The 72,089-nt window shown below is 45.2% G+C and overlaps 2 protein-coding genes across 3 annotated transcripts; both read right to left on the reverse strand.

Annotated features, from left to right (window-relative positions):
- Window positions 1-20,224: 20,224 nt before the first annotated feature.
- On the reverse strand, window positions 20,225-20,870 carry LOC125524507. Of its 2 annotated transcripts, none has more exons than XM_048689550.1 (2): window positions 20,778-20,870; window positions 20,225-20,427 (listed from the first exon to the last, which is right to left on the reverse strand). In XM_048689550.1, the coding sequence occupies exons 1-2, from the start codon at window positions 20,850-20,852 to the stop codon at window positions 20,230-20,232; spliced, it is 273 nt and encodes a 90-aa protein (XP_048545507.1). In that variant the 5' UTR covers window positions 20,853-20,870; the 3' UTR covers window positions 20,225-20,229. The 2 variants fall into 2 exon arrangements, with proteins under 2 accessions (XP_048545507.1, XP_048545506.1); XM_048689549.1 differs by having other exon boundaries at window positions 20,520-20,870.
- A 475-nt stretch (window positions 20,871-21,345) lies between these two features.
- On the reverse strand, window positions 21,346-22,646 carry LOC125523479. Its single transcript, XM_048688515.1, has one exon. The coding sequence runs from the start codon at window positions 22,344-22,346 to the stop codon at window positions 21,429-21,431; it is 918 nt and encodes a 305-aa protein (XP_048544472.1). The 5' UTR covers window positions 22,347-22,646; the 3' UTR covers window positions 21,346-21,428.
- Window positions 22,647-72,089: the final 49,443 nt, after the last annotated feature.

The following is a 72,089-nucleotide window of genomic DNA, read 5'->3' on the forward strand; positions in this document are numbered from 1 at the left end:
TGGTCTTGGATTGGAGTGAGCACTGTTGCGCAGAGACTTGGGAGTAGATGGATTGGAGTGGTGGGGCTATACTAGCAAGTAGTTGTACGTACTAGTACAATAGTGGGCTCACATAGCAATTTTGTCTCATGCAAGAGCCTGGCTATATGCGTGCTCCAATGTTCGCAACTGCAATGTTCGGTTTGCGCTTGGCTCTTCGCCTCTTCGAGAAGACGAACAATGATGTTACTACTGCTGCTTCTACAGTGTCGAATCCACTACTGCATGTCCGTCCACCGCGAGCAGGACGGATAGATTGTTGTAGAAGTACTACTAAGCAAAAGCATGTCCTCGTTTGTGAGCAACCGCGCGCATGGGTGAGGGAGAAGGCGTGTAGTAAAATCAAGCTTCTCCTCGTTGTACGAGTTGACACGACACATCATAGCACTGGCCCCACATGCTTGCCTCTAAACTTGGCTGAAAGACCCGCAGTGTACAATATATTTGCTCAACCTCTAACATTTACCCACCACAAATTAAAATATATGTGGCCGTATGCATCGTTCTGATGCAGAGGCCGGGGAGTCCCCCCTTTTCGAAAAAAACAAATTAAAATATATATTCCTGTCTTGACCAGATGAGCGTGCAAACTACAATCACCAGGGTGTCAGGTAGGGCCAGAAGACTATTTTATTTTTTCAAAAAAAACTTTGAGACAGCCACATAGCATGGAGCCGACCCCAACGATTTTAAGCTTACAGGCATGGTACACGCTATCCTAGACTACTCTACACATGAAACTGCCACACGAGCGTCCGGGCTGCGCTTGGCTCTTCGCCTCTTCGGGAAGTCGAACAATGATAGAGTACTACTGCACTGGAGGAGTACTACAGTATGCTTCTGGCCATCTGACACCGATTGAACTGCTGCATGTCCACCGCGTGCGGGAGGGAGAGCGTGTAGCGAAAGCTTCTCCTAGTCTTGCCAGCCACCACGCTCATGGGCGAGGGAGGGACACTCCTGCCTTTGCGTGTATGACAGGTGGGCCCGACAGGTGTGTGGCCAACCTGTCATACAGGCAAAGGCAGGTGCAGTTAAGTCCGCGAGGGAGAGGATAATCAAACTTCTCGTTGATGTACGAGTTGACGCGACACATCAAAGCACTGCACTCGATATATTTCAATAATTTGCGTTTACCGATGCATTAATTACAATGCATGCATGCTGTGACTCTCCTTTTGATACTTGCATGTGTTGATTTAATGCACCTTGAAGTAGTATAAAATATGTGACGGTAAAGCTTTGTAATACCCCGGCCCCAGTCGAGAGATGGTTGTGCACGAGGAGGGCGAGATCATGCAGACCGGATGGAGCTCTCTAAGGTCTCGATGGACCTCACCGTGCTCCAATGCCCCTTGTGCCTCCGCCCCTTGACGCCTCCAGTGTATGAGGTTGGAATACACCTCGTCCGTTCGGCTGATTGAGCAAGGTGCAGGTTTCTTGATTGATGTGTTGTTGGATTGATTTCTGCAGTGCAAGGGAGGGCCATGATAGAGCCAATCGGATGGTTGAGAACACTACAATTCGTACCTACAGATGCGTGTGTGACTCCCAGATGCAGAGGCCGGGGGTCATCATCCTCCTTTTCGAGAAAAAACAGACGCGTGTGTGAGAGGACGAGTGCATGCGTGCACCTCTTCTCTTCCTGTATAACATACTACTAAACTCATAGTACAAGTTTTTGTGGGTGGCACGATGGTGCGTGCGAGAAGTCCCGAGAGATAGGTTTAATGCGTCTGAAAAAAAGACTAGCCTAGAGCTCGCCACACGGCTATTCCTGTGGAACGCCCCATTAACCGTAAGATATGTATACGACGGTGCCAATTATTGCACGTACACAGCAGTACTCCCTCCTTTCCGGTTTATAGGGCTTAATTCAAAAATCTCACCAACCAAGATGGTGAGTGCTGGAATATTTTTTGTAGTTTGCAAAAGCACCTAATTAATGCTCTTGTTTTTCTCAAAAAAATATGTTTATCAATGCATTAATTGCAATGCATGCATGCATAAAGTACATGCATTGGTCAATTTTATCTTAATACTTGCATGCAATGATTTAATGCACCTTGGAATCTGAACATGTGTTGGGGAACAACCAAATTAAGCCTTATAAAATGGAAAAACTAAAAATTTAAATTGCAAATTACTCCACGCTATATTGAATTGCAAACCTGTTCACGCCGATCACAACCTAAACGGTTTCCCACTTAGGAGCGTATTAGTACCACGCTATATTGAATTGCAAACCTATTCACACCGATCACAACCTAAACAGTTTCCCACTTAGGAGCGTATTAGTACTCGGTTATAAATACTAGTATGCCAAGATGACTGCACATTCCTCCTCAACTCCTCATCCACAAAAACAAACAAGTCATTCAGCATCCTTCCCTTGCGTCTGCCATGGCCAGCGTGAGTTCTGGGTCGAGAGATTGCCACCAGGGAGAGGCGAGCATGGAAGCGGAAGCACGAGAGATGTCCCGCCTCGCTGCGAGAGCAGCCGACATGTCCCGCCGCACGGAAGTAGCAACACAGAGGTCCCGCCGCGCCGCTGAAGCAGCATGGAGGTCCCGCCGCACCGTCGATGCAGCAGACTGGTCCGGCGCGCCGCGGAAGCAGCAGAGATGTCCCGCCGCGCCACGAATGCAGCAGAGATGTCCCGCCGCGCCGCGGTGGCCTGGGAAAATTTCTCGCGGGCAGGCGACGACTGTTACAGGCGCATGCATGCGATCGTCCATAGCCAGATGGATCAGATCTCCAGCTGGGCGAGGTTGCAGGACGACATGAAACCCTCTTTTGAATAGGCTACCGGCGTCATCCGGCAACTAAGGGAGGGCAATGAGAGGCTCCGGGCCGAGCGCGACCTGCTGAGGGAGAAGATCGTCCGAAGTGCAGACCAGCAGGAGGAGACCGGTGCCTTGTTGAAGAGGACCGGCGTCATCGTCAAGAAACTTATGGACGAGAATGTGAAAGTGCAACTATCCCTAGGTGGTTTTGGTAATTCATAACAACATATAGCTCATTGAGCTAATGCTATTCCAAGATGATCATTTCAGGAAAGCTCAATGATTGGCATGGCATGGATGGTGAAAGTGGAACCCTCAAAATGCTAAGGACAAAGGATTGGCTCTAGATCATATGCTCAAGACTCTTCATTTTACATTTTAGTGGTCCAAGATCACATTGAGTCCATAGGAAAAGCCAATACTATCAAGGAGGGATGAGGTGTTGCTTAATGAGCCTCTTGCTTCATGTGCTTAATGATATGCTCCAAAATCCTCAGCTACTTTCCCATATCCACATTTGACCTAAACCCAAAGCCAAACTCGGCCCTACCGATTCTTTCAACCCAGCGCCACCGAGTTTCACTTGCCATAGCCATTGCCAAACCCTAAGCAAATCGGTTCTACCGATAGGGATCTCGGTCTCACCGAGATGGGATTGCAATTTCTCTGTTTCCTTTTCGTAACTTTTCGGTCTCACTGAAAGAGCGGATCGGTCCCACCAAGATTGCAATGTAAACTCACTGTTTCCTTTTCGTAACATTTCGGTCTCACCAAGAAGAGCGAATCGGTCCCACCAAGTTTGCCTGACCAACCCTCTGGTTAGCTTATTACCAAATCGGTCTCACCGAGTTTGTGTAATCGGTCTCATCGAGATTACGTTATGCCCTAACCCTAACCATATCGGTCCTACCAAGTTGCATGTCAGTCCCATCGAAAATCTCTAATGGTCACTAGGTTTACTATTTCGGTCCGACCGAATTTGTTGATTCGGTCCCACCGAGATTGGTAAATTGTGTGTAACGGTTGGATTTTGTGTGGAGGCTATATATACCCCTCCACCTCCTCTTCACTCGTGGAGAGAGCCATCAGAACACATCTACACTTCCAACTCATATGTTCTGAGAAAGAACCACCTACTCATGTGTTGAGGCCAAGATATTCCATTCCTACCACATGAATCTTGATCTCTAGCCTTCCCCAAGTTGATTTCCACTCAAATCTTCTTTCCACCAAATCCAAATCCTGTGAGAGAGAATTGAGTGTTGGGGAGACTATCATTTGAAGCACAAGAGCAAGGAGTTCATCATCAACACACCATTTGTTACTTCTTGGAGAGTGGTGTCTCCTAGATTGGCTAGGTGTCACTTGGGAGCCTCCGAAAAGATTGTGGAGTTGAACCAAGGAGTTTGTAAGGGCAAGGAGATCGCCTACTTCATGAAGATCTACCGCTAGTGAGGCAAGTCCTTCGTGGGTGATGGCCATGGTGGGATAGAAAAGGTTGCTTCTTCATGGACCCTTCGTGGGTGGAGCCCTCCGTGGACTCGCGCAACCGTTACCCTTTGTGGGTTGAAGTCTCCATCAACGTGGATGTAGGATAGCACCACCTATCCGAACCACGGGAAAAACATCCGTGTCTCTAATTGCGTTTGAATTCTCCAAACCCTTCCCTTTACATTCTTGCAAGTTGCATGCTTTACTTTCCGCTGCCAATATAATCTTTGCATGCTTGCTTGAATTGTGTGATGATTGCTTGACTTGTCCTAAAATAGCTAAAATCTGCCAAGAACTAAAATTGGGAAAAGGTTAAGTTTTTATTTGGTCAAGTAGTATAATCACCCCCCTCTAGACATACTTTCGATCCTACAAGTGGTATCAGAGCTTTGGCCTCCATTTGCTTTGATTTCCATAGCTTTTGGTGGTCATAGCCTTGGTTTGACAACCTAGGAGAGTATGGCGTCTAGCGAGGGAAATTATCACCGTAGAGGTCCTTACTTTGATGGTACTAATTTTGCTAGTTGGAAGCATAAAATGAAAATGCATATTCTTGGACATAACCCTGCCGTTTGGGCTATTGTGTGTGTTGGTTTGCAAGGTGACTTCTTTGATGGGAGAGAACCAAACCGTGAAGCTACCGCGGATGAGTTGAAGATGTTGCAATACAATGCTCAAGCTTGTGATATTCTCTTCAACGGATTGTGCCCCGAAGAATTCAACAAAATCAGCCGTCTTGAGAATGCAAAGGAAATTTGGGACACTTTGATTGATATGCACGAAGGTACCGACTCCGTCAAGGAATCCAAATTGGATGTGCTTCAAAGTCAACTTGACAAGTTCAAAATGAAGGATGGTGAAGGTGTCACTGAAATGTACTCTAGGCTTGTTCTCATCACAAATGAGATTGCCGGCTTAGGGAGTGAAGAGATGACCGATAGATTCATCATCAAGAAGATTCTAAGAGCCTTGGATGGAAAATATGATACCATGTGCACATTGATCCAAATGATGCCCAATTACAAAGATCTCAAGCCAACGGAGGTAATTGGAAGAATTGTTGCGCATGAGATGTCACTTAAAGATAAAGAGGAAGTTCACAACAAATCAAGTGGTGCCAACAAAGCCTCATGTGAAGCCCCTACATCATCAAGTGAGAAACAAAACTTCAATGAAGAATTGATCTTAATGGTGAAAAACTTCAACAAGTTCTACAAGAGTAGAAGCAAAGATAGAAGCTCCAAGTCAAGGTCCTACAATGACAAAAGATCTTCTAGTCGAGAGCGAAACTGCTACAATTGTGGAAGACCCGGACACTATTCCAATGAGTGTACGGCTCCCTACAAGAGAAGAGAAGACTCTCCAAAAAGAAGAAGCAAAAGAGAAGAATCACCACCAAGAGAGAGAAGGAGTAGAGATGATCGTTATGAACGAAGACACTCACGGAGAAGCAAGGATTCGGAAACGAAGGAAAAATCATCAAGGAGCTACACAAAACGAAGACATCAAGCTCATGTTGGTGAATGGGTATCCGGCTCCGACTCCGACAACCACTTCGAGAGAAGTTATCACTCCGATTCCGAATATACTCAAGATGAAGGTGTTGCCGGTCTAGCACTTGTGTCAACCAACTCCTACGACATATTTGACTCACCAAATGAAGTAATTGGAAGATGCTTCATGGCCAAAGGTCCTAAGGTAACACACCCCGAGTATGTTGATTTTAATAGTGATGAAGATGACTTGTTAGGTGATGATGATTTACTTGTTGACAACTCTAGTGATGAATACTATGATGAAACGTCAATTAATCATGCTAATCAAGATAAAACGAATGACAATGATAAGGAGAAGATTGAGTCTCTAACTAAAGAACTAAACACTCTTAAGTTAGCTCATGAAACTATCTTCGAAGATCATCGAGAACTTTTAAGAGCTCATGAGAAGTTACGCTTTGAAAAGCTCAATCTTGAGCAAGAGCATGAGTTTTTAAAGGCAATCAATGATGATCTCCGCAAGAAAAGTTCTTCTTACATTGCCAAGCATTTACTCTTATCCACTTACATGCCTCAAGTCAAGTCTAGTAACAAGAACAAGAAAGATTCTTCCTCTAGTAGTAACAATGATCATGCTAAATCCAATATTGTTGCTTCTAGTAGTTCTCTTGATTCCACTAATGATTCTCTTAGCCAAGTTACACTTGAGCAAGAAAATAGCTTATTGAAGGGAATTATAGAGAAAGGAGTGTACAAAAGCCTTGCCGGGAGTAAGCAATTCGAGGAAATTGTGCGCAAGCAAGGAAGGCACCGGAAGAATCAAGGTGTTGGTCTTGAACGAAAGTTCAATGCCAATGGAGTTGAGTGGGAAGAAGATCAATACCCCAAGACAAAGTTTGTTCCTCAACAAGAGAAGTATGATCCTACTTCCTTCAAGGGGACACAAGCTCAAGATGATCTTCCACCACAAGACTACAAGCAAAAAGGCAAGGACAAGCTTCAAGAGGAAATTAATGCATTTGAAGAAGCTCCTAAGACCTTAGTCAAGTGGATTCCCAAGACCACTTCAAGTTCCACTTCATCAAGTACGACTACAACTCCAAGGATTCCCATCAAGATGGTGTGGATCCAAAAGAAGAAGAACTAGAGAGTTCTTGAGGGTGACTCCGCCAACATACTTCACTCTTATTATTTTGGCAAGAACAAGTGCAATCAACTTCCACATCTTGCACTAGTTCAAGGAGTCACAAACCCTCTTGTTGGTAAGACAAGGGACAAGGTAACCTAAAAGTTTTCATGGACATCATCTTGTGTGTGCATCACTCTATGTCTATGGATATCCTTGTTTGTTCCTTGTGGGACTAACCCATGTAGGTATTGAAAGTGCAATTCACTCAAATGGATAGCTCCAAGTGATCTACATCAACATTGAGCATCCACATCTTCAACATCTACATGAAGTCATCATCGACAAAACCCAAGGTTAGTTCATCCCTCTTAGGGGGGATATCACATCTAGGGGGAGCTTTACTCTAAGACTTGAGCTAAAGAAACTCTAAAGATGTGAACACAACAATGCTTTATGTAAAAGTGGTAACCCCACTTGAGCTTAAACGATGAGTATGACCTATGATCAAGTGTTCTCACTTTACTCCTAAGTCAATATACTCATATATAGATGACCTAGTCATCGCCAATTGCTTGATAGATGCTAGAATTGGTTGTGCATGCTTTGTCACATATTTCAATTGCCATTTTATTGTGTGAGCATGTTGGTTGCATATTTTACTCATTGAGGACATCCACTTGTTGTTTTGATTGTTTGGTTTTATTTCCTTTTGCCAAGTGGATGGACAAGAATGCCTAAGAACCTCCTCTAGCTATCTATGCTTTTCTCGTCTCAAACTCTATTCATGCTACATCACAAAATTTGATCAAGTCAGATTCGAACCACTCTGTGTGAGGAGCACTCGGAGTCCCTGATTCGTCATATACTTAAACTTCCAAAACCTCTTTGTGATTCTCGGTCTGACCAATATCCTACTTTCGGTCCTACCGAGATCATTAAGTTGATCTGAATTTTCGATCTCGGTGCAACCGATTTGAACCATTCAGTCACACCGAGTTGCAATAACTGTATACAGTTTTGCATCTTGGTGCCACCGAGTTGTTCCACTCGGTCACACCGACAGGGTCGGGCTATATATGGGCACGGGCAAAAATTTGGAAATTTCTCCAAACCCCTTCGCCCGCGCGATAGCTCGCTCTGCCAACGTGGTCTCCGGATCGTCTCCTCGCTGACAGCCGCCTCCAGTCGCTGGTCTCCATCGCCGTCAACGGAATTCAACCCCGCCATTGCCGCCGTAGCGAGTCTCCGCCGAACTAGGGTATGGACTCGATCTTTGTGCTATCCCCAATCTAACTCCTAGCACATTGTGATCTTATTGTTTCTAGCCACGATTGAAACACTCCTATCCAGTCAATGCGTTCGTAGAATAGGATTGATTCGAAAATTTTAGGGTTAGGTTTCCGCCGAAACCATCTTGGACCCACCGAGTTGAAAAAGTCGGTCCCACCGATTTGGCTCATGCCATTGCACAAGTGAGACTCGGTCTGACCGAGAATTACTAATCGGTGTGACCGATTTTGGAACTTTGTGAAACCCTAGCAGTCTCGGTGCCACCGAACTATGACTCGGTCTGACCGAGTTCGCTAGTTTAGGTTCCAAAACTGCTTCGGTATCACCGAGTTTAAAAATCGGTAGATCCGAAATGATTTCTGTGGGAAACTAAAACTAAGATTTTGAATCATTCTTTTGCAAAAATCCCTGCATTTTGTGATGCTCATCCACTCTACCTCATCTATAAACTGTTCACAGGGTCAGCAGTCAGCTTGTTCATCATGTCAGATCAGAGTGATAGCCAAAACCTGTCAGAGCAGCAAATGCACATGAGTGAGGGCACTAGTCCCTCCAGTTCCTCAGATGAAGGCAGCAGGAGCACTCCTAGTAACTTGCCAAAAGCTGCCACCAGACAAAGGAAGAAAAGAACCTCAGAATCAGAGGATGAGGACTATGTGGCAGAAGAAGAAGCCACTTCCAAGAAAGTTGTGCTCAAGAAGGAATATGGCTCAGCTCAAAGCACAAAGCCAGGATTGAAAATTAAAAGGCCAGCAGGAAGGCAGCCTATGCCAAAGGCCAGAGCATCTACTCAAGTCCCTTTGGGATCTGAACCCAAAGAGGTTGCTGCAGAAGGGAAGAAGAGGAAGGAGAGGATCAAAAAGATCACTGCTAGAGTGCTTGGGAGATCCTCAATCATGAGAGATTCTGAAGAGGAAGAGGAAGAAGAGGTTGTTGCACCAGCACCCAAGGCACAAAAGCTAATGGGTGATGCTATAAAGTCAGGGGCTGCAACATCAAAGCCCAAAGAAGCACCCAAAGCAGCCTCCAAGCCCAAGAGTGCACCTAAGAGGAATACCAGGAGCATACCAGCTGCTGAAAAGAACAAGGCCCCAGTGCCTGACACTGCAGAAGAAGAGGAAGGCCAAGTTCTCAGGAAGCTAAAGCCCAAGATCCCAGACCACAATGATGCTCATCCTGTGGCTGAGGACATGAAGATCAGAAGAGACTCAGGGCTGAGAAAGTGGAGAGCAAAAGATCCATATGCTACAAGAAGAAGAACTGCTGTTGACTATAGGTTCCACACTAAGGAACAGCAGGACTTCTATGAGACAGTCTTGTTGGATAAGAAGCCCATTGTTTGTGACATGAGATGGGTAGATTGGCAGTTCATCAAGGACAATGAAGAGCACTATCCTGGAGTGCAAGACAGCTTCAAGGCTTGTGGAGTAGCAGACTTTGTTGGGAAGAAGCTCACAAAGTGGAATGAAGAGCTGATCATGCAGTTCTACTCCACAGCACACTTCTATCCAGATGGAAGGATTGTGTGGATGTCTAAAGGTACGAGGTACCAATCAACAGTTGCTGAGTGGGCACAGCTCATCAATGCCCCAGAGGATCATGAGGATGACTTAGACATATATGCCAAGAAGAAGATGGACCACAACTCTATGTCCAACATGTACAAGGAGATTCCAAACAAGGCACTTGATACTTTCAAGTTTGGGTCTGTACATTATCTTCTGTCAGGGTTGCCAACTATCAATTGGATTTTGAAGCACAGTCTATTGCCCAAGTCAGGTGATCACAAGATGATCAGAGGCCATGCAATCAACTTGCTTCATATCTTTGATGTGCCACAGAAATTCAAAGTCATGAGCCTCAGGGTAGAGACCATCAAGAGAACTGCAGCAGATCAGAAGAGGAGCTGTGGTTATGCCCCTCAGATCCAGGAGCTGATTAACTCCAAGATGGGCACAGGCATATACCTATTGGACAAGGAACATTTGCCTATTCATCCAGATTTTGAAGATAATGAAGTTGTGATGAACAAGGATGATCCATCATTAGTTCATGCTCAAGCACAGAAGGAGAAGGCAAGGAAGGAGAAAGCTGCCAAGATGCCAACTCAAGAGGAGGCACCTGAGTATTTCCTGAAAAACAAGCAAGAGCAGCTTAGTTACTTGATTGCATCCACACTGAGGATTGAGAAAGGACTGGCCACCCTCACTCAGAATCAGGTGAGCTTAGAGAGGATCATAGAACAAAAGTTCTATGACATGGATGTCAAAGTAACAGAGATTCAGTCTGTAGTGGAGCAACTTCAAGATGACATGCAGGAGAGGAGAGGGAAGACTACAACTGATGCATTTGCCAGAGTGCCACGAGCTCAGAGGTCGACTGCAGTGCCAGTTCCTGACACCAGAGCCACCACCTCAGCTCCAGCCATAGCACCAGCCCAACCAGCTCCAGCATCTACTTCAGCTCCAGCTCCAACCACGTCTACAGAAGCCTTCATCCTTGGAGTGATCCAGAATCCACCACCACCAGAAGATCAAGCCTGAGAGTCGATCTAGCACTATGCATTTTCTAGGAACTTTTTGGTAACTTGTTGCCAAAGGGGGAGAAAAATGTATAGATCATAGGTTTCGAGAGAGAGAGTGTTGCTTTTATTCTCTCTTGCTTTATTTGGTGGTTTTTCAAACTTTGTTTGCTTTTGGTTGAGATACTTTGATATGCTTGTGAGACATTGATGATCATGTGTTTGATCATAAGCTACACTTATGCATGCTTGATATATCTTATCTATCTTATGTGATCATTCACTTTCTTTGGTGATGAGTGCATGTATTTCATTCTTATCTTTTTGAGCGCTCCACCAAGATGTATGTGACATGGAAGAGTAACCCATGACTCTAACTCTTTGTGCATTTGCAGTCCAAAGCAAATTTTAAATATGCACAAATTTAGGGGGAGCTCTTACTTATCACATACTTCTCAAAGCAATGATATATTTCATTCTTATTATTATTTGTCGAAGCTTTGATCTATATGTTGTCATCAATTACCAAAAAGAGGGAGATTGAAAGTGCAACTATCCCTAGGTGGTTTTGGTAATTCATAACAACATATAGCTCATTGAGCTAATGCTATTCCAAGATGATCATTTCAGGAAAGCTCAATGATTGGCATGGCATGGATGGTGAAAGTGGAACCCTCAAAATGCTCAGGACAAAGGATTGGCTCTAGCTCATATGCTCAAGACTCTTCATTTCACATTTTAGTGGTCCAAGATCACATTGAGTCCATAGGAAAAGCCAATACTATCAAGGAGGGATGAGGTGTTGCTTAATGAGCCTCTTGCTTCATGTGCTTAATGATATGCTCCAAAATCCTTAGCTACTTTCCCATATCCACATTTGACCTAAACCCAAAGCTAAACTCGGCCCTACCAATTCTTTCAACCCGACGCCACCGAGTTTCACTTGTCATAGCCATTGCCAAACCCTAAGCAAATCGGTTCTACCGATAGGGATCTCGGTCTCACCGAGATGGGATTGCAATTTCTCTGTTTCCTTTTCGTAACTTTTCGGTCTCACCAAAAGAGCGGATCGGTCCCACCGAGATTGCAATGTAAACTCACTGTTTCCTTTTCGTAACATTTCGGTCTCACCGAGAAGAGCGAATCGGTCCCACCAAGTTTGCCTGACCAACCCTCTGGTTAGCTTATTACCAAATCGGTCTCACCGAGTTTGTGTAATCGGTCTCACCGAGATTACGTTATGCCCTAACCCTAACCATATCGGTCCTACCAGTTGCATGTCAGTCCCACCGAAAATCTCTAACGGTCACTAGGTTTACTATTTCGGTCCGACCGAGTTTGTTGATTCGGTCCCACCGAGATTGGTAAATTGTGTGTAACGGTTGGATTTTGTGTGGAGGCTATATATACCCCTCCACCTCCTCTTCACTCATGAAGAGAGCCATCAGAACACATCTACACTTCCAACTCATATGTTCTGAGAGAGAACCACCTACTCATGTGTTGAGGCCAAGATATTCCATTCCTACCACATGAATCTTGATCTCTAGCCTTCCCCAAGTTGCTTTCCACTCAAATCTTCTTTCCACCAAATCCAAATCCTGTGAGAGAGAATTGAGTGTTGGGGAGACTATCATTTGAAGCACAAGAGCAAGGAGTTCATCATCAACACACCATTTGTTACTTCTTGGAGAGTGGTGTCTCCTAGATTGGCTAGGTGTCACTTGGGAGCCTCCGACAAGATTGTGGAGTTGAACCAAGGAGTTTGTAAGGGCAAGGAGATCGCCTACTTCGTGAAGATCTACTGCTAGTGAGGCAAGTCCTTCGTGGGCGATGGCCATGGTGGGATAGACAAGGTTGCTTCTTCGTGGACCCTTAGTGGGTGGAGCCCTCCGTGGACTCGCGCAACCGTTACCCTTCGTGGGTTGAAGTCTCCATCAACGTGGATGTAGGATAGCGCCACCTATCCGAACCACGGGAAAAACATCCGTGTCTCCAATTGCGTTTGAATTCTCCAAACCCTTCCCTTTACATTCTTGCAAGTTGCATGCTTTACTTTCCGCTGCCAATATACTCTTTGCATGCTTGCTTGAATTGTGTGATGATTGCTTGACTTGTCCTAAAATAGCTAAAATCTGCCAAGAACTAAAATTGGGAAAAGTTTAAGTTTTTATTTGGTCAAGTAGTCTAATCACCCCCCTCTAGACATACTTTCGATCCTACAGAATGACATGCTCCGCAACGAGCACCAAAGGCTGGTGGAGGAATCCGTGGATGTTCTCAAGCAGCATCTTGAGGACACGAAAGAGCTCATCGCCGCTCGCCGCGGAGACTAGTTCCCGCGGCCTGCAGCAACGCATCAAGGAAGTAGAGACCAGCGAGCCAGATCCTTGTCTTCCTTCTTCTTTTTCCCTTGTGTATTTCAGTCGTAGCCGCATGTGGATTTTTTAATTATCTTTCTAATTATGTAAGACAATTAATTGTCCTTATCTTTCTGTGGAAGATCAATGTTGCGAGGCTGGAATGAAGAAAACTCTTATTGTGGCGACCCTGGCGCTGTTGTTCTTCTAGTTGCTACTAGGCTTCCTTCAGTTTCCTGGTTTCTTTTGATGTAATAATCGGTTTAGGTTGTGGATTGTATCGTCGGTCGTGAAATGTTGGGTTCTAGCACGGATGTTTGGCCTTTGTTGGCCACTTGGGATGTTGCGATTTCAATCTGGTAGCCTTTAGTCCTTCGTGTTAGGCTGGAGTTGTGCTGAACTTCTTGTGAATTGTGGTGGTTTTCAGTAATGAAAATCGGAAGGGGCAAGCCCTTCTTTTATCAAAAAAAATTAATCGTCCTTATATATTCATCAGTCTTGCTATAAGTCGCAGTAGATGCTATATAGGTCCGTCGGATCTTACATGAAGATCTGTGCTTTCAGATTTTCTTTTTTCTCTCTTAAATCTCAGTCGAGTGAGACATAGCCACGCCATTAAACAGAGGCTCAAGCGCCATTAATGGAGACCTTGGGAGAGAGGTGGACGGTAGATGGAGGTCAAAGGGCTCTCCTCCCGATAAGCACGCGCAGGGGTCTGACCGCACGCCTCTCGTACTCAAATAGCTACCCTGCACGACGCCTCCTAGCTAATAAAAAATGGGGACGCGTGGCGGCACGTAAATGGTACTAGTAAGTAGAACGCCCACGGTTTCAATAATACTTGTGTTTCCGATTGTAACGTGAGAGCACTTGTTCCAAAGTGACTTTGTTGATTGTTAATGTGTGCGCCTTCGCAAATCGGACTGCAAATTTACCACAGCATGTTGGTGCCATGTCATGGCAACAAGCCAAGTTTCATTATTTTCATGCGCGTTTTGGATTTACAGGAATTAAAAAACTAAGTTTCTCAATGTTTCCAACCCAGCCACGACGCCCAGAATTTTGAATTTCATTCCCATTTCTTGCATGGAACCTAGAAATTTACCCGAGGACACACATGTGATTTTTCAACCAACTTTGGTGCACTGGAACATGTGCTTGTATTTCAAATTTGAATTATGCACACAAAGGTGACACGTTCCCTCCGAGAACCACGAGCCTTCTTGAGAGAAGCTCCGATTTGCAAGAAGCTTATACCAAAATTTGTTCCTATTCGGCCAATTTTTTTTACCACGGCATGGTACTGCCATGACATGACACCATGCCAAGTTTCATGATTTTAAAACCAAGTTTCTCAATGTTCTCGACTGAGCCACGATGCCCAGATGTTTGAATTTTATTCTCATTTTTTGCATGGGACCTACTCCCTCCTTCCATCTATATAGGGCCTAATGTGTTTTTCAAGACAACCTTTGACTATTGACAAGATTAATAGCACATGAGATGTATACTATGAAAATTATATTATTGGAAGCTCCTTTGACATACAAATTTGAAGGTATGCTTTGTGTAAGTTGCATGTCATATATTATTGCTCTAAAGTTTGGTCAAAGTTAGCCTCGAAAAACGCATTAGGGCCTATATAGATGGAAAGGAGGGAGTAGAAATTCACCCGAGGACACAAATGTGATTTTTCAACCAACTTTGGTGCACGGGAGCATGTGCTTGTAGTTCAAATTTGAATTATGCACACTAAATGACCAAAAACTCAATTAATGTGTAAATAAGGCCAAACGAAGCCGGAATAATTCTAAAATTTAACAGGGCACTCATGTAGTTCTATGTTGCCTTTGTAAATAAACTCAAGGGGGACAACGTATATCGTTTCGCACTCAAAGGTGGCACGTTCCCTCTCAGAACCACGAGCCTTCTTGAGAGAAGCTTCGGTTTGCAAGAAGCTTATACCAAAATCTGTTCCTATTCGGCCAATTTTTTTACCCCAACATGGTAGTACCATGACATGACATCCATGCCAAGTTTCATGATTTTCAGACGTGTTTTGGATTTACAAGAATTTTAAAACCAAGTTTCTCAATGTTCTCGGCCGAGCCACGATGCCCAGATGTTTTAATTTTATTCTCATTTCTTGCATGGGACCTAGAAATTCACCCAAGGACACAAATGTCATTTTTCAACCAACTTTGGTGCACGAGAGCATGTGCTTGTAGTTCAAATTTGACTTATGCACATTAAATGACTAGAAACTCAATTAATGTATAAAAAACAACAAACGAACCCAGAATAATTCCAAAATTTAATAGGGCACTAATGTAGTTCCATGTTGCCTTTGTTAAGAAACTCAAGGGGGGCAGCGTATATCGTTTCACACTCAAAGGTGGCACGTTCCCTCTTAGAACCACGAGCTTCCAAATCGGCCCAATTTTTTACCACAACATGTTAGTGCCATGACATGACACCATGCCAAGTTTCATGATTTCCAAGCAAGTTTTGGATTTACATGAATTTAAAATCAAAGTTTCTCGATGTTCTCGGCCGAGTCATGATGCCCAGATGTTTGAATTTCATTCTCATTTCTTCCATGGGACCTGGAAATTCAACCAAGGACACACATGTGATTTTTTAACCCACTTTGGTGCACCGGAGCATGTGCATGCAATTCATACTTAGATTATGCACATTAAAAGTCCAGAAACTCAATTAATGTATAAAAAGGCCAAATGAACCCGAAATAATTCCAAAATTTAACAGGGCACTCATATAGTTCTATGTTGCCTCTGTAAATAAAATCAGGGGGGAGGCAGCGTATATCGTTTCGCACATAAAGGTGACACGTTCCCTCTCGGAACCACGAGGCTTGTTGAGAGAATCTCCGGTTTTGCAAGAGGCTTATACCAAAACTTGTCCCAATTCAGCCAAAAATTATACATATGAAAATAGGGTTTAGATTATCCCAAACATCTCGCTACCTAGACCAATAATGTACTATGATTTGAATTCAACATAAAATGGATACAAATATTTGAATTGGAGAGCGTATGGTACATGTAGTTCATAGTGAAATATGATTACTGCTATATGTATGTTTTTTGTTATCAAGATAATATTTAAATTATTGTATAACTTGACAACAATCGTATTCAAATAAGGAAAATTAATTCAAATTTAGTCCATATGGTAGATGACAATATATATGTTCACATGGTGGAGTAAAATGTTCATATATGATGGAAGATTAAAATGTACGACTACATCAATTATAAACCGCAAGGTCACCTAACGATATATTCGAATTCAACATAACATGGATTCAAAAATTGAAATTCGAGATCATGGCATCTGTAATCATATAAAAAGGGACATTACTCTTTCTTTGGTGGGAATTGATTTGTTTTTTGTTGTTGTTGAGGGAAGTGCGGATCGATTTGGTACTGTGCAGGGTAATCTTGTTCTCCCGATTTTTTTACATTTTTCTTGTAGTTTTTTCAATGGCATCTATAGCAATATAGTAAAAGGGGACATGACTCTCTTGTGTCTTGTATGAATTGTTTTTTTACACGTTAAGTTTGTTCTGCCGAACAAGGAATCCGCACCTTGTTATCCTGAAATTTTCAAGCTCGAGTATCTTTTGTCTCACCTGCTTTGAAACTCCCGCTTCTTCAACCCGCGCCGCGCCTTGTTATCCCGAAATTTCGACATGCGCGAGAACTCCCTCCTCATCTGAAATCGCTCCCGCAGCCCAGACACGCGAAATCCCCCTTCTACCCCTCAGCCGGAAATGAAGCTCCACACTGCGGTGTCAAAACCGGTGGGGGTACGCTGGTAACTTACCCTACATTTCGGACAAGCGCGTCCCTAAGGTTGGCTCCCCCTCCCCCTTCGCCCCCCCCATTCGTACACCGAGGCTGCCAAAACCCGCGAAACACCACGCTCCTCCGTCGGCCTCCCGACCGCCGCCAAGCCAGAGACTCTTCCCCGACTACGTCGTCCACCGCAACTGCTCGCCATCCCTCATCCACCGCACCGGATGAGGATCCGTTGTCGATCTCATCGTCCCGCTGGATCAGCCTCCCCGTCCTCCACCTCCAACGAGCTGCCCCGACGTTCGCCTCGTTTATCGCGCCACCTCAATCCCCACAGCGCCATCTTGACCTGCCCCACCGGAACCGCAGCACCCTCACCAATTCCTCTGATGAAGCCGAGGCCAACTCGGCGCCACCAAGGAGGTTCTGCACTCACCGCTGCATTTTATCTTTTATTCGATCTCACGGGGCTGCCGGTGCTCGATACCGAGCAGACATGGCGTGTCTCCATCGACGGCGCCGTCGCCGGCCACATCATCCACGGCGTCTCTCCCCCATGTCGTTGCTTCCTCAGCGGCGACTTCCACAACGGCACTAGCTGCAGCTGCTCCGACTCCCGCTCGCGTTGTGGCTCTGTTCTTGCTGTCGGTCGCACTGCTGCACTGCTCCTGCTTTCGTTCGTGTTGCTGCTCTGCTCTTGCTCTCGCTTGCACTGCTGCTGCTGCTGCACGACCTCCAACAGCTACAGGAGTTGCTGCTTTAGCACTCACTCGCGGTGCTACTGCACGACTTGCTCTCTGCTAGTACGTTCCCTGCTCGAGCGTCTGCTGATTTAGATCACTGCTTCTCTGCTACTAGTGCTCGAACGCCCTAAACATCTATTGCAATGCTCTGTTACTAGTTCAATCAGTTTCGACAGTAAAATTTAATTTCGACTATGAAGTTCATTTTCTTCAGTTAAGTTCAGAGTGAACAGTACTTACAGCATCTGGCGGAGTGGCCGTGGCGCGGCTGATGCGTTTTACATCTAGCACTTTTTGGTGATGTATTTTACATCATCTATTGCAGATGATATTAGGGTCCCACTTCAGATTAACGTTGTCTGTCTTGTCATGCTTCAGCCTCGTCACCGTACACCTTAGAGGAGCTGCTCCAACGACGGAACCATCCATCACAGCGGAGCAGTACCCTCGACGCCATTTCCAGAGGCCTCGGATCTTCTTCCCCGCCTCCGACAGTCACACCAGCATCATCACCATCCTCCACGTCCAACCCAATGATGCTGAGGTCCACAAGGCTATGCCAAAGAGGTTGTACACTCGTAGCATCACTTTGTTTCTCCATTCCTCTGTTCTTCCAATGTACACAAGGCTATGCCCAGGTTAACTGAAATCCTATGTTTCCAAATGCTCTGTTTTGCACGTGCATTCCTATCCTATTCCTGTGTTTTTCATGTCCTTGCGTTTATAGAATCCTCTAATTCTAAGGAGGCCTTGCAGATTTACTTCATTTTCAGATAGGCGTCAAAGAAAACTCTGTGTGTTATGTCCTGCTCCTGTCGTGCCGTCATCCACCCACCTGAGGTGCACCATCGACACAAGCGTTCACTGCAGCAGAGATCCCCCCTGCAGACTTCCTTTCACTGCCTTAGATCATCTTCCCCGTTGCCGGTAGCCACGCCAACTGCATTACCATCATCGACTGAGCAGATGAACCTGAGGCCTACACAGTTCCGGAAGAGAGGTCGCAGTCTTTCGTGTTTGCTTACGTTATACATCGGTTATTATTACCTGCTACTTTATCGTTCAATCTTAAGTTTTGAATTTCCCATGGGTCTCGTATCAAGCCAGCAACGAATAGTATCTGTCTACTATCTGGTTCATCTGGGGTCTTCTATGTGGTTCATGTTGGGTGGGCAACACACAATAGATGATCCATTGTCTATATTTTTAAACTGAAGCTATAATCTACCTGCTATCATTAGTTTTGGATCCATCCACTCGTTTGCTACCATTAGTCTTGATTTTTGCATGCGCCCCTTAGGCCTTACAAAATCTAACTATTTTTTTATTATGCATGTCAGATATTGTACACAATCGTACTGAACATGTAGAGAAAAAGGGAAGACCGTTGCGTGCGAATATAAGGTCATGCAGACACCGCTCCATGGTGGGAGAAGTGCCCCCCCTCCTGCATTTCCAGATTGTATTCCAGAGGAAGATAACTGTTCAGATGGAGATTCAGAAGGAGCCGACCATGCCTGTTTACCACCTGAGGTGTTTTCTCTAACCTGACATGTTGATGTTGGTCATATCATGCATATGGCGCCTTGCATTGCTTACATTATACATCTTATATGTCATCGGCTTAGTTTAGATTTGCTTTGTGTGAATGCCACTTGTTTGGTTTCTATATCATACTCCCACCATTCCTAAATATTTGTCTATTCAGTGATTTCAACAACGCTGTGTTTGGATGTCTGTATTGGAGGCCTATGTATTGTATTGGTTTCAATTCCAATTCAGATAGGAAACTGTAATCGACATGAATACGAATTCGGTTGTTTGGATGTATATCGAATTGGCTCACGGAATCATCCTGAGGTTTCAATACAGAATCGTGTTTGGATGTCAAACACTGGAATTGCATAGCAACATTACTATATGCACTAAAACAGTAGTTGCATGACAATAATTGGATCATTATATAGTAAAAATTATCATCAATTATTCTAGAAATCGAGGATGACATCATATAATATTGACACAAAAATAATCAAAAATAATTTTACACCAACACAGTACAACACATATAGTTTAAATAGATGTCTCAAATTCTCAACGGCACATAGTTCCAAATGTAACATCACAATTGTTGAAATAAGTAGAAGTTGAACAGTACATAGTACATAGTTCCAAATGTAACAAACCGAATAGTTTAGATAGGCAATAATACATAGTTCAAGGAATCATAACACACCAAAGAGTACATAGTTCCAAGAAGTTTAACAAGACACAGGAATCATAACTATCATAACTTCAAGGCAATAATAGCAACCAAGCCTTCCTCATGTGCATGGGAAGCTCCATTAGAGCTTCAAACAAGCGCTCATTAAGAATCAACTTTCCGTAAGAACGCAACATGTCTACTTCTGCCAACTCTGGTATCAACTCAAGTGCAGCAAGTATTTCAGAAGGAGTAGTAACCTTTGGCAATGGAAGTGGATCAGTTGTCTTCAGAGCATCCTTGAAAGTAGTCCTCATTTCTCCAATCATGCACATAATGGCATCACCTGTTCATTGTCTCTTTGGTACCGTTTCTGGAGAGACTTCAATTGTTTCTTCTAGATCTGCAGCAGTCTCAGCAGCAGTCTCGGCACCTGTCTTGGCACCTTCACCGTCCGCATGATCTTTTGAATATATCGTAGAGATGGCTTCCCAGTGCTTCACTACTTTGGTCTTGTAAGAAGCTAATGCTTTCTCCTTCTTATTAGCCTGCACAATACACCCATCAGAGAAGTAAAGTTGCTGCCCTGTTTTGTTACATACAAAAAAAAATTAAAACAATGCAAATGTATAGAAGTTACCTCCAAATATTTAGTCCACACATCGTCGCTATCAGTGGATAGCTTATTATTGACCCAATCCCAACCAAAACCGCTTTGAGAAAGGATCTTGTTAATGATTTCAAATTGATTGTCGAAAGTCCTAAGCCTTCCTGATATGTTGTTCTTCGTGATATCCTTATTGCACTTCTCCTTCACATTCTTGATAGCTGCACTGTACACATGTGATTTCCATCCATTTTGTGAATGGTCACCCATGTTGTGATGATGAACAAGTACCTCAAGCAAGGCAGTGTCCATCTCATCATCCCATGTGACATAAGTCCTCTTTCCAGTACCAGTTCCTTCAGCCATGCTGCTACAAAGAATAACAATTTTGCACAAAGGAAAGAAGTATTTCGGGTCAAATAAATGTTGAATGAGAGTGCAAATTTCGAGAAAATCCATCACATATATATTAATATGAAGATGATGCATGTACAAAAGACCACACAAGGCACCATCATGGTCAGCCAAGCTATCACACAAAAGACAATCAGCAAGCTACCATCATCACCTAGGCACTACCAATATGAGACAACCACCACCCAGGCACTACACAAAATGAGACAACCACCACCAAGGCACATCCACTAACTAATCCACCATCAACTAACTACGCCATCTCTAATTCAGCATGCTTGAGAAGGTATTCAGCATACATGTCTTGCGATAATTGTTGCCAAAAGTTGGTCCATTCATTAGTGACTTGAATAGATGTAATCAAGTCAGTTTCATCCACGGGCTCATGTTCCAAATTTGCTAGGTCAGCATCAACTTCCTGTAGCAATAAATCATCCATCATATGCTGCCTATCCCTTGCAAAGTTGTGTAACACACAACAAGCATTAATAATTCGAATCTGCAATGATTTATATTTAAATTAGCATGTCATACAGTCCATATGTTATTCAACACCATATGGACACTTGTTACCTGGTCCTTTATGTCAAAGAAAGATTGAATTCGTAGAATAGCCCATTTTTTCTTCCATAGGCCAAAAGTTCTCTCCACAACATTTCTAGCCCGAGAATGGCGCAAGTTATACAACTCTTTGTCAGTTTGGGGTTGTTGTTGACTTGAGACCCACTCTTTCAAGTGGTATCTAGTCGATCTGAATGGAGCCAGAAATCCAGGTCCATTGGTGTAGCCAGCATCCACTAAGTAGTATTTTCCTATGGTGCAGCAATTAGATTTAGCTAACATTAACACAAAAAGAAACAAAATGCCAAGAGAAACAATCATACCATGAGGTATAACAAATGCATCTTGACGATCATTTCTCATTGCATCACGCAACACTCTGGAGTCAGATGCAGATCCCTCCCAGCCAGGTAGAACATAAAGAAACTTCATGTTCCAGTCAACAACACCTAGCATGTTAGTGGTGATGTCTTGCTTTCTGTTCCTATACCTCCCTTCGTCAGCCGCAACGACAGAAACATCAACATGACACCCATCTAGTGCTCCCAAGGCATTTCCAAACCACTTCCATTTGTAATCATCCGGAGGTTCAATAGAAGGATCGGGAAGCTTGATAAACTCCCTGGTTAGGGAAAGAATGGTTGTCAACACATTCGAGAAGTGCCTACTGATAGTCTCTAAAGAACGTTTGTAAGTGCCACGCAACACTCTCATTTTAATACCATGTCCAACCACCAACAAGAACATAGCAACCTTTTCTTCTATAGTGACATATACGCTATCTTTCAGACCACACTTCATACGCAACATCATGCAAAGATCATGAAAATTCCTTTTGGTTAAGCGCAACTCATCATAGCAAGTTACTTCTGACCCATTGTACATTTCTTTCAGCAAGTACTTCCTATGAACATATCGAAGCTCTTCGTCACTAAAGCATGGAAACTCTTCGGTGCTCTTTGCGTACTAAGATAAGCTAGGCCAAGACAAACTGACTCAACATACATCGCTGTCAAGATGATCCTTTTCCTTTTTCTTCTTTTGTTCTCTTCGGTAATGGAAGCAATCAAATTCATTTGTGACATGCAGCTACAATGCAGATATATTATGTTAACTTTGGGCTAATTTCAATATAACCATGCATCATTCAAGATGACCATATGCATCAGACCACCATATGCATGAAATTCATCATAAGACAAGCATATGCATCAGACCACCACAAGCATAGTTCACAAAACTGCATATTCATACCTCAGGTCGGCCTAGATGGCTTCCAACTTTTAATCCAACCTGCAACAAGAGGATACATCAGTGCTCAGCAAATCATTGACAAAAGGGCTGGGAAGGAAAGGAAACAGAGTAGGCTGCTTGGAGATAGGGAAGAATCATGGATGAAGAAGGGGCTGGCTGGACACACAGAAGAAGGGGCGGCCCAGGAGGTGGTCTGAGGGAGAGGAGATGTGCACCGGCAGTGGTGCACCGCACGGCTGGAGAGGAAAGGAAGGGCCGGCGCCGGAGTGGACTGCCACCATTGGCTTCAGATCCGATCTGGCCATGGCGAGCAGGGGCAGAGAGAGCGAGAAGGGGTAGCGCCGGAGGAGGGGAAGGGACGGCGGCAGAGGAAGAAGGGGAGGGGAGGCGGCGACCATACCTACGCCGGCCGGCGTGGTGGGTCTGCGAGGGCGCCCCGGTCGATCTGCCCGGCGTCGGTTTCCTCTCTCGAACCCTCTGTCTCATGGTAGGGGGAGGAAAGAACTGACGAAGCGTTTTGTTTTGCGGGAGGGAAGCAATTCAGGCGAAATCGAAGGTCCAGGCCTCTGTATTGGCGTGATGGGTGGGCGCGTATGAGCGAAAACTCCAGCGTAGTCGTTTCCGTTTCAGTGGGTTGTTTCAGAGTACATCCAAACGTCTGTATTGGGGTCAGCCCATTACCAAATCCAATTCAACGGCCCAATACGAACATCCAAACAAAGCCCAAGTGACTACATAAGGAACTAAATGAGTGAATCTACACTCTAAAATATGTCTATATACATCCGTATGTGGTAGTCCATTTGAAATCTCTAAAAAGACAAATATTTAGGAACGGAGGGAGTATATGGGAATTATGCAATGCCATCTTCTTTAGACAGGCATCATATACGTGAATCATGCAATGCCATCCTGTTTAGCCAGTCATCGTATATGTGAATTGTATCGTGCCATATTTTTTTCCATAATGTATTCCATTTGTCAACAATGTTTATACATTCATCTACTCTTCCTGTGCATCAGCCATTTGAGTCAGTCATGGGAAAATCTGGAGTGAAAACAAGGTCTTCTGAGTAGTCAGTGCTACCTGTCGATGCAGATTTCTTACTGGTTACAGATAGCTCCTCAGAGGAGGATTCAGAGAGAGATGACCAGTCGTATCCCCCCCCCCCGAGGTGCATGCTCTAATTTGGCTGGGTTATATTGCTCATATCATGCATATGGTGTCTTGCATTGTCATGCCATCTGCTTAGATTAGACATGCTTTCTGTGAATGCCTCATGTTTGCTTTCTATATCAGATATGTGAATTGCAATGCCATGTTTTCAGCCAATTATCATATATGTGAATTATGCACCGCCATGGAGCCAGGCATCATATATGTGAATTATCTCATGCCATCTTTTTTTTCATTACGTATTCCATTTTTCGACAATCTGTGTATATTGAACTACTCTTCATGTGTATCAGCCATTTGAGCCGGTTATGGAAAAAAATCTGGAGTGAAAACAAGGTCTTCAGAGTAGGCAATGGTACCTGTTGAAGCATATATCTCGATGGTTACAGGGAGCTCCTCAGAGGAGGATTCAGAGACAGATGACCAGTCCTATATCCCACCTGAGGTGTATGCTCTAAGTTGCAATGTTTATATTTCTCATATGATGCATATGGTGTCTTGCATTTCTTAGTTTAGACATCATATGCACAATATTGAATTCTATCTGCTTAGTTTAGAGATCATACATGCGAGTGCCAGCTGCTTAGTATATGAATCAATTATGTCAATTATATCATGCCATCTTGTATACTTAGACAACATGTATGTGAATTATTTCATCCCAACCTATTTTAGAAAGACATCATATAGTTTTGTCATGTCATCCTGTTTAGGTACTCATCATATGTTGAATTATGCCATTATATCCTGTTAAGTTATCCATCATATATCTGAAACTGTGTCATGCTATCATGTTTAGTTAGGCATGATATATGTGAAATTGTGTCATGCTGTCCTGTTTGGTTAGACAACATATATGTGAATTACCACATCTGTCTATCATACAATGTATGTACGTTCAAGTTCTTTTCTTGTTTATCAGCCATTTGAATTGGAGGGGGTGATGGCAGTATCTAAGGGAGCAAACACCCGTTCTTCACAAAAGACAGTGCTACCCATCGATGCAGATAGAACCATGGTTGTACTGGCCCACAAACTAGCCCCATCACACATAATCGAGACTCTTCTAGATTGCACACTTACACCATTGGGCAGAGAACCAGCTACAACCCATCTAACCGCAACCCCAGCGGATAGTAACCCACTTATAGTTGACAAAGCACCATGTCCACCACAGAGTACCCCCACACGAGCAGTTTGTAAAGCTACTGCAGTGCCCAAAGCACGAAGACCACCACAGCTAACCCAAACTCCATGTTTAAAGCAGAAGAGCAACTGTTCTCAAGTCAGATTCCGTAGCTATGGTCCATACTCCTTTGTTGTTGCATCACTGTACTTACTCATACCAACTACTTCCGAATTTAAAGGATCCAATTGACTCCAATGGCGCAACAAGTATGTTTTAAACCTATTTCTTTAACTGGATTGCTGTTCTAACTTCTTGCTCTATGTTGATTTCAGTTTAAGTTGTATAAACAGTTATGTTCTCATGTGATGCACATTAAAGTGCTGCCAATGCTGTGTAGTTTCTCACACTTATATTCTGTCTATACTGATGTGTCTTAAAAATATATGAGTTGAATTGTGTCTCTATCTTGATTAGGGAACATAAAGTAGAATGGTATGGACAATACAGTGACCATAGTACATAGATATATGTTTGTTTCATGCTGTTATCCTGTCCACCTTACTACTGAACCAGTTTACCAAAATGAGTTTCGTATACTACAAGCTAAACCTGTGATGCGTCTGCTTGTTTCTCTTGTAGTATGCAAACAAAATATTGGAGAAGAGCACCCCACTATGCAATGGTAGAGAAAGTAATGCAGATAAGGTTCAAGATAGTGAGACAACCCTGTTGGTCTCCAAGAAAGGTGATAAAAACGATCTTGTAGACAGTGAGAAAACCCCACAGTCCTGCATTGATGTAGTGTTCGTGTTACTGGCCAGTACCGCTGGCACCAGCTCTTTGAACTCGCTGCCTGAATCACTTCGGCTTCTTCAGTCTCAGCTACAAGATGAAAGGTATCAGTTAGCTATGCTGCGGCAAGAAGCCGAAGGACAGAGGAAGTCCCTGCAGAATTCAGATGCATACTTTCTTGTGCAACAGCAAGCGCTGGAGGATTTAAGCACCAAACAAAAGAAAGTTAATAAGCTTGCTAAGCATCTTGCCAGCATTATGGGTACCCAGGATATTGTTTCTTGAACTCTTCTGAAGTGGTTTCAGTTCTGGACTTGTTTTGCTGCGGCGTTTATATGCTGCTTTGTTCCCTATATTTGCACTAGTGGCGAACTTTGATGTCCAGTGGATGTAATATGTGTAATAACCGTGATAGCCTAGCATAAGTTGCTTGCTTATTTATTTCCTTGTTGTCTTGTTTATTTGTTTGCTTGTAGTCAGTGCAGTTCTTTTTCCGCGGTTTGCTAGTGGCTGCAATAACCTATTTTTTAAAACTAGGCCACAATAACCATGGGTAATATTTACTGTAGTGACACTGGGCCTCCTACGGGCCATAGAAATAGTGGGCCTTCTACGGGTCGTAGAAACAGTAGGCCTTCTACGGGCCGTAGAAACAATGGGCCTTCTACGGGCTGTATCATCAATGGGCCTTATACGGGTCGTATGATCGATTGGCCAAACATGGGCCAATAATAGGTCGCATTATGGCCGTAAACGGGCTAGAGTTGGAATCGTCCGTTCATGGGCTGACCATAACGGGCCATCGTTAATAGGCCGTATTTGATGGCGCTATGAAAACGGCTCAACGTATTAACGGACCACAAACGGGCCGACTGTAACCACGGGCTGAATTTGGCCCACAAGCAAAAAATGACAGTAACGGGCCGTAAGTAAACGAATGCTGGAAATGAGCCCAAGAAAAAATGGGCTCTGAGAAGGCCGAAAGATAACATGGGCTGGAAACGGCCCAACAGAATAACGGGCCCTTAATGGGTATAAAGTGATACACTGTTCATTATGGGCCAGTTTCACCACGGGCCGTTAATGGGTGTAAAGCGATACACTGTTCATTACGGGCTAGTTTCACCACGGGCCGTTAATAGGCCAAGAGTTACATAGGGCCTCATATGGGCCGAAAGACGTCATGGGCCATACATGGGCCAGAAGTGAAAACGGGATGGAATCATATTGGATGGCCCAGATGACGCTACTGGGCCTAATTCGGATAGGGCGTAACGGGCCTTGGGTTAGCGGGCTGTAGATGGGCTATATGCGAACAGGACATTAACAGGCTTTCCATGGGCCGGCTCGCCACCTTTTGACCAAGTCAAATGGGCCGGCCTTTTCACAGGAATGGGCCTCTATTGGGCCGTGCCATGTGTCGACGTATCATAGGCGCCTTCTGTCCAATGAGTGGATGACATCTGTCCCAACGATGAGCCGACACGTGTTTCCTCCAGCCAATGATGATTTTACACGTGGAAAATCCCCATTGGTCGGGGCTGTTAACGGGTTATCGAATCCAAAACCTGACCCGATAGCTTAACGGTGTTCCGTTATGGTGGATGCCACGTGTCGGTCACCCTTGACCAAAGCACTTCTGTGATGCGTGATTTATCGTCATGGAAGTGCACACTTCCGTGATGATAATTTTAGTAATGTCATGGAACACTTCTACGACGGCAAAGGTATGACTATCTTGATTCTGTCATAAAATCGTCATGGATGTACATGCATGACAAAAAACGCGACCTACTGTGACAAACACGTATCATCACAGAAGTGTATTTTTTTGTAGTGTAGGTGCACTAGTTCAGCGAAGAGATGGTGATACAAGTGCAATATGGATGGTATATATAGGTTTTTGTATTCTGAAAATATAAAAACAGCAAGGTAACTAATGATAAAAGTGAGCAAAAAAAGTATTGCAATGCGTTGAAACAAGTCCTAGGCTTCATACTTTCACTAGAGCAATTTCTCTCAACAATAATAACATAATTGGATCATATAACTATCCCTCAACATGCAACAAAGAGTCACTCCAAAGTCACTAATAGCGGAGAACAAACGAAGAAATTATTGTAGGGTACGAAACCACCTCAAAGTTATCCTTTCTGATCGATCTATTCAAGAGTCCGTAGTAAAATAACACGAAGCTATTCTTTCCGTTCAATCTATCCTAGAGTTCGTACTAGAATAACACCTTAAGACACAAATCAACCAAAACCCTAATGTCACCTAGATACTCCAATGTCACCTCAAGTATCCGTGGGTATGATTATACGATATGCGTCACACAATCTCAGATTCATCTATTAAATCAACACAAAGAACTTCAAAGAGTGCCCCAAAGTTTCTACCGGAGAGTCAAGACGAAAACGTGTGCCAACCCCTATGCATAAGTTCACGAGGTCACGGAACCCGCAAGTTGATCACCAAATCATACACCAAGTAGATCACGTGAATATCCCATTGTCACCACAGATAAGCACAAGCAAGACATACATCAAGTGTTCTCAAATCCTTAAAGACTCAATCTGATAAGATAACTTCAAAGGGAAAACCCAATCCATTACAAAGAGTAGAGGGGGAGAAACATCATAAGATCAAACTATAATAGCAAAGCTCGCGATACATCAAGATCGTGCCAAATCAAGAACACGAGAGAGAGAGAGAGATCAAACACATAGCTACTGGTACATACCCTCAGCCCCAAGGGTGAACTACTCCCTCCTCGTCATGGAGAGCGCCGGGATGATGAAGATGGCCACCGGAGAGGGATTCCCCCCTCCGGCAAGGTGCCAGAACGGGTCTAGATTGGTTTTCGGTGGCTACAGAGGCTTGCGGCGGCGGAACTCCCGATCTAAGTTTCTTTATGGAAGTTTGGGGTTATATAAGAGGCGTTGGCGTCGGGAACAAGTCAGGGGGGTCCACGAGACGGCCACAAGGTAGGGGGGCGTGCCCAGGGGGTAGGGCGCACCCCCACCCTCGTGGGTGCCTCGGGACTCCTCTGGCCCATCTCCAATACTCCGTGGGCTTCTTCTGGTCCAAAAATAATCTCCATAAATTTTCAGGTCAATTGGGCTCCATTTGATATTCATTTTCTGCGATACTCAAAAACAAGGAAAAAAAGAAACTCACACTAGGCTCTAGGTTAATAGGTTAGTCCCAAAAATCATATAAAATAGCATATAAATGCATATAAAACATCCTAGATGGATAATATAATAGCATGGGACAATAAAAATTATAGATACATTCGAGACGTATCAGACATCATCACCAATAAGAGAGAAATACGGGAAGCAGAAATCTCCACTATGCTTGCTAATTATACTTTTAAAGATGGAGTACCTAAAAAACTCGGAGATCTGGGAATACCAACTACACCTTGCTCCATCAAAAATAATTATGTGAAAACTGCTTTATGTGATTTGGGAGCTGGTGTTAGTGTTATGCCTTTCTCTTTATATAAAAGACTTGATTTGAATAAGCTCACACCTACTGAAATATCTTTGCAAATGGCTGACAAATCAACTGCCATACCTATCGGTATTTGTGAGGATGTGCCCGTTGTTGTTGCTAATGTTACTATTTTGACTGACTTTGTTATACTTGAGATGTCCGAGGACGACAACATGTCGATTATCCTTGGTAGACCCTTCTTGAATACTGCAGGGGCTGTTATTGATTGCAATAAAAGCAAGGTCACTTTTCATATCAATGGTAATGAGCATATCGTGCACTTTCCGAAGAAACAATTCCAAGTGAATGGTATTAATGTTATTGAAAAATTTCCAATAAACACTATTGGAAGCTTCCAACTACCTCTACCTACTGCCAAAAAGAAATATGAAATGCTTATTGTTGGAGACATTCATATCCCCGTTGAGGTAACTTAGTGATTTACAAAGGTTCTTTGGTTTCATGCTAATCGAAAGTGCTTGTTAATAAGACTTGATCAACCTTATTAATGGATCATTTTTTAGAGGTATGAAGTTGATGAATTTAGTAAGCACTACCTTTTGTCCCTATCTTTTGTTTTCTGTTTTTATTAGTTAAATGAAATAAAATGTCATGTTTTGTCTGTTTTCTGAATTTCCCGTGCAATAAAAAATGACCCAAAAATAAAAGTTCTCATAATGCCCTGAAAATTTAAAACGAAATTTTCCTGAATATTTAAGATTTTTTGGTGCAAGTAACATCAGAGGGAGGTGCACCAGGTGGGAACAACCCACCTAGGCGCGCCAAGACCCCCAGGTGCGCCCTGGTGGGTTGTGGTCCCCACATGGGCCTCCTCACTTATCCCTTCACACCACATCGTCACCTACCTCCAGAAAAATTTCCCCATTGCTCTCTCTCTCGCTCGTGTTCTTGTTCTCAAACCCGCGGATTTCGATCTCTTTGCTCGAAGCTCCATTTCCAAAACTGTTTCGGGGGATTTTTGCTTGGTATGTGACTCCTCCGTTTGTCCAATTAGTTTTTGTTTTAGTGGTTTATATTTTGAATAATTAGCTACTCTTGGTGCTGTTGTAGATGAGCTTGCATGTTGAATTCTTAGATTTCTAAGTAGTTTGAATGCTTGCTATGGCCTCCATATATCCTTATGAGTAGTTGCTATCAATCTTGTAAAGCTTTGTTGAGAAAATTTTGTGGACTAAAATTTTCAGAATTTTTTTCATAGGAAAAAGATGAATATCTTTAGGAAGTTTGCTTCCAAGAAAAACTCAAAAGGAGTTATTCGGAATTCGTCTGACAGTGATCTCCATACCCGGAGGTTGGCGTAAGTACGGCCATGCAAATGGCCGCATACCCCGTTCATGGAAGGGGCTGGAATCCTTCAAGAGTTTGCACAATATGCTGCTAATGCCGGCCTCGCCGACTTCATCACAGCTGAATGTGAGCAGTATCATCTCCTCACAAATTCCTTTGTGCAAAGTTTTCATTTTCTTCCTAGGAATAATCCCCCTGTAGTGGAGTTTAATTTATATGTTGAAACCCGTCAAATACCACTTATTGAATTTTGTGACATATGTATGATTCCTTCTGGCGGGAGTTTAGTTGAGCCTTGACCCACGGAGTTTGATGGCTTTTACCACACTCTTACAGCGGGGTATGAGAGAGGGACGTCGGGTGTCACCGCCACTAGCATACACTTTCCTACCTTGCATTACTTTGATTCAATTATTGCTAAGTGTTTGCTTGCTAGAGAGAAAGTAGGCGCACTCAGCGCACCAGACTTTGTTGTTTTGTATCGCGCACTTCACGGCGACAACACTTATAGCCTAGGAGCTATCGTGGCATGTCGCATCCACATTAACGGATCCAAGGGCAAAATACATGGTGGGTATTTATGCTACTCGCTTGGCAACTCACTTTAACATTCAGATACGCTAACATGATTATCGTTTGCGCAAGGTTTACCTAGATCGTGCGGCCATGGAACACCACCAGTTTATTGCACGTGATTTTCCTGACATTCCTATCCCTTATAACCTGGGTTTTAGTGAAAACACTCGTGATATTATTCCACTGCCTGCACCTGCTTTGTTTGATCCTTTTTGCTAGAGGCGGACACAGGATTATGCCTGGGGACATCATCTCATATCGGAACAACTAGGCTGCAGCAGAGGAGGAGCCTCAGCAGTGGGATCCGTGGATTCCCGCTCCTCAGCACCCCGACTACTATCCAGGCTACTGATCGATTACCAAGTTAGGCCAAAAGCCTAAGCTTGGGGGAGTACATATTTCCACCGGTATTATATTCATGTTCACTTATTTTATTTGTCGGTGTCCACACTTTTCCATTGTATCATCCATGTTAAATTTATTTTCTCGCTTTCTTCTTGTGTGTTTGAAAAACTTTCAGAAAATCCAAAAATATTTCCTATTTCTTTTTGATTTTCCTTCCTAGAGTAGTTAGCTGTAGCGCTAAAAAGAAAACACAAAAAGATTTCCTAGTTCTTCTTTTGCTTGTTGGTAGCTTTCCCGTGTAAATAGTTTTTCTCATTTTTTCTTTTCCCTTTTATTTGCTTGTTCAAGAAAACCAAAGACTCCAAAAATATTTCATTGTGTTTCTCTGAATTTCTTTTCTTTTTATTTCAGTCGTACCAAGGAGAATACCACGATGAAAATGTTGAGTGGCTCTCATATGCATTATTATTGATCTAAAAAAGAGCCCATATTACTTTGTTTTCTCCTGTTGAATAAAATGTTTGCAGATTCCAGCTTAGTCCACGGCACTCTTGCACTATTATTATTTTCACATCGTTCGGTCGTGCAAGTGAAAGGCAATAATAACGATATTCAATGAACTGGCTGTGATAGAGAAAAACGGGTATGAACTCGACTTGTTTTGTTTTCGTAAATATGTTTAACCTAGTATCCATGATTCAGCCCATTATGATTAAACATGTTTGCAATGACATTCAGAGATGATAGTTTATCATGCCATGCATAATTATCTAGGAGTGGATAATGATTTATCTTGGATATCAACATTGCGTTAAAATGATTGTGATGTAGTATGATGATATGGTATCCTCCTCTGAATGTTCGAGTGGCTTGACTTGGCACATGTTCATGCATGTAGTTGAATCAGAACCAATATAGCCTCCATGATATTTATGTTCATGTTGTTCATATCGTACTCATGCTAGTGTCCAATGTTACTTATGCATAATGCATGTTCATGACCGTTGTTGCTCTCTAGCTGGCCGCTTCTCAACCTAATTGCTAGCCTTCGCGTGTACTAAGTGGGAATTCTGCTTGTACATCAAAAACCTTGAACCCAAGTTGTTCCAGATGAGTCCACGATACCTATCTATATGCGGTATTACCCTGCCGTCCTAAGTAAATTTGCATGTGCCATCTCTAAAAAAATCAAATAAATATCTTTTTTGTGTGCATGGATCGTTCATGAAACTGTAACATCCCAAATTTTCAATTTGGAATGTTATACATTAGATCATCATTGCATATCATATTTTACTGCATTTTGGCTTGATCCTAGAAATTATACGCAACTCAAGGACCTACGGAGAGAGTTGGGGATTTCATTATTTTCATATTCGAGTTTTCTCGAATTTTGAAAAGAGGATCATTTGATTTTAATTATTTTCTCTTCGAATATTTCTTTTATAAAAATAAAAGAAAGAGGATAAAATGACTTCCTCAAAATAGAGAAATATCGAAGATTTAATATTAAAATAAAATAAGATTTTTATTCGGAGTTTTATAGCTATTTTATTTGAATTAGGAAAATATGTGTTTTTAAAAATTGCATTTTAGGCCCAAATAAATGTTCACCTTGTCCGGCTTATTTTTCGAGGACGGGCAAAATTGTTTCGGGACTTTTGGAGTCCGTTTAGTATTTCTTTTCTTTTTTTCTCTGCATGTCGGAATTTTTTTTAAGTCAACCGACTCCGGGCCGTACCTGTGCGAGACTCCGCCCGGGGGGGCTTTATAAGCCGCCACCCCCGAGCCGCCGAAGCCCACAGCCGCCTGCCGAAGCCCACCCACGCCTCGCGCCCTAACCCTAGCCGCCACGCCGCCACCGCCGACACGCGCCGCCGCCACGTGCCGCCGCGTCGCCATGCGCCATTGCCGGAGCCGCACCGCCGCCGCGCCGCCTCGTCGAACCCGAGGTAGCAGCCTCGGTTTTCGTGAGAAAACCGTTTGTTTTTTTTCGAAACCCTAGATCCGTTTTTTAGATCCGGTTTGGTTTATTTTTTCAGTTTAGTTATTTAATGAATGCCCGTTTTTACGTTCGTTTTAACGAACAGTTTTCACTGTTTAGCCGCAGACAGCGAACGTTCGTTCGTTAGCCTGTTCGTCAGTTTTTTTTTCTAGGATTTTCCGCGATTATTTTCGATCGCATTTCTGATCCGATATTCGTTTTAGTATGATTTTTTGCTCATTTATCGGAATCAGGCGATTCAAGCGCCCAGAGTTTCGTCTCGAATCCCTCTTACCGTTTAACCAACTTGAACAAGTTTTTGCTACTGTAAAATTTGACTTTAGTCCAGAATAGTAAATGAAGCTTGTTTCTTTCGCCGTTTGAGTTTCGTTGCTCCGTTTGATTTGATTCTTTTTGCAAACAGGAGTTCCTAAGTTGAACTTTCTGGTTAGATCTTCTTACTTGTGCTTTACCCGTGCCCTTGTTTGATTGCTTATTGGATGCTTGTTTGATTGCGATAGAGTACCCGGAGTGCGAAGCGTGCTACATCGAGTCTCTAGGTTTCACGGATCATCAGCAAGGCAAGTAACACTTTGATCATATCCCCTTTATCACCCAGTTTTATGCATTAGTTTCAACCCTCAAACATTGCACGGTTAGGACTTGATAACATGTGGGATTGGGAAGTAGATGAGGTAGTACCTATTCACCTGTTTATTATCAAACCCTTGGGAGTTACTTCTACGCTGCTTATATTGCTATGCTATGCTCGTAGACATGGATTGGGTTTGAGTGAATCCATGACAGATGTGAGATTGTAAATTAATGGTTCAACTTAAGGTGGCAACTTTAATACACATCTGGGTGGATTGCTTGTCGGGCACCTGGAGAATCCAGTGTTGTTGAAAGTGCTAATGGCACTTAAGCTATATTTTGGTGTGATGACAATGTGGTTAGTTGAACTAATATCGGTCGCTAAAGTTTATCTCAGGTTATTGGTTCTAAGTGCCCGCAATGGAGATGTGCGACCCCCAATTTCAAAAAGGACAAAGGCGTGGTCTTTCGACGCTTCGAAGGTTTAGTTTTGGTTTGCTTCGAGTCGTAGGAAAGACCGCACTATTAAGAGGGGTCTGTGTGGATAAATGTTGTGTGGGAATGCCTTTGTCGAGCCTTACTCTCTTACCCTTCCCACTCCAACCACCTCATATGAACCTAGTGTGTGTGTTGTGGTACTCAGAAAGTTGCAACAGTAAGTTACTGGGTACCCCGTGCGCACGGGGTACTAGGTAACTCTCTAGGTACCCCGTGCGCACGGGGCCTTTTGACCCCCGTGCGCATGGGGTACTGCATAACTCTCTGGATACCCCGTGCACACGGGGTTTTGACCCCCGTGCGCACGGGGTGGTGCATTTGTCTCTGGATACCCCGTGCGCATGGGGCTGACTTAGCCCGTGCGCACGGGGTCCAACGGGCAGAAATCCCCACCAGCCCATGAACACTATAAAAAGGCCTTTCTTCCTCCTCCAACCTTCAACCCTAATGTCTTGTTGAGCTCCACCATTGCTACACCCCATTTTGCTCAATACTCTCAATCCATCCACCCAAACTTGTTGAAACTTTGGGGATTGGGAGAGCAAGACCCGATCTACAACTTGACCAAACCAAATCGCGTTCCCCGCAACATTTCTTCCCCATTGACTTGTTACTCTTGGAGCTTGGGCTCCTAGGCGGTTAGAGGTTCCTCCGGAAGCTTCCTTGCTTGTGGTGTGCTCCAGAGAAGTTTGTAAAGGTGTGGTGGTCGCCTTCAAGACCAACCCCGAGTGGTTCGAGGCTCATCCGTTGGGGGTGACTCGAAGGAAAATACGGTGAGCCCTTGGTGGCATTCCGCAAGCTTTGGCTCCGGCACCGCTCCAAACGGAGATTAGCTCTTCCCCAAGGAAGAGTGAACTTCAGGTTAACATCCGCTTCCTCGTCTCACTTGTGGTTAATCCTTTCCCGCACCTTTCTTTGTTGTTGTATGCTTGTTGGCTTGCTAAGTAGTTTGTTGCCTAGCTTTTCTTCTTGGAGCTTGCTTGTCATATAGGTTGCATTCACCTAGTTGCATATCTAGTGAACTCTTTTATCTGCTAAGCCTTAAAATCTACAAGAAAGATTAAAATTTGTAGTCTCCTATTCACCCCCCCCCCTCTAGTCGACCGTATCGATCCTTTCAATTGGTATCAGAGCCTCGTGCTCTAATATAAGGTTTTACAACCTTAGAGGATATGGTCGATCTAGGGAATGAGGGAGGTGGCCTACCCGTTGTGGGGGATGGTCAAAACCAACCCCCCGCCGCGACTGAGACACTTGGTGCTCCGGTCGTTGCTCCTGCCGCTACTACTAACCCGAATGTCCCCTTGACCGCGGCCGATATTCTTTCAATGTTTGCGGACCTCAAAGTCTCTATGTTGAAAGAGGTTCAAGCCTCAATCAAGGAGGAAATTGATGCTCGCCTAAAGCCATCAACGTCCGCATCAAACTCGTTTAACCCAAATGAGGTTCATGATGCGGATTACTCGAGGGAACCTCTTGCTTCCCCGGCTCATACTCAAGTTCCCCAGTACAATGCCGTGGAACCCTTTTACTCTCCTCAACCCTTGCAACATCCCCGCATTAATCCTGTTGGGCCTCCGCCCCCTTTCAAAGCTAATGCATTTGCTAAGTGGAAGCTAGATATGGAGTCTCACATGCGCAGTGCTTCAACTCAATTGTGGTGGATTGTGGTCAATGGATTCAACCCCAAGGACCCAATGAATCTCACTCCAAGGGAAGCAGTTGACGATCAACTCAATGCTACCGCACACAACATGCTTCGCAACACTGTGACTGAAGACTATAGTTATTCCATTGCTCTTCTCAAAACCGCAAAGGAAATTTGGGATTGCCTTGAGGAGGCTCTTGAAGGAGATGAAGCAATTTGAAGATCTCGGTTGGCCTTGCTCAAACAAGAAGTCAATCTCTTTGTGAGGAATGAGGGTGAGTCCGCAGAAGAGGTTTACCGAAGGTTGATGTCCCTTGTGCTCAACTTGAGAACCTTTGGGTGCACTTGGGAAAATGATGAATTCATCAAGGACAAGTTCATAGATGCTATGGTTCTCACAGAACATACCATGGTCATGATGGTTCATCAATGTCCGGACTATCACAAGTTGACTTCGGCTCAAGTTGTTTCCACCTTCTCTACCCATGTTCTTTTGGAAACAAAGTCCAAGAAAACATTTGCAATAGCTCAAGCAACCAAGAACTCCAATCTTGCCTTGAAGGCCAAGAAAGTGATGAGCCAATCCTCAAGGGAGGAAGAAGTGAGTGAAGAGATATGTGAGGAGGATAATGATACCTCGTGCCCGGCAAATGATTTTGCAGAAGACTTGGCTCTCTTAGTCAAGAAGTACACCGGGACCATGGCAAACAAAGGAAGAAATCTTCAAGGAAGATCTCTTGGACGAAGGAAATGCTACAATTGTGATAGCCCAAGACACTTTGTTCATGATTGTCCATATGAGAGACGTGAAGACAAGTCCGAGAAGCTTGTGCTTAAGAAGAAGAAGTTCACCAAGTTTGCAAAGAGGAAGGATGACAAGGCTCTTGTTCATGAAGAATACATGTCTGGAGATGAAGATGACGGTGATGATGATCAAGTGGGCACGGCCGCCTTCGCCATGCATGCCACTACCTCCTCCACCACCACCAGCCTCTTCGACTCTCCAAACGAGGACAAGCCATTCACTCATCGACGCCTCATGGCCAAAGAGGTAAAAACAAAGTCCAAACCCAAGAGACCCGACAAATACACTCCCAATGTCTCATGTGGGATAGTGGAGGATGAGTGTGAGGAGGGTGTGGATAATGATGAGGAATCCTTAATGGCTTTCATGAAAACTCTTCATGGTGAAGCTCGTGCTCATTTTGGCGATCTCCTTAAGTCACACGCTGAACGCGATGACTTTATTGATAACGTTGAGAACCTCCTTATAGAGGAAAAAGAGAGAGTTGATCTCCTCGAGCACGAACTTAATGAAGAGAGTGTCATGAGAGCATCACTTGAGGAAGCCTTGTTTGCTCATCAAATTGACTTTGTTAAAACCAACGATGTGTTGCAACTTGCTCTTGAGAATAAAGATGCTCTTAACGTTAGAGTTGAAAAACTTCTAGTTGACCATACAAGACTTGTTGAGGAGCATGAGTTCCTTGTGATTAGTTCCAAGGTTGTCAAAGGTGACCTCATTGCTCTCACCGAGTCTTATGCTCAATTAAAATCTACAACCATTAAGGCTCTCACTTCCGTACCTCATATTGATTTAAATGATGATGCTTGTATGGCTAAGTTTGCTCATGATTGCACCTCCCTTCAAGAGGAAAATAAGAAGTTGAAAGCTCAAGTTGAGAAAGGGCTTGTATCATGCATCCAAGGGGAGAAAAACCTAAACGATCTCTTGAGCAACCAAAAGGAGTGTGTTTCCAAGGAGGGAGTTGGGTTTAATCCCGCATCTAAGAGTGGTAAGAACAACAAGAAGAAGAAGAACAAGAAGATCGGTCCAACTCCTTCCCCTCCCCAAAAGGTAGTGTTTGTGCAAGAAGGGCACAAGGAGAAGGAGAAGGAAATGAAGGGTGCTGGGAATGGTAAGGTCATTAGGGACAAGGCTATTCCCAAGAATTTTGCCGGCAAGAACAATCCATCATATGTTCTCATGAGAGGAGATGATGGCTATACCTTTGCAAAATTTGTTGGAACTAACTATGATGATTATGCTTGGACTATTTGGGTTCCCAAGACCCTTGTTGCTAACTCACCAGGACCCATTGCAAAATGAGTACCTATAACCAAAGCTTGATTATTGTAGGACTATGTCTCCGGTGGAACTCAATGGGTGATCGACAGTGGATGCACCAATCATATGACCGGAGAAAGGGAGATGCTTGTGGAGTTCGTTGATTCACTCAAGGCCTCTTCGAACATCTCCTTCGGTGACAATAGCAAGGGAAAGGTATTGGGTTTGGGCAAGGTGGTAATCTCTAATGATTCATCTCTTGCAAATGTCATGCTTGTCCAATCCCTTCACTACAATTTACTTTCAACTATTCAATTGGCTCGTGCCGGATATGATTCACATTTTGGTGAATTCCATGTGACCGTCTTTAAGAGGAGCAATCTCAAAGTGGTCTTTGTTGGGCATGTTGAAGACAACCTTTACGTGGTTGATTTCTCAAAAGAGAAAACTCATCTTGCAACATGCCTAATGGCCAAGGCTGACATGGGGTGGCTATGGCACCGTAGGCTAGCCCACGTGGGCATGAGAAATTTACAAGCTCTCTTAAAGGGGGAGCACATTCTTGGACTAACCAATGTGTCTTTTGCCAAAGATCGTCCTTGTAGTGCTTGCATTTCCGGAAAGCTTCATGAAAAAGCTCATAAAGTGAAGACTATCATCACCACCTTGAGGCCCCTCGAGCTTATCCATTTGGATCTATTTGGGCCTCCAACATATGATAGTTTGGGAGGAAGGAGATATTGCCTTGTCATTGTTGATGACTTCACAAGATATACTTGGGTGTTCTTTCTCAAGACTAAAGATGAAACTCAAGAAACCTTCATCAACTTTGCCAAAGAAGCTCAACGTCAACATAACTGTGAGATCAAGGCAATCCGAAGTGACAATGGCACCGAGTTCAAAAACTATACAATGGATGAATTCTTGAGTGAAGAGGGGATAAAGCACCAATATGCCGCACCATATACTCCCCAACAAAATGGTGTTGCAGAGAGGAAGAATCGGACTCTTATTGAGATGGCTAGGACCATGCTTGATGAGTACAAATCACCATACAAGCTTTGGGAAGAAGCCATCAATACCGCGTGCCATGATTCAAACCGGCTTTATCTTCGCAAGCTCAAGAACAAGACCCCTTATGAGCTCCTAATTGGGAGAAAGCCCAACGTCAAATACTTTCGGGTATTCGGTTGTAAGTGTTTCATTTTAAACAAAAGATCCCAGTTAGCTAAATTTGAGTCTAGAACTTATGAGGGCATATTTGTTGGATATGCATCAAACTCTCATGCTTACCAAGTTCTCAATAAATCCACCAGATGCATTGAGGAAACGGTAAATGTGGAGTTTGATGAAGATAACGGCTCCCGCATGGAGCAAATTGTTCCTAGTGTTGTAGGTGATGAGGCTCCTTCACAAGCTATAAGGACAATGGGGATAGGCCACATTCTCCCACAAGAAACACCCCATGTCCAAGTAGAAGAAGAAGGAGTAAGAGCCCCTCTTGAGGATTCTCCACAAGGGAAGTCATCACCGACACCACTTGTACAAGATGCCTTGGGAAGTAATGAACCTATCCAAGAATAAGATCAAGACCCTCATATTCCTGAGCAAGATCAAGAGCAAACTCTTCCAAATAATGAAACCAATCATTGAGGCTCAAGATCAAGCTCAAAGTCATGATCAAGATCTAGATCAACCCCAACCACAAGTGTCTTCATTGTCATCACTTCCTACTGAGCAAGAACCTATGGTTGCAAAGAGAAGAGTGTCTCCAAGGCTAAAGCAATCTCAAGGGCAAGCTTCTTCATCAAGTCCAAAACCAAGTGAAGAAGAGCTTGACCGCAAAGAGCAAAAAGTGGTCGCCAAGCTAAAACATCTTCAACACCCCACCGAGAACATCTACAGAAGCATCAAAAAGGGGGTAACTACTCGTAGAAATTTGGCAAACTTTTGTGAACATCACTCGTTTGTCTCTTGTGTTGAACCCCTTAAGGTGGAAGATGCCTTGACGATCCGGATTGGATATATGCCATGCATGAAGAACTCAACAACTTCACATGCAACAAAGTGTGGACCCTTGTAGAAAGACCCAAGGAATTTCATAATGTCATTGGAACAAAGTGGATTTTCAAGAACAAACAAGATGAATATGGACAAGTAATAAGGAACAAGGCAAGGTTAGTGGCACAAGGTTTCACCCAAGTTGAAGGTTTGGACTTTGGTGAAACTTTTGCCCCCGTTGCCCGTCTCGAATCCATTCGCATCTTGCTTGCTTATGCCTCTCATCATGATTTCAAATTATATCAAATGGATGTTAAGAGTGCATTTCTTAATGGTCCTCTTAAGGAGTTGGTGTATGTCAAGCAACCTCCCGGTTTTGAAGACCCCGATCATCCCTCTCACGTTTATGAACTCCATAAGGCACTCTATGGACTCAAACAAGCACCTCGTGCTTGGTATGATCACCTTACAGCGTTCCTAAGCGAGAAGGGGTTCCAGATTGGGGTAATAGATTCCACTCTCTTTACGAAGAGGGTAAAAGGAGAGTTGTTTGTCTGCCAAATATATGTTGATGATATTATCTTTGGGTCAACTAACCATGCTATTAACGTTGAGTTTGAGAATCTTATGACTAAGGAATTTGCGATGAGCATGATGGGAGAGTTGAAGTTCTTTCTCGGTTTTCAAGTGAAGCAATTGAGAGGCGGAACCTTCATCAATCAATCTCGTTATATCCAAGACATGCTCAAGAGATTCAAAATGCAAGATGTCAAGCCAATGAAGACACCCATGGCCACAAATGGTCAACTTCATCTTGATCCAAATGGTAAAGAAGTGGATCAAAAGGTATATCGCTCTATGATCGGTTCCTTGCTTTACCTTTGTGCATCTAGGCCAGATATTATGTTGAGTGTGTGTATGTGTGCAAGATTTCAATCCGCTCCTAAGGAGAGCCACTATTCGGCAGTGAAAAGGATCCTTCGATATTTGGTTCATACCCCAAACTCGGGCCTTTGGTATCCCAAGGGATCATCATTTGAGTTAATGGGTTACTCAGATTCGGATTGGGCCGGAGACAAGGTTGATCGCAAGTCCACATCCGGCTCATGTCAATTCCTAGGGAGATCGTTGGTAAGTTGGTCTTCAAAGAAGCAAAATTGTATATCTATCTCCACAGCCGAAGCCGAGTATATTGCTGCCGTAAGTTGTTGTGCCCAATTACTATGGATGAGGCAAACTTTGATGGATTACGGTGTCAAATGTGACAAAGTGCCTCTTTGGTGTGACAATGAAAGTGCCATCAAGATCACCGAGAATCTGGTTCAACATAGCAAGACCAAGCATATTGAGATTCGTCATCATTTCATTAGAGATCATGTGGCCAAGGGAAACATTGAGTTACTCCATGTCAACACCGAGAATCAACTAGCAGACATCTTCACCAAGCCCCTTGACGAAGCAAGATTCCGCGAGTTAAGGTATGAGCTAAATATCGTGGATATTAGTAACTTCGGATGAAACTCTTGCTCGCACACACATACTCATGTACTATCTTGCTTAGATGTAGGCACATGTCTAGGGGGAGCTAGCTCAACTCATGAGCTATCTTATCCTAGAAGTGCATAAAACAAACACAATCTTTCACATAAGCCACTTTAGGTGGTACTTGTGCTTCAAAGATGAGTATTGGTCTTGGGCCCAAGGTTCATATCTTCGCGGTGCCATACCAAGTAAACTCAAACATGGTGGCCTCGGCCACCGCCCTCGCTTGAGGGTTATGTCCGTGTTTGTTTCGTGTGTGTGGTGTGGTGTTTCTTTTCTTTTTTTGGTTGGTTCTCCTCGCTTCTTTTTGGTACAAGTGCTCCACATATACCCTTTCCATAGTGATAGGACTTTCCTCGCGGCGTGTTCAGAAATGTAGACCGAGTGCCTTGTGAAGTAGGGGTAAGAGTATACACTCAGCCTTGTATTTAAAGATCCACTCATGTCAAAGTTCCTGAATACCCCGTGCGCACGGGCCTGTAGCGTGCGCACGGGCCTATACCGTGCACACGGGGCCCCCGTGCCCACGGGCTCTGTACCGTGCGCACGGGACCCCCGTGCGCACAGGGCTCACTTAGCCCGTGCACACGGGGTCTGCAGTTTTCGGTCCTGAAGAGGTGGGGCATGGGGGAGGCTCAGGTTCATTCCCACCCATTCGCCCCCTCCACTCCCCAGGAAGCCTCCAGCGCCGCCGCTGTCGCCTCCACTCGCCGGATCTCCTCCGGGCTTTGTCGGAGTTCTTCCTCCGTGGATCTCGATCCTGATGGGGTCCTCCTCCGGTTGGTCCTCTCCTCTTGTTCCATCTCCTTGAGTTTCCTTCTTTTGTTCTAGCTTTAGGGTTTCTTTGCTCCCTAGATTCGTTTGGCCTCAACTTGTTTGTAGATAGAAGTCTAGTGCTTAGATCTGTTGGTCCCTCTGTTGCACCCACTCCCGGAGCTCTTTCTGGTAGTGGCTGCCGCTGGGAGACCCCCGTGTCCATGGGGTGTTTGACACCCGTGCGCACGGGGCCCCGTGCCCACGGTCCTGTACCGTGCGCACGGGCTATCCAGGAACTATTGCCAAGACTTTTGTCTATCTCCTTGCCATTTATCTTGCACTTGTACTCATTTGTGCCTCGTGCTTTGTGTTGTTGGGTTTTTGTGTGTGTTTCAGACTCCGCTGACAAGAGGTCTGAGCTTCGTCGCAAGCGTGCAAAAGGAGGATCAAAGGACTTCACCATTGCTCGTCGTCAGCCGTCTGAAGGCATGGGTCAGGGGTCTGGGACAGGTCAGGGCCGTGCTCGCCGTGCAGCCTCAAAGCGGCCCGTTATTGAGGCTTCCAATGAATTTGAGGAAGAATATGACGCACAAGATGATGAGATAGAAGAAGAAGAGGATCGTGGTGAGGAAGATGAAGAAGATGATCGTGATGAGGAAGATGAAGAAGAGGAAGAGGAGTCTAGTTCGGAGGAAGCCACTCCGGGCAGGCGTGACCTCCGGAATATGCCTCTTGTCAAGTGGACCAAGCCAGAGATCTGGGCTGAGAGACAGAACCATCTGTATGTTAAGGCCACGAGTATGGGAATGGATCCCCGTTTCAAGAATGGGTTTCAGCAAAGAATCTATCATGAGCTTCTTATGACCAAGTCAAAGAAGTTTGCTCCTCACAAGCAAGTCAACACTGAGAGATTGCGCGACAATGATCACCTGTATCCCGGTGTGTACTCCGCTCTTGGATGACTGGGTCTGATTCCGTTTGTCACCTTCAACCACCCCTACAATGAAGATCTAGTGATGCAGTTCTTTGCCACTCTGTACTTCTCCAATGATTCTGCTCGCACCCTCACATGGATGTCCGGAACGTATTAGTGCTCAGCTCCTATGGCAAAGTTCTCCGAGATCATTCCCTACCCATTCATGAATGAGGAGACTATTTCTGATGAGTTTGGCATTGTTCGGGAAAGTGGGCAGTGCACTAAGGATGAGATTGCCTTTGCTTACAAACAAGAGAAGTCGTTTGTCACTGGGTTAATCAAAGACCTCTTGCCCCTCTATGACACCATGCGCCATATCCTGCGGTATACCCTCACTCCAAAGGCCGGGGATTCCCATAACATTTGGAGCTCAATGCTTGATGTCTTTGTGTATCTTCATCAGAAGAAGAAAGTGGATGTTCTGGATGTCATGTACTACGAGCTGCGTCAGTGTGTACAAGAGAACAAGTCTTTGATCTATGCTCCTTTCATATAGGCGTTGATTGAGACCGTCTGTCCAGCAAAGTACATTGCTAGCTTCAAGACTGTTGTTCCCAAGTGCAACTCCAACTGGACCCTAGCTGCTCCTGCTCCCTATGTGCCCATCAAGAAGGGGCGCCACCCTAGGCCTGAGGATCGTGCTACTTACACTCCAGGCATGTCCTCTACCTCACGGATCCCTTGTGGTAAGGCCAAGTCTGTTGGCTCTGAGGCCATCTTTGCCAAGGGAGAGAAGAAGTCGCTGTTCAAGACCTTGAGCAACATGTTCAAGATGTGTCATTCGATTTAGCGTCGTCAGATCAAGGAAATCAACAAGGATAAGCTTGTTCGGCGTGAGCAGAAGGCAGCAAGGGCTGCTGCTGGTGAGGATGTTGGTCCAGGTTCTAAGGACGTCGACAGTGAGGCCACTGCTCGGTCTTTCCCAATGGTCGGGGTGGCATTTTGATGATGATGATGATGCCTCGAGTGCTCCTCCTCTTGTCTAGTGGGTCTCGTGTCGCCATTTGTCTCCTTTTTGTTGTCTTGATGACAAAGCGGGAGAAGTGGTGTGTGTGGTTGTGTGTTCGTGGGTATGTTGAGATCTCAAGCCTCGTGTTTCTCGCTGTTGGTTGGTTTTAGTTGGCTTGAGATACTCTTATTTCCTTTCCGTCTGTGTGGTTGTGAGCCTCTAGCGTTATTGTGAGACTCTAGCTTTATTATTGAACCTTGCTATTATCCTCTTATGCTTATTGGGTCTCACATTATTTTCTCACCACACTGTGTCATGAGATCTAGGCACCGTTATAAGTTTATTTTGATGAATCTCATGACTTATCAATAAAGATCTTGGTCGAACCTCCTATGGGTGTACTAGATGCATTCTTGTTTTCGGGCACACATATAGGGGGAGCTATCATGATCATTATTTGTTCCATGGCTTTCTATCTGTTTATCCTCTTTGCCATGCTCTAACCACGTCATCAATGCACCAAAAAGGGGGAGATTGAAAGTGCTAATGGCACTTAAGCTATATTTTGGTGTGATGAAAATGTGGTTAGTTGAACTAATATCGGTTGCTAAAGTTTATCTCAGGTTATTGGTTCTAAGTGCCCGCGATGGAGATGTGCGACCCCCCATTTCAAAAAGGACAAAGGCGTGGTCTTTCGACACTTCGAAGGTTTAGTTTTGGTTTGCTTCGAGTCGTAGGAAATACCGCACTATTAAGAGGGGTCTATGTGGATAAATGTTGTGTGGGAATGCCTTTGTAGAGCCTTACTCTCTTACCCTTCCCACTCCAACCACCTCATATGAACCTAGTGTGTGTGCTGTGGTACTCGGAAAGTTGCAACAGTAAGTTACTGGGTACACCGTGCGCATGGGGGACTGGGTACCCCATGCGCACGGGGCCTTTTGACCCCCGTGCGCACGGGGTACTGCGTAACTCCCTGGATACCCCGTGCGCACGGGGTCTTTTGACCCCCGTGCGCACGGGGTGGTGCGTTTGTCTCTGGATACCCCGTGCGTGCGGGGCTGACTTAGCTCATGCGCACGGGGTCCAACGGGCAGAAATCCCCACCAGCCCATGAACACTATAAGAAGGCCTTTCTTCCTGCTCCAACCCTCAACCCTAATGTCTTGTTGAGATCCACCATTGCTACACCCCATTTTGCTCAATACTCTCAATCCCCCCACCCAAACTTGTTGAAACTTTGGGGATTGGGAGAGCAAGATCCGATCTACAACTTGACCAAACCAAATCGCGTTCCCCGCAACATTTCCTCCCCGTTGGCTTGTTACTCTTGGAGCTTGGGCTCCTAGGCGGTTAGAGGTTCCTCCGGAAGCTTCCTTGCTTGTGGTGTGCTCCGGAGAAGTTTGTAAAGGTGTGGTGGTCGCCTTCAAGACCAACCCCGAGTGGTTCGAGGCTCATCCATTGGGAGTGACTCGAAGGAGAATACGGTGAGCCCTTGGTGGCATTCCGCAAGCTTTGGCTCCGGCACCGCTCCAAACGGAGATTAGCTCTTCCCCAAGGAAGAGTGAACTTCGGGTTAACATCCGCGTCCTCGTCTCACTTGTGGTTAATCCTTTCCCGCACCTTTCTTTGTTGTTGTATGCTTGTTGGCTTGCTAAGTAGTTTCTTGCCTAGCTTTTCTTCTTGGAGCTTGCTTGTCATATAGGTTGCATTCACCTAGTTGCATATCTAGTGAACTCTTTTATCCGCTAAGCCTTAAAATCTACAAGAAAGATTAAAATTTGTAGTCTCCTATTCAACCCCCCCCCTCTAGTCGACCGTATCGATCCTTTCAGTTGTCCTAGGATATCCCGGAGTACCCGTGTGATAATCCTAAGGTCCGCCACCCAGGCTCAAAGGGAACTGAGATATTTCATGCTAGAAACTTCCGTGTGCAGCCACAAGCTATTATGGGCTCTAGCATAGTTGAGTAAGTTGCATGAAGCTCTTGAAGAGGTAGACTAGCAGATGTAGTGGGTTGTAGGTGATATAGTCTATCCGGAGTAGAGATTTAATGCTTCTGAAAGACTGTGTCTCGGTCATCCGTTTCTCAAACACCATGTATTGCGAGAAATCCAACGGAGGAGATCGAGTCTTGTGGGGAAATGTGCACAAACCTCTGCAGAGTGTACAAACTAATCATGGTTAGCCGTATCCCCGATTATGGACATCTTGAGTATCTAGTACTTGGATTATCATATGTATCTCATCACTCTAAATTAATATTGTTGGGTTGATAATTACTTCTAATTGGGATTGAGTTGGAGGAACCTTCTCAATGATGTTTCAACTACCATGATAGTTAAATAAAATATATTCCTTTGATGTAGGGAAAAATTGGATTTTCGCAAAACTTTAACCTTAGAGCTTTCCACCAGCCAAATATGCATATAGTGATAGCATTATTCTGTTCTTTCTCTACCGTGTTATATTGCCAGCATATTCCATGTGCTGACCCGTTTTCGGGATGCAACGTATTATGTTGCAGACTTTTCAGACGAGGAGTAAGGTTCATTAGGTCGTTGTCGTGCAGCTCAGCTATGTCGTTGGAGTTGATGGACTCACTTTATCTTCCAAGCCTTCCGCTGTTATCGTATTAGATGGCCTTAAGCCATATTTATTGTAATAAGTTCTCTTTTGAGACATTAGATGTAATAAGTGTGTGATTGCTACTCTGTTATAAGTCCTTCGAGTACTGTGTGTGTCAGCATTACTGATCCATGGATGACGCTGAAGCACAGAGACTTGACCGTTTGAGGTCGGTTCGCTACAGAAATGATAGGAGGTGGTCGGTATCTTGCATGCTAAGCGGATTATTCTCGGGTTGAGTGTTTATTCACTCACCATCGCATGAGAGAAGGACGGTAATAGGGATTCCCAGTCCCGAACTCAAAATGCAAATAATTAAACAAAACTCCCCGGGACTGTTGTTGGTATGGACGGCACCCGTTGTTTCAAACAAGCCGTGGAGTGTGATTATTGGTGGAGGGGGAGTAAACTTTTACTTTTATCGCTTGGGAACCGCCACTAGAGTGCTTAGCATGGAGGATATTAATAACTGATGGCCGTGAAGTAAATAAGAAGGGACTATCTATTTACTTTTTTCTCTGCGATTTGCAGCGGTGCCAGAGCATGGAAGATATTGATACCTCTGTTTTAAAATTTCACGATGGTCGTGAAGATAACTGATGGTCATGAAGTAAACTTGAGCTCTGACACCGCTGCAAATCACGGTTTCTCTCTGCGAAGGGACTATCAATTTACTTTTATGTTGTGTCATCACCCTCTAAAATAAGCGCCAGAACCTGAGAGCACTACTGTCATGCTGATGCATTGTGTGTAGCTAATGTTGGGTGCATCATGACTGGATCTTTTCTACCATTAATTACAATGCTTAGTCGTTGCTTGAACTTTGGAGGTGCTCTGCATTTATGTTTTGCGGTCTCAGAAAGGGCTAGCGAGATACCACTATTGTCATATTATATCATGGTTATTTTGACAATGTGTTGTTGTTTGAGATATATTATTATTGCTCGCTAGCTGATTATGTCATTGATATGCGTAAATATAATTTTTAAGAGTTATTGTCGGCATGGTTAGTTATAATGTTGGCTGAAAACCTGGGTGTTGTTTAAGCTTATTTATGCAAACAAGAACAAAAGAGTTAGTAAAAGTTTTTCTTTTTCACTTTCATTTTATCAACTGAATTGCTCGAGGACAACCAAAGGTTTAAGCTTGGGGGGTTTGATACATCTCAAACGTATCTACTTTTCCTAACGCTTTTCCTCTTCTTTTGGACTCTAATTTGCATGATTTTAATGAAACTAACCCCGGACTGACGCTGTTTTCACCAGAACTACCATGGCGTTGTTTTTGTGCACAAATAAAAGTTCTCGAAATGGAACGAAACTTTGCGACGATTTTTTATACAATAAAAGAGAATTTCTGGAGTAGAGAACCACTGGAGGAGGGCACCTGGGTGGGCACAACCCACCAGGGCACACCTGCCCCCCAGGCGCGTCCAGGTGGATTGTCCCCACCTAGTGGCCCCGTAGACCTTGAAACCGACGCTATAAAATCCTATTTTTCTAGAAAAAAAATCAGGAAGAAAGAATTATCGCGATCCACGAGACAGAGCCGCCGTCACCTCCTATTCTTCATCGGGATGCCAGATCTGGAGTCCGTTTGGGGCTCCGAAGAGGGGGGTCTTCGTTCTTCGTCATCACCAACCCTTCTCCATCACCAATTTCATGATGCTCCCCACCGGGAGTGAGTAATTCCTTCATAGACTCGCTAGTCGGTGAGGAGTTGGATGAGATTCATCATGTAATCTAGTTAGTTTTCTTAGGGCTTGATCCCTAGTATACACTATGTTCTGAGATTGATGTTGCTATGACTTTGACATGCTTAATGCTTGTCACTTTGGGCCCGGGTGCCATGATTTCAGATTTGAACCGTTTATATTATCACCATTATATCCATGTTCTAGATCCGATCTTGCAAGTTATAGTCACCTACTACTTGTTATGATCCGGCAACCCCGGAGTGACAATAGTCGGGACCACTCTCGGTGATGACCGTAGTTTGAGGAGTTCATGTATTCACCGTGTGTTAATGCTTTGTTCTGGTTTTCTATTAAAAAGAGGCCTTAATGTCCTGTAGTTCCCAATTGGACCCCGCTGCCACGGGAGGGTAGGACAAAAGATGCCATGCAAGTTCTCTCCATAAGCACATATGACTATTTACGGAATACATGCCTACATTATATTTATGAACTGGAGCTAGTGCCGCATCACCCTAGGTTATGACTGTCACATGATGAATATCATCCAACAAATCACCGATCCAATGCCTATGAATTTATCCTATATTGTTCTTGCTAAGTTATTACTGCTATCATTACTGTTGCACTTGCTACAAAATTACTGCTATCACTGTTATCTATGCTATTGTTATTGCTACTACTATCAAAACTATCATATTACTGTGCTACCGATCACTTTGCTGCAGTTAATTAATCTCCAGGTGTGACTGAATTGACAACTCAGTTGCTAATACTTACAAATATTCTTTGACTCCCCTTGTGTCGAATCTATAAATTTGGGTTGAATACTCTATCCTCGAAAACTATTGCGATCCCCTATACTTGTGGATTATCACCAAGCGTGGAGACTGGAGAGTATCATGTTCCAAATTATGGTTGTGAATCTGCACTTGAGAGGAGGCAGGAAACAAACTTCATTCCTCTCTTGCAGAGTTGACAAGGTCCGCAATTAGGCCATCCTATGTGTTGGAGTCTCTCCTCGTCCACAACCGTATTTAAGAGCAAGCGATCAAAGCATTTGGAGTGGGAGTGGGATTGGAGGTGGGGGCAAATTGCAAACCACATAATGCATGCCTAAGCCAATAAGCCTCGCAAAGTAAATGATATAGGTTGAGGTAGCAGAGTAAGCGTTGTCCGAGGTTAGCTTCCAACAAATTATATCTACAGTGTCGTGTTGTAGGTGGTAGAACTCGTGGATGTGGTGCACGATAAAGCCGCTTCTTGTAGAAAGTGATTGTTGAAAGCGATTGCCAAGTCTTGATAAATTGGGCTAGCAACGAGGATGATCGTTCATAAATTGCCTCCATCCTAAAAGAGGTGAAGGAGCTTAATTAGCATAAAGTTTATTTATTTTCAGTGTAATTTTGTGCGTATGCCGGCAAACTTTGGTGCCCATTTATGTGCGGAAAATCCTGGTGCTGATAGGTAGAGGTGTGCTTGGATAAACATGGTGCCAATCTCCCTTATTATCTGCTTACGGTTTGAAATTTGGTTAAAGATTTGCCAATAGAGCATTTGTGTTACAAACTCGAAAATACAAATTTATTACTCTTCCAAAATAATGGTCCCTAACTTTTTGGCGCCCGCAATCGCCCAAAGTGAAGCCTCAAGCTTGATATTGTTGAGCAGAATCGGTGGCAGAGAGGACTTGTTGTGAAATACTCTTGCATTTTTTTCATTCCAAATAAACAAAGAAATGAGTATGGTAAGGGATGCACGAGCCTTTCAATTTGAGGCGCTTTTGTGAAAACGATTAATCCATCAATCTATGACCGTCGGGCTCAAGATGCCATGAGAAAGTGTCGGTGTGCTCAAGGTGTAGCCACTCATTGACCAAATTCCAAAGACAAAGAGTGAATTTACGCTTGTAGAAAAGGTGAGCTCTAGATTCTTTCTCTCTCTTGCAAAGGGGGCAAAAGTTGCAATTTGGCCAACCCCGCTTAGCCAATATATCGGCCGTCCAAATCCTTCCTTGAATTGCTCGCCATGCAAAGAACTTGACTTTAAGCAGTGCCAAGGTATTCCACACCGCGTGCAGCATCGGCGAGAAGTTTTTTTTAGAAAAGGAGGACGACCCCCGGCCTCTGCATCTGGACGATGCATACGGCCACTTTATTAATTATTATCACAAAACCGTATAGAGTCATACAACAATAAGTCTAAAGCCATCAAACTAAGCAACAACTGTCGCTATCCCTATCCAGTTGATGTAGGGACGCTGAAAGTCTGGGCCTAATACCAAACAGACCACGCAGCCAAACCTAAACATCTAAAGACTTGAGGTCCCACCCAGGACGCCTGCTGGGTATGGGCACCCACCAGTCCGGCGTGCTTCTCAACCAGGACCCCTGCCGGGTATGAGGCCACCGCAGCCACCTGCCACGAATTCATCTTCAGAGCTGTACTGCTGCATCAACCTTGGCCGGTCCAACTGCCGCCGACGCCACCATGACGCCAGGCAGCGTCACCCTCCTGCGCGAGTCCATCTTCGCTCATCAGGCGCCGAGTCTCCACTGCGCCACGCCGCCGAGATCCGCCGTCATCAATGGAGCAGATGAAACACCGCTCCTCCTCTTGCCCCCTCCAACCAGCACTCGCTCCAAAACGATGCCCCCATGAGGGAGAACGATACCGATAGCACCGTCATCGTCCGATCCGGTAGACCCAGATCTAGGGTTTCCCCCGGAACCTCCCGATCAGGTTGATGAGACCTGCAACGACGATGCCTGCAGAAGGAAACGACGTCTGAGATGCCGCCATCGTCCGCCAAGACCACAGTCTGGCGCGATTTTCATCGGAAGCCACGTCTTCCCGACCTCGTGGCCGGCTGGAACCGAGCAGAACCTCGCCACGAAGACATATGTTGTCGTCGGTACTCCGGCGGAGATCCGGCATCTCCTCACCGGTCCCTCCATGCGCCGCCGGTCAGCGAAAGGCCTCCCCGCGACGGATCCAAACGGGGCGTTGGATCCGCAGTAGCAGTCGTCACCATCACGAGCAGGACAGCCCACCTCGCGTCTCTCGCACCCCTCGCATCGGTGAGAAGGTAGCCCCCATGAATTGCGCAAAGTACGCAGTGGCCGCCGAGTATTGACTGTTTTTCGTGTGCTTCCAAACAATACCATCTTCGACATGCTCTTCAAGGTTGAACGCTATTACTAAGAATGAATGCTCCTGATTTGCAAAGAAAATTGGGAGTTACGGACGAAGCTCGACGATGCACGTTTGAAAGGTTTCACTCAAACCATATATGCTTGCTCGCGGCATTTCAGGTGCTAGCTTCTGCAAGGCTTTGACCATGGTAAACTCTGGAGACTGAGTAGTCGCATGGTGGGATCAACAAAATGTACGCACAGTAGCAGGTCAGCGTGGTAAAGACTCGAGACTGAGTAATATTATTTGAAATTGAAAGTGACTAATTCCGGGTAGCTGGGCCCATGCACTGCATGTGCGCCTACGTGCTTGCCGAATCATGCGAGCTTTGACGGCCAACTTTTTCCTGGTTCCTCTGCGGTCTGTGTTTCCCCTTCGTGTTAATCCGGCTGGTAAGAATTTCCAACGATCTCGGGAGGCATGCATGCGCGCGCGCGCACATGATTGACCACACGTGACACGTTGAATGCTACGGAGCCAATCGACAGTAGTCGCTCCGAACATGACCCTGCCTGCTACGCCCACTGCCTACAATGATTAGGGGCAATTCACTTGCTAATTCAAGTAAGCATCGCAGTAACTAATTCAAAAACTCCAAATCTGCCAGTACGGCCGTTACACGCCAAATCGCGCGAGCTTTTTGTGGACAGCCTGCCCTGCCAAACCCGATCACCACTATTACTAAAAAGGGTAACCCGTCGTGTCAAGCGCGATGTGCGATCTGCGCTTCTGTTGGTGCTAATAATCCGGCCGGTTTCAAAATTTGAATGAATGGGGAGCGTCTTGGTTGGTCGGTCCGAGTATTAAATCAGGGCGCCGCATGGCACCGCACCCAGCGCATAAATAAACGGGTCAGGGGGACAAGGTGGGCCCTCGGGCCCGGAGCCCCTCGCCGCCCCGGAATTAAGAGGCCACGTGGAGAACGGCCCACTCACTAGGGCAGTTTCGAATTTCGGATTTCTCGGCTCGCGGGTGGAACAGGCCCAACAAACCAGATGCGATCAAGACGTTTTGGTTTTCCAGATGCGGTCGAGACGTCGGATTTGTCTTTTGGGTGGTTTTTTCGTCCCCAACATGTGAATCGTTCGATCCGTAGACCCGTCCATTTCAACACAAAACGAAACCGGGGATTCTTCCCCTGCCATTTCACAGAAGGAGAACATCGCAGCTTTTGCTCGTCAGCTGTACCGCATTTTGCTGTTCAGTGGCCTGAGCATCTAACGGGGCGCCGACCCCACGCACGGGGACTACGCCACTGTTGCACTCGCTTGTCGGCCTCTCGCATATTACAATTACTCCCTTCATTTTTATATACAAGACCACAAACTTAAATTACAGATATCGAGGTAAAACTTAATACTCCATCCATTCCACAATGTAGTGCTTCCTCTATCCCGTGCTTTAACTTTGACCGTAAATTTAACTACTACCAAGACCGATTGCGGCGGGAGCAAAAATTATATCAGTGAATTCGTATTCGAAAGAAGTTTTCAATTATATAATTTTTTCTTCCGTCGCAGTTGGTCTCGTTGGTTAAATTTATGGTCAAAGTTAGACCTCGAGAAGCGCGGGCGCACTATATTTTGGAATGACGGGAGTACATGTTTTGCAACCTAATTTTTTTTGTTTACTGGAATGATTAATACACCGCATGTATGCAAGAAAACTGAGTGGAGAAAGTAGCTAAGTATCATTATGACTACATGCATGTAAGTATTAAATAAATTGCTAGTTCGAGAAAACATCATTAGTTTTGCCTCGATTACCGATGGTGGACTTGTATAGATGTAAAATGTACTTCCTCCGTTCTCAAATATAAGTTTTTTTAAAGATTCCAACAAGTGACTACATACGGAGCAAAATGAATGAATCTACACTCTAAAATATGTCTACGTATATCCGTATTTTGTAGTCCATTTGAAATGTCTAAAAAGACTTATATTTAGGAACGGAAGAACTATATTCTATAATGACCTTATATAAGTAAATGGAGGAGCAAAAGGAGGAGAGGGAGAAGGAAAGGGGGGCGTCGCCCCCCCCCCCTTCCCTAGTCCAATTCGGACCAGAGGGGGAGGGGCGCGCGGCCTGTCCTGGCTGGCCCACTCTTTCTCCACTAAGGCCCATGTGTGCCATTAGTTCCCCGGGAGGATTCCGGTAACCTTCCGGCACTCTGGTTTTCTCCGAAATCATCCGAAACACTTCCGGTGTCCGAATATAGCCGTCCAATATATCAATCTTTATGTCTCGACCATTTAGAGACACCTCGTCATGTCCATGATCATATCCGAGACTCCGAACTACCTTCGGTTCATCAAAATACATAAACTCATAATACCGATTGTCACTGAACGTTAAGCGTGTGGACCCTACGGGTTCGAGAACTATGTAGACATGACCGAGACTCATTTTCAGTCAATAACCAATAGCGAAACCTGGATGTTCATATTGGCTCCCACGTATTCTACGAAGATCTTTATCGGTCAAACCGCATAATGATATATGTTTGTTCCCTTTGCCATTGGTATGTTACTTGCACGAGATTCGATCGTCGGTATCTCACTACCTAGTTCAATCTCGTTACCGGCAAGTCTCTTTACTCGTTCTGTAATGCATCATCCCGCAAATAACTCATTAGTCACATTGCTTGCAGTGATGTGCATTACCGAGAGGGCCCAGAGATACCTCTCCGATACACGAAGTGACAAATCCTAATCTCAATCTATGGCAACTCAACAAACACCATCGGAGACACCTGTAGAGCATATTTATAGTCACCCAGTTACGTTGTGAGTTTGATAGCACACTAAGTGTTCCTCCGGTATTCGGGAGTTGCATGATCTCATAGTCATAGGAGCATGTATAAGTTATGGAGAAAGCAATAACAACAAACTAAACGATCATCGTGCTAAACTAACTGATGGGTCAAGTCAATCACATCATTCTCCAATGATTTGATCCCGTTAATCAAATGACAACTCATGTCTATGGTTAGGAAACATAATCATCATTGATTCAACGAGCTAGTCAAGTAGAGGCATACTAGTGACACTTTGTTTGTCTATGTATTCACACATGTACTAAGTTTCCGGTTAATAAAATTCTAGCATGAATTATAAACATTTATCATGATATAAGTAAATATAAATAACAACTTTATTATTGCCTCTAGGGCATATTTCCTTCAGTCTCCCACTTGCACTAGAGTCAAAAATCTAGATTACATTATAATGATTCTAACACCCATGGAGTCTTGGTGCTGATCATGTTTTGCTCGTGAGAGAGGCTTAGTCAACGGGTCTGCAACATTCAGATCCGTATGTATCTTGCAAATCTCTATGTCTCCCTCCTTGACTTGATCGCAGATGGAATTGAAGCGTCTCTTGATGTGTTTGGTTCTCTTGTGAAATCTGGATTCCTTTGCCAAGGCAATTGCACCAGTATTGTCACAAAATATTTTCATTGGACCTGATACACTAGGTATTACACCTAGATAGGATATGAATTCCTTCATCTAGACTCCTTCATTTGCTGCTTCCGAAGCAGATATGTACTCCGCTTCACACGTAGATCCCGCCACGACGCTCTGCTTGGAACTGCACCAACTGACAGCTCCACCAATTAATAAAAATATGTATCCGGTTTGTGACTTAGAGTCATCTGGATCAGTGTCAAAGCTTGCGTCGACGTAACCGTTTATGACAAGCTCTTTGTCACCTCCATAAACGAGACATATATCCTTGGATTTCTTGCCAAACCACGGTTCATAAGATGTCCTTGGATCAGTGTCAAAGATTTTTCACATAAGCATCGCAGCCCCAAACTTTAAGAAACGACAACTTGGGTTTCTTGCCAAACCACGGTTCATAAGATGTCGTCTCAACGGATTTAGATGGTGCCCTATTTGATGTGAATGCAGCTGTCTCTAAAGCATAACCCCAAAATGATAGCGGTAAATCAGTGAGAGACATCATGGATCGCACCATATATAGTAAAGTATGATTATGGCGTTCGGCATTACGCTGTGGTGTTCCGGGTGGCGTGAGTTGCGAAACTATTCCGCATTGTTTCAAATGAATACCAAACTCATAACTCAAATATTCTCCTCCATGATCAGATCGTAGAAACTTTATTTTCTTGTTACGATGATTTTCCACTTCACTCTGAAATTCTTTGAACTTTTCATATGTTTAAGACTTATGCTTCATTAAGTAGATATACCCATATCTGGTCAAATCATCTGTGAAGGTGAGAAAATAACGATACCTGCCGTGAGCCTCAATGTTCATTGGACCACATACATCAGTATGTATGATTTCCAATAACTCTGTTGCTCGCTCCATTGTTCTGGAGAATGGAGTTTTAGTCATCTTGCCCATGAGGCATGGTTCGCAAGTACCAAGTGATTCATAATCAAGTGATTTCAGAAGTCCATCAGAATGGAGTTTCTTCATGCGCTTTACACCAATATGACCCAAAGGGCAGTGCCACAAATAAGTTGCGCTATCATTATCAACTCTGCATCTTTTGGTTTCAATACTATGAACATGTGTATCACTACTATCAAGATTTAGCAAAAATAGACCACTCATCAAGGGACCATAAAAGATATTACTCATATAAATAGAACAACCATTATTCTCTGATTTAAATGAATAACCGTCTCGCATCAAACAAGATCCAGATATAATGTTCATGCTCAACGCTGGCACCAAATAACAATTATTTAGGTGTAAAACTAATCCTGAAGGTAGATGTAGAGGTAGCGTGCCGACGACGATCACATCGACTTTGGAACCATTTCTCACGCGCATTGTCACCTTGTCCTTAGCCAATCTTCCCTTAATTTGTAGCCCCTGTTTCGAGTTGCAAATGTTAGCAACTAAACCAGTATCAAATACCCAGGCACTACTGCGAGCATTAGTAAGGTACACATCAATAACATGTATATCAAATATACCTTTCACTTTTCCATCCTTCTTCTCCGCCAAATACTTGGGGCAGTTCCGCTTCCAATGACCAGTCCCTTTGCAGTAGAAGCACTCAGTTTCAGGCTTAGGTCCAGATTTGGGTTTCTTCACTTGAGCAGCAACTGGCTTGCTGTTCTTCTTGAAGTTCCCCTTCTTCCCTTTACCCTTTTTCTTGAAACTAGTGGTCTTGTTGACCATCAACACTTGATGCTCCTTCTTGATTTCTACCTCCGCAGCCTTTAGCATTGCGAAGAGCTCAGGAATTGCCTTATCCATCCCTTGCATATTATAGTTCATCATGAAGCTCTTGTAGCTTGGTGGCAGTGATTGAAGAACTCTGTCAATGACACTATCATCAGGAAGATTAACTCCCAGCTGAGTCAAGTGGTTGTTGTACCCAGACATTCTGAGTATATGTTCACTGATAGAACTATTCTCCTCCATTTTGCAGCCGTAGAATTTATTGGAGACTTCATATCTCTCAATCCGGGCATTTGCTTGAAATATTAACTTCAACTCCTGGAACATCTCATATGCTCCATGACGTTCACAACGTCATTGAAGTCCTGGTTCTAAGCCGTAAAGCATGGCACACTGAACTATCGAATAGTCATCAGCTTTGCTCTGCCAGGTGTTCACAACATCTGGCGTTGCTCCTGCAGCGGGTTTGTCACCTAGCGGTGTTTCCACGACATAATTCTTCTGTGCAGCAATGAGGATAATCCTCAAGTTACGGACCCAGTCCGTGTAGTTGCTACCATCATCTCAACTTAGCTTTCTCTAGGAACGCATTAAAATTCAACGTAACAACAACATAGGCCATCTATCTACAACAACATATACATGCAAAATACGATCAGGTGCTAAGTTCATGATAACTTAAAGTTCAATTAATCAAATTACTTAAGAACTCCCACTTAGATAGACATCTCTCTAATCATCTAAGTGATCACGTGATCCATATCAACTAAACTATGTCCGATCATCACGTGAGATGGAGTAGTTTTCAATGGTGAACATCACTATGTTGATCATATCTACTATATGATTCACGCTCGACCTTTCGGTCTCAGTGTTCCGAGGCCATATCTTCATATGCTAGGCTCGTCAAGTTTAACCCGAGTATTCTGCGTGTGCAAAACCGGCTTGTACCTATTGTATGTGAACATAGAGCTTATCACACCCGATCATCACGTGGTGTCTCGGCACGATGAACTGTAGCAACGATGCATACTCAGGGAGAACACTTGTACCTTGAAATTTAGTGAGAGATCATCTTATAATGCTACCGCCGAACTAAGAAAAATATGATGCATAAAGGATAAACATCACATGCAATCAATATAAGTGATATGATATGGCCATCATCATTGTTGGTGTCAAAACCGGCGGATCTCGGGTAGGGGGTCCCGAACTGTGCGTCTAGGCCGGATGGTAACAGGAGGCAGGGGACACAATGTTTTACCCAGGTTAGGGCCCTCGTGATGGAGGTAAAACCCTACGTCCTTCTTGATTAATATTGATGATATGGGTAGTACAAGAGCAGATCTACCATGAGATCAGAGAGGCTAAACCCTAGAAGCTAGCCTATGGTATGATTGTATGTTGTGATTGTTGTCCTACGGGCTAAAACCCTTCGGTTTATATAGACACCGGAGAGGGTTAGGGTTACACAAGGTTGGTTACAAAGGAGGAGATATCCATATACGTATTGCCTAGCTTGCCTTCCACGCCAAGTAGAGTCCCTTCCGGACACGAGACGGAGTCTTCAATCTTGTATCTTCTTAGTCTAACAGTCCGGCCAAAGGAGATAGTCCGGCTGTCCGGAGACCCCCTAATCCAAGACTCCCTCAGTAGCCCCTGAACCAGGCTTCAATGACGATGAGTCCGGCGTGCAATATTGTCTTCGGCATTGCAAGGCGGGTTCCTTCTCCGAATACATCAGAAGAATTTGAATACGAGGATAGTGTCCGACCCTGCAAAATAAGTTCCACATTCCACCGTAGAGAGAATAATATTTTTGCAGATCTAATTTGCTAGCTTGTTTTGGCAGCATGACGTTATGTCATGGCCCGGTGATTATTCGAACCGTTTCTTTTAACCAGCCCCGCACATAACGCGAGGCAGTTTTTCGACACGTCTTGTCAAAGCAGAGATCGTGTCCCCTTATTACGGTATTCTCATCAATATGGGCGTGGGTAACCCAACCGCACCATCAATTGCAGCGCTTGGGGGATAAGCGAGTTTTACCAGGCAAGTGGGGATGCTTAGTTTCGTCCGCCCATATAAAGGGATAAGGATTCACCTTTCTATCCATGCCTTCTTCCTCCTTTGCTCATCCGTTTTCGCACACTCGAGCTCTAGCGCCCAAGCCCACACTTCTGCCTCAACCTTCTCCAACCATGTACAGAGCGGGAGGCAAGTGGATGGTCTCCTCCATCACGGAGGGAGACATCAAGAAACTGAGGAGAGCCGGATACCTGCCCGACGACATCGCGCACCGGCTCCCCGATGAGGGGCAGCTCATCCCCACCCCCAGGCCCCATGAGAGGGTAGTATTCCTCACCCATTTCCTCTACGGACTGGGATTCCCTCTCCATCCTTTCGTCCGGGGGCTCATGTTTTATTACGGCCTGGATTTCCACGATCTGGCCCCGAAATTCATCCTCAACATCTCGGCGTTTATCGTCGTGTGCGAGGCCTTCCTCCGCATCAAGCCCCACTTCGGCTTATGGCTGAAGACCTTCAATGTCAAGCCGAAGGTGGTGGGCGGCCGCCAGGCGGAGTGCGGAGGCACCATGGTGGGCAAGATGCCCAACATAACATGGCTCGAGGGCTCCTTTGTGGAAACCATAAAGGGGTGGCAATCGGGATGGTTCTATATCACCGAGCCACGCGACCCCGTATGGGTAGCGGCCCCCGAGTTCCGATCTGGCATTCCCATGCGGCTCACCTCCTGGAAAGAGAAGGGCCTGTCCTGGGGTAGTTCGAAAGAGCTGACCGGACTCCAAACATGTATTCAAGACATGGTGGACAAGAAGCTCAAGCTTGTCAACATAGTCCAGGTTATGCTCATCCGCCGGATACTCCCGTGCCAACAATGGGAGTTCACCTTGTGGGAGTTCAATCCGGCGCGGCACTGAACTCTGAACAGGCTCTTCGACATGACTCACGAAGACGCCTGGAGAGTGCTGTTCAAAAGTGCCGAGGTCTCTCCCCCTATTACTGAGGATCGCGGATTCAGCGCGAAGCGCCAAGCCAGTGTGGTAAGCTGCTTTACCTTTCACAGGATACTTATTTTTTATATAGATTGACTCTATGCGGGATCTAAACTCCCGTACCTTTGACAGGACTGGCAGAAGATGGCCTGACAGATCGACTGTCCGGCTCCTTTGCCTGAAGGCCCCGCAGACGCTCTTCTGGCGAAGATGCTGACTCCGGCCCCTTATAAGGTGTCGGAGAAGACCAAGAAGGCCAAGGGAACCCAAAAGAGTTCCCGACGCCAGGCGTCGTCGGACTCACCGTCCGATGACTCTGCGGCGCACTCTTCCCCTGAAGACGAGGAAGAGGAAGAAGAAGATGCTCCCCCATCAACTGGAGGAGACAAGAAAAGGAAGGCCGCCCCAACCGGGGAGACCGGAGGGTCCAAGAAGGGAAGGACTCTCCTTCCGGACAGTTCCTCCGCCGCCGATGAAGGCGAAGGCGAGTGGTTGCCCAGGGTCAAGCCCCCGGGGAGATCGTAAGTATTCGGATACCAGAGTAACTCCTAGGATTCCTTTGTCGCACTGCTTTCCCTAACGTCAAACGCAATTATGCAGGCCGCCATGAGCCAGTATCAATGTATCATCGGACGGCTCCTTGGGCTTGTCGGACATGGATAGCGATCCAGTCCCGACCGCCACCTCCCCTCATCCTGCCGACGACGCCGAGGTGTTGTCTCAAGAGGCACCGGATCGAGGGGAAACAGTCCTGGAGGCGCCTCAAGGCGACCTTCCGGACTCCGGGAGCCGTGGGGACGGGGCCCCCGAGAGCTCCGAGTTCGGCCCTCAGCCGAACACCGTGCCGGACCCTCCAGCGGTTCCGGGCTCGGGCAGGCGGCCTCCTTCTAGGAGGGGCAAGACGCTTGTGCCGGTGACCTCTGTCCATCCAGAGGTACCGGACAATCTGCTGGAAGCGCTTCGTAGCGCTTCCATCGACGAGGAGCACCGCACTATCATGAGTGCGGTGATCCAGAAGGTTCAGTCCGCCAAGAGCGGATTGACTGAAGCCTGTGCCAGCCTTCTAACAGGCTTTGAGGTAAGTGTTTTAAAATGTAGTAGAAATGTTACCGCATAGACAGTAGCCCCTGATGCTTTGTTCGGTGTTCACAAAGAAAAGCCGAACAGAGGATCAAATAATATCGCAGGAGTCTAATATAAGTATGTCAATATGCGTATGCAGGCTTCGCTGCTGGTATCCGCCGCACTGACTACGGAGGTCGCCGTACTAAGGCAGGGCCTCGAGGGGTCCAGGAAAGAGCTCGGCCTTGCCAAGAGGCAGCTCGAGGAGAACAAGGGTAAGTAATACCCTGTCTATAAAAATGTATATATTAAAAAGGACGCAATTGCAAAATGACAGGATCATTGTATGTTTGCTAGGGGCCACGACCGAGGTGGCGACCCTGAAGCAAGCGCTAACCAAGGCCGAAGATACAATGGCCAAGGAGCGCACCGAGCGAGAGAAGCACGAGGCTCGGGTGGGCGAGGTGCAGCAAGAGCTCCAGGCTCTCGTGACAAAGCACGAGGCGTTGGAGCTTGACTCGAAGACGTGAGAGTCTGAGCTTGCCGCGGCCCTTGAGAGCGCAAAGAGTGCCAAGGCTGAGGCCCAGAAGGCCCTCCAGGAGATCGACGCAATGAAGAAGATAGCGGCGGGTAAGGCTTTCTATGTGCAAAGCAAGCATGTAAAAGTAAATTACCGATTACTTACCCAGATCCGGAGCTCTTCAGGAGCATTCGCAGATTTGCCCCGCAGTGTGTCCGATGCCGCACAATTTTACCAGGCCGAGGACGGAAGCTCGACGGAGAAGCTGTTCTGGTCACAGTATGTTGAGGCCGAACATCCGGTGCCGATGAGCGACCAGATGAAGCAGATGGTCGAGCTACATAAGGCGGCCGATCAGGCCATGAAGGGCTTTATAGTCTGGCTGTGGCCTGGCGACGCCCTTCTGAACAGCTTCTTCGGCCTGGTGAGGCGGCTTGTGGATGCCTGCCCGCGGCTGGAGGTCGTTAAGCGATCCGTCTGCATTGAAGGTGCACGCCGGGCTTTCGCCCGTGTGAAATTGCAGTGGGTCAAGCTAGACGCCGTGAAGCTGATCAAGGAGGGGCCGCCGGAGGGCAAGGAGCACCGCCACCCCGAGATGTACTACGACGGTGTTCTGCCGGGTGCCCGTCTTATCGCGGATGAGTGTTCAAAAGATGTAATATTTGAGTAAACTCGCTCATTTTATCCTGTATTTATGAAAACATGTTTCATATGCACTATGCAACGCTTGTTTGAATTTAAAATATTACCTTCTGTTTGGCTGTTTATCCAATCTGAGAGGTGGCTAGTCCTCGGTTTCTGCCCCCATGCCACGAGTGCTGGGGTGTTCGGGATAAACCTGAGCACTCTTGTTCCCATATTTGGGTCCTTCGAGGGAGGTGCTCAGCACAACGAACAAGGCAACCGGACTAATAATGCTTTATCACTCTCACTTAGCCATAGAATTCTATAATTTTAAATTTTGGTGAAGCCCCTAGTATTCGGAAGGCCGAATTCGGGGCGCGATACACGCTTGTAAGCCGGACTGGGCCGGCCCCTCGCCCTAAGCGGCATAAGTCTTTAGGGACTCGAAAAACCTCGCCGAACAGCGACCAGTCTTTCGCCTTATCATGATAGTCAGTTTTAGCTTTCTCTACTGAGGTGCTCAGCCCGGCAGAACCGGGGCACAATCGCAGTAGTTCTCCTAGCGCTACCTTAGCCGATAGGGCGGAACATAAGGTACCAAAACATAGGAACCGGGCAAACCCAAAATTTGACCAAAGACATGATTCGGAGCTGATGCATATAATGCTATAAGTTCGGGGTGCCGCACTTGTGAAAGTGCTCAGACTTTTCACACCGCATTATGGGGTACGTAAGCCCCTGGTGTATTGGCCGTACCAGCGTGTATGGTTGCAAGGCGTCATTAATGAACACACACACACACACACATATATATATAACAAGAATGCAATAATAGTCGTAATGTCATGCATTGTTTATTAAAAAATTGCGTTAAAGCAGAGTGACACAGATAGTGCGATAAGCAAAGAGTAGGACTAAGTCCCTTCCAAGGGCAAGCTAAGGAGTGATGTGAAATCGTTACTGTAATCGACCTGGGAATTCTGTGGTATGACGTAGCTGTTTGCCTCCTTGGTTGTTGCATCATGTGTTCGGCAATAGTGATGCCGGACAGTGTTTCCAGAGATTAAGGTCCTGAAAGAAAAGAAAAATAACCAAACAGGAAGCCCCTAGTGCGGTTTAAGCCGCGTCTTGGGGCGTGCCGCAGTTGTGCCCCCCTCCCCACCTGTGCCCATGGTATTTTTAATGCGTAATTATGTACGCGCGGCACGAATATCACCGTTGGGCTGGGATTGGGGTGGCCACCGTATTGCTACGCGAGCTCAGATCGCGCCAGGCGGTCTATTTGCCGATTTCCCCAAGTGCGCTTGAAGGTGTCCGGGCTTTGAAACGCCAAACTGGTTGATTGCCTTGAGAGGCTGCTTTGCGCTTCTGTTGCGAGGGCCACGGTGTGCTCCTCTGTTCGGAGAGAGCGCTCTGTGTTTCCATTGACTATAATAACTCCGCGAGGTCCTGGCACCTTGAGCTTGAGGTATGCATAATGCGGTACCGCATTGAATCTAGCGAATGCGGTTCGCCCGAGCAACGCGTGATAACCACTGCGGAACGGGACTATATTGAAGATTAACTCTTCGCTTCAGAAATTATCCGGGGATCCGAAGACCACTTCCAGTGTAATTGAGCCTGTGCAATGGGCCTCTACACCTAGAATGACGCCCTTAAAGGTCGTTTTCGTGGGTGTGATCCTTGAGGGGTCTATACCCATTTTGCGCACTGTGTCCTGATAAAGCAGGTTCAGGCTGCTGCCGCCGTCCATAAGGACTCGAGTGAGGTGAAATCCGTCGATGATTGGGTCTAGGACCAGTGCGGCGAATCCGCCATGACGGATACTAGTGGGGTGGTCCCTGCGATCGAAGATGATCGGGCAGGAGGACCAAGGGTTGAACTTTGGGGCGATTGGCTCCAACGCATATACGTCCCTGAGTGCACGCTTCCGCTCCCTCTTGGGGATGTGGGTTGCGTATATCATGTTCACCATCCGCACTTGTGGGGGAAACCTCTTCTGTCCTCCGGTATGCGGCTGCCGGGGATTCTCCTCGTCATCGCTATGCGGCCCCTTTTCCTTGTTTTCAGCAATTAACTTGTCGGCCTGCTTGAACACCCAACAATCCCTGTTGGTGTGATTGGCTGGCTTGTCTGGGGTGTCGTGTATTTGACACGAGCGATCGAGTATACGGTCCAAGCTGGACGGACCCGGCGTACTTTGTTTGAATGGCTTTTTCCGCTGACCGGGTTTAGATCCTTTGAATCCGACATTGACGGTCGTATCCTCAGTATTTTCCCTGTTAATGCGGCGCTTATGCTTGTTGCGACGTGACCTGCTATTGCCGTCCTTGGTAACTGAGGTACCATGGTTCTTTGATATGTTATTACTGCGAGCCAGCCAGCTGTCTTGTCCCGCACAAAAGCGGGTCATGAGCGTCGTGAGAGCTGCCATAGGTTTCAGCTTTTCCTGACCAAGGTGCCAGGTTAGCCACTCGTCCCGGATGTTGTGCTTGAAAGCCGCTAAGGCCTCCACATCCGGACAGTCGACAATTTGATTTTTCTTTGTAAGGAACCGAGTCCAGAATTGCCTGGCCGACTCTTCTGGCTGCTGAATTATGTGGCTCAAGTCATCGGCGTCTGGTGGTCGCACATAGGTGCCTTGAAAGTTGCCGAGGAATGCGGCTTCCGGATCTTCCCAACAGCTAATGGAGTCCGCTGGCAAGCTGTTAAGCCAATGCCGTGCTGGTCCTTTGAGCTTTAGTGGGAGGTATTTGATGGCGTGTAAGTCATCACCGCGGGCCATGTGGATGTGGAGGAGGAAGTCCTCAATCCATACTGCGGGATCTGTTGTGCCATCGTATGATTCAATGTCTACAGGTTTGAGACATTCTGAGAATTGATGTTCCATTACTTCGTCTGTGAAGCATAAGGGGTGTGTGGCGCCTCTGTATTGGGCTATATCTCGACGCAGCTCGAATGGGTCTTGCCCGCTGTGTTCGGCCCGGCCGGATTTGCTTTTACTGTATCCGGCGTGACGTTTGTCGTCTCGCAGAGTGGTGCGCCCTCGTGATCCGTAGATCGATCTTGAATGCTTTGCCTTGTCCTCCAATATGTCTCGCAGGTCTGGCGTATCTCCCCATGCCTTTTTATTTGAATGGCGTTGGTGTGGAGGCTGAGCTTTTGGCTGGAATGCCTCTCTATCGCGGCCACGAGGTGGCCGATCAGCCGTATCATATGCTTCTTCCTCCAGTCGGGGTAGTAACCCGCGCCTTGGGTAACTCTTGGAGGGGCGCTCGAGTTTATATTCCTCGACCGCGAGGACTTCAGTCCATTTGTCAGCTAGCAGATCTTGATCAGCTTGAAGCTGCTGCTGCTTTTTCTTCAGGCTATTTGTCGTGGCCATAAGCCGGCGCTTGAAGCGCTCTTGTTCAACGGCATCCTCTGGTACGCCGAATTCATCGTCGCCGAGGCTTGCCTTGTCTTCGGAGGGGGGCATGTGATTGTCATCCTCCTCCTCTCCGTCTGCCGCTCTCTTAGGAGAGCTGGCTCCTCCATCCTCCTGCTCTAAATCTTGCTGGAGGGGATTGTTGTTGTCTTCGGCACTATCCGGAGTATTATTATCTCCTGTGCCGATATCACCACTTTTGCTTTGGCGGGACTTAGAGCGGCGCCGCTGACGTTGGTGCTTGGGTTGCTTCTTGGAGGGGTCATCCTCCGCTATCCCGTCGCCATTGCCTTCGTTGGGTGTATCCACCATGTATATGTCATATGACAAGGTGGCTTTCCAGTGCCCTATAGGTGCTGGTTCATGTTTCGTCTCCTACATCGTCGTCCATACCGTCGATGTCTTCGGAGTCGAAGTCGAGCATGTCGGTTAAATCATCGATAGTGGCTACGAAGTGGGTGGTGGGTGGGCGTCGAATTTCTTCGTCGTCCGCATCCCAATCCTGTTGGCCATAATCCGGCTAGGGATCTCCTGACAAAGAGAGACCTTAGTGAATTCAGAATGTCGCCGAAGGGCGAGTGCTGAAAGATATCCGCGGTGGTGAATTCCATGATCGGTGCCCAATCGGATTCGATTGGCAGGGGCGCGTGCGGTTCGGAGTCAGAAAAAGAGTCCGGCACCTTAGAGTCACGGGCTGCGCAGAGGATTATGCTGGTGTTTGGCTCGATCGCCGTCGAGACTGCAGCCCCTGAGGTGGTGTCTAGCCACCCGTCCTCGATTGGCGCACTTGACTCCGAGCTAAGGGTCGGAGCTGATGCGGGCGCGGCCTTTGGGGTACTGTTTGGCGGCAGAGCTAGGTCATACCCATCGAGACAGTGCGGCGCGCCCGGCTATGGCTCGAATCCGTCGAAGATCAAGTGTTCGCGGACGTCGGCCGTGTAGTTCAAAATTCCAAATCTGACCTGATGGCCAGGGGCATAGCTTTCAATCTGCTCCAAATGGCCAATCGAATTAGCCCGCAGTGCAAAGCCGCCGAATACGAAGATCTGTCCGGGGAGAAAAGTCTCACCCTGGACCGCATCGCTGTCGATGATTGTAGGAGCCATCAAGCCTAACAACAACGACACAGAGGAACTCTCAATGAAAGCACCAATGTCGGTGTCAAAACCGGCGGATCTCGGATAGGGGGTCCCGAACTGTGCGTCTAGGCCGGATGGTAACAAGAGGCAGGGGACACGATGTTTTACCCAGGTTCGGGCCCTCTTGATGGAGGTAAAACCCTACGTCCTGCTTGATTAATATTGATGATATGGGTAGTACAAGAGTAGATCTACCATGAGATCAGAGAGGCTAAACCCTAGAAGCTAGCCTATGGTATGATTGTATGTTGTGATTGTTGTCCTATGGACTAAAACCCTTCGGTTTATATAGACACCAGAGAGGGTTAGGGTTACACAAGGTCGGTTACAAAGGAGGAGATATCCATATACGTATTGCCTAGCTTGCCTTCCACGCCAAGTAGAGTCCCTTCCGGACACGAGACAAAGTCTTCAATCTTGTATCTTCTTAGTCTAACAGTCCGGCCAACGGAGATAGTCCGGCTGTCCGGAGACCCCCTAATCCAGGACTCCCTCAATCATCTTGTGCCTTTAATCTCCAGCTCCAAAGCACCGTCATGATCACCATCGTCACCGACTTGACACCTTGATCTCCATCGAAGCATCGTTGCCGTCTCGCCAACTATTGCTTCTACGACTATCGCTACCGCTTAGTGATAAAGTAAAGCAATTACATGGTGATTGCATTTCATACAATAAAGCGACAACCATATGGCTCCTGCCAGTTGCCGATAACTGTGTTACAAAACATGATCATCTCATACAATATAATGTAGCATCATGTCTTTACCATATCACATCACAACATGCCCTGCAAAAACAAGTTAGACGTTCTCTATTTTGTTGTTGCAAGTTTTACGTGGCTACTACGGGCTGAGCAAGAACCGTTCTTACCTACGCATCAAAAACCACAATGCGGTATAGTGATTGCTTTTTGATCTTCAGAAAGAACCCTGTTCATTGAATCAGATTCAACTAAAGTTGGAGAAACTGACACCCACCAGCCACCTGTGTGCAAAGCACGTTGGTAGAACCAATCTCGCGTAAGTGTACGCGTAATGTCGGTCTGAGCCGCTTCATCCAACAATACCATTGAATCAAGAATAAACTAGTGACGGCAAGCAATATGTATATACCCACGCCCACAACTCCTTTATGTTCTACTCATGCATATAACATCTATGCATAGACCTGGCTCGGATGCCACTGTAGGGGGACGCAGTAATTTCAAAAAAAATCTTACGCACACGCAAGATCTATCATGGTGATGCATAGCAACGAGAGGGAAGAGTGTTTTCCACATACCCTCGTAGACCATAAGCGTTATGACAACACGGTTGATGTAGTCGTACGTATTCACGATCCGACCGATCCTAGTACCAAAAGTACGACACCTCCCCGATCTGCACACGTTCGGCTCGGTGACATCCCACGAACTCTCGATCCAGCTGTGTGTCGAGGGAGAGCTTCGTTAGCACGATGGCGTGATGACGGTGATGATGAAGCTACCGGCGCAGGGCTTTGCCTAAGCACTATGACGATATGACCGAGGTGGATTATGGTGGAGGGGGCACCGCACACGGCTAAGAGATCAATGATCAACTTGTGTGTTCTAGGGTGCCCCTGCCCCCGTATATAAAGGAGCAAGGGGGAGGCCCGCCGGCCCTTGGGGCGCGCCAGGAGAGGAGGAGTCCTCCTCCTAGTAGGAGTAGGACTCCCCTTTCCTAGTCCTACTAGGAGGGGGAAAGGAAGGAGGAGAGGGAGAAGGAAAGGGGGGCACCGCCCCCCCTTCCCTAGTCCAATCCGGACCAGAGGGGGAGGGGGCGCGCGGCCTACCCTGGCCGGCTCTCTCTCTCTCCACTAAGGCCCATGTGTCCCATTAGTTCCCGGGGGGGATTCCGGTAACCCTCCGGCACTTCGGTTTTCTCCGAAATCACCCGGAACACTTCCGGTGTCCGAATATAGCTGCCCAATATATCAATCTTTATGTCTCGACCATTTCGAGACTCCTCGTCATGTCCGTGATCGTATCTGGGACTCCGAACTACCTTCGGTTCATCAAAATACATAAACTCATAATACCGATCGTCACTGAATGTTAAGCGTGCAGACCCTACGGGTTCGAGAACTATGTAGACATGACCGAGACTCATCACCAGTCAATAACAAATAGCGGAACCTGGATGTTCATATTGGCTCCCACATATTCTATGAAGATCTTTATCGGTCAAACCGCATAACGATATACGTTTGTTCCTTGTGCCATCGGTATGTTACTTGCCCGAGATTTGATCATCGATATCTCAATACCTAGTTCAATCTCGTTACTGGCAAGTCTCTTTACTCGTTCCGTAATGCATCATCCCGCAACTAACTCATTAGTCACATTGCTTGCAAGGCTTATAGTGATGTGCATTATCGAGAGGGCCCAGAGATACGTCTTCGATACAAGGAGTGACAAATCCTAATCTCGATCTATGGCAACTCAACAAACACCATCGGAGACACCTGTAGAGAATCTTTATAGTCACCCAGTTACGTTGTGACGTTTGATAGCACACTAAGTGTTCCTCCGGTATTCGGGAGTTGCATGATCTCATAGTCATAGGAACATGTATAAGTTATGGAGAAAGCAATCGCAACAAACTAAACATTCATCGTGCTAAGCTAATGGATGGATCAAGTCAATCACATCATTCTCCAATGATGGGATCCTGTTAATCAAATGACAACTCATCTCTATGGTTAGGAAACATAACCATCATTGATTCAACGAGCTAGTCAAGTAGAGGCATACTACTAACACTCTGTTTGTCTATGTATTCACACATGTACTAAGTTTCCGGTTAATACAATTCTAGCATGAATAATAAACATTTATCTTGATATAAGGAAATATAAATAACAACTTTATTATTGTCTCTAGGGCATATTTCCATCATTTGGAACATCAAACATTTTAAGTTTAATCAAATTTGTAGAGAAATATATCGAAACCATAATATCAAATCGGTATGATTAGACTCATCATGAAATGAATTACCTTACTTTTTGTTTAATATTGTGGATGTTGATATTTTTTACTCTAAACTTGGTCAAAGTTAAAGAAATTTTGAATTTCCAAAAAACCAATACCCCTTATATTTTGAAACTGATGGGATATTTAGTTTGGCGGGCGGGGAAGATGATGGAGTATTTTTTATTTATAATGTAGTGATTTGATGTGCTTTTTGTGGCGTGGTTCTGTGTTATCCGCTAACCAACATATATTTATGTTGAAAAATTTCTGTGTCGGTGACTGCATGTACTATATTGGTGCTATAGTATCACATAATGGCACTTCTTTATTCTAGGTGGTGGAAGAGTTCATAGGATTGATATGTTGATATAGGCCGGTTGCTGCTGATTGATTTGAAAAATAGTTGACCTGGTAAAAATTTAAACCAAATCCAAAATTGAATAGCTCAATGGAATGAAAAAGCTTCAGAATTAGGGATCGCAGGAAATTAAAAGAAAATAATGGGAGAGCTCATTGATAAATTATTGACTCAGTCAAAATTGGGTGACCTGATTCTAAATTGAAGACCTTCATTAATTATGAGGCCTTAAAGTTAGTGAGCATAGTGTATAGTATAAAATAATTGAATGAGGGAGATTTGGTAAATTGTTGACCCGGTCAAAATCGGGTGATCCAATTTCAGTTGGAGATCTCAATTGAATGCGAGCTCTTTAAAACTAGGGAGCATAGTATTATTGAGGATAGGAGCCGCCATCATAATCGTTGGGTTGGTCCACCATCTTTTTCGACATAGGAGCATTGTGGGTCCTATATGACTTTACTGTTGCTAATACACCCGTTTTTGTACTCTCTTTTGTCAGATTGTCGATGTAGCTCATCATGCTTTTATCCGCTTGATGCTATATTTTTAGTAAATAAAAACATCCTTTAAAAAAGGAGGGCTACCGTCGAGTATACAACATTAAGGTTCAATGGGTCTACAATTATTATATCATCCATCCCACCGATGAAATATTAGTGCATCGAGGCGGTTTGATGCATGTCTTCTATTATATGAAGTATAAGAAGAAAGAGTGGGGGTTGGGGTTGGGGATGATTTTCGTACCCATGGGTTAACGGTGAAAGCGTTGGGCTAGCTTCAAACCTTTGTGCAATGCAGCGGACTCACTATGATACCACATCTGCTACATGTTCCAGCCTTAGCATCGTAGCTCCAATAAAGTCACCTCTGTGGTCACAAGTAACAACTCCCTCAAGAGCCTGAGTAATCTTCCTCTAAGAAAGAAGCATCAACATCAGTACTTGTTGCCCTGACAACGGTCTTCTCCAGCAACTCAGGCGGGTGAGGTATTCACGCCCCCCCCCCCCAACAAAATTAAACGCCATAGCTTGGATAACTAGAGCTAGTTTGTGAAAATTTTAAAACTTCATGATTTTGAAAAAAATGTCACAGATTAAACAACATATCCATGAAATTGAGGAAAGCTTGCGGGTTTGGGAAAAAGTTGTTCATGAAAATTTTAAAAAATATTCAAATTTTAAAAATCCGCAATTTAAACTTTTTTTATAAAAGTTGTATTGCTTGAACCTTGCGGAAATGAAAGTGAAATTTAAAATTTAAAATGAAAATACACAGATAAAAAGAACAAAGAGAATTAAAGTAAGATTTTTGAGAAAACCGAAGAAACTCATCCCAAAAATCAGAGAAAATCTTCTACAACTTTCCCAAACTGATGCAGGGAATAATAGGCCAGCAGCCCACTTATGTCGTCTCGCTTCAAAATTGGACGTCTTGCTTAGAAAATCCTATGTGACGCACGTTGCGTCAAGATGTCGAGGGTTCACGGTCTGGGCCGACCCGTTAGCGATTAGCCTAGCAACGGTTTTCTCCGGTTTTGGGAACCTTCTAGAAGGTTCCCTGAATCAGTTTTTCTTTTTTCATGTAGTTTTTTGTGGCTAATTTTTATTTAGGATTTTTTTAGTTTTTTTCTTTTCTGTGTCTTTTTTATTTTCATTTTCACTTTTATCTTTTCTGTTTCTTTCTTCCTTTTCTTTT

Source organism: Triticum urartu, chromosome 7 (genome assembly GCF_003073215.2).
Source record: "Triticum urartu cultivar G1812 chromosome 7, Tu2.1, whole genome shotgun sequence".
NCBI classification, from domain to species: Eukaryota; Viridiplantae; Streptophyta; class Magnoliopsida; order Poales; family Poaceae; genus Triticum; species Triticum urartu.

Excerpts from the sequence above, each read along its gene's own strand:
- LOC125524507 (XM_048689549.1), bottom strand. The coding sequence starts at position 20,852 with ATGGCTGAAGGAACTGGTACTGGAAAGAGGACTTATGTCACATGGGAT. Across the intron at positions 20,428-20,519 it reads TGTGGACTAAATATTTGGAG|GCTAATAAGAAGGAGAAAGC; the intron begins GTAACTTCTATA and ends TGTATTGTGCAG.
- LOC125523479 (XM_048688515.1), bottom strand. The coding sequence starts at position 22,346 with ATGTACAATGGGTCAGAAGTAACTTGCTATGATGAGTTGCGCTTAACC.